The following is a 72,089-nucleotide window of genomic DNA, read 5'->3' on the forward strand; positions in this document are numbered from 1 at the left end:
AGGCTGTGAAGATTATGGGCGAAGACTGATTTTGCCCCCTCAGGCTGTGGCGAGTCGAGGAACATGTGGCAGCTCATATGTGCTAATAAGCACCTGTGGAGAAGGGGTGAGGGAGTAGAGAAAACCCCCGCCGGGCGCTACAGCCGTGCCACCTGCACAGACCTCCACTGTGCCTCTGACTCACTCACTACTGGCCTCAGCGAAGGTCTGTGGGGGAGCCAGAGGAACCGGACTTCTACTAAACCGCTCAGTGCTATTAACAGTAAAATCCTCAATGTGAATTGAACTCAGAGAGAGTGTACAAATGGAGTGTACCAAATGGACCTTTGCGGTTCCATTTGGTTCCTCACGCTGAAGGCGTATCCCCCTCTACAGCAATTAAGACGATAAATATGTGAACACTGTATGCCATCTGTGTTTCTTTCAAAAGGACGACTGTTGTTGACATCGCCGCGGGACGTATACTGTACACAGATCTCACAGGCAATGCTGTTTAATGACGCAAAAAGTGATACTTTCAGAATGAGTTATGAGTGGCACGTTCAGCCCCACGGAGAAAACGAATAAAAGTCTCACTTGTTCCACGTTAATAGTTAGTATGTGTGCAGGGCAGATTTCACCCTTCGTCTCGTTCAGAAAACGGCACACAGCTGCCGACGAGGAATGTGAGAGCAAAAAGAAGACATTGTGGGAGAGCGCTCTCCTGTCAATCACAAGAGTGTGATTAAATTTGTTTAAGCTGTGAAAGCATTTTGAAGAAGCGAAACAATGTTCTTCATGTCTTCTTCCTGACCGCCGATCCTTGACAGACCATCCAATCAGACACATTTTTCTTGAAATTAACTTAGATGGCATATTAGATTTGTTTTTCCAAAAGGGAACATATTACATCACATGGTAAACTTTTCAAACAGACATGGGTAGATCCATGTTTTTTCTTCAACTCCGCAATCCTGCACATTAATAAATAAAGGATGTCCCTACAAAGACATACTTTGTCATTGTCTGGAGGGAAAATGTTGATACATAGACAGTAAACACAAATGAGTTTGCCCTCACATGGTCCGTCACTATGACAGCCATGTATTTTAGGAGCACATGTTAGCAGGTGTCAGAGACGTGCAAATAGTCGAAATGTCTACTTAAAGAATAAGACATCGATCCCTCCAGTTTATTAAGCGTGTTTTTGCTTGTTGGCTGCACTGAGTGCTCAGCAAACCACAGTAAAATGTTTCACTATATAGAAAATATTGTCACTGTCGGGTCCAAAACCGTTACTTTTCAGGGTATGAAAAACAAACCTGTGTTCCAATGGATTCAATGCAGTTATTATTTAGTCACAAGCTCTTGTTAATACTTTTCATTGGTCAAATATTTATAAAAGCCACAGAGACTTTCCAAAAAAAGATATACTAGCTCCCAACACATCATGCGACACATTATGAGCTTGTAGATCAGCAATTTTTGCTACTTTTGTGCAACACTTTCATGCGACAAAGTAGGACATTCATTTACAAAAGGAAATTCTGAGATACAAGGTTTCTGCCCGACAGCAACGATATGCAATCCTGTAATCCTTAGCAATGTGCTGGGAGCCGTGAGTGATGTTCCTATGCATTTCTCAATCGTAAACTGCAGAAAGATAATCAACCTCTAATAATTTATGGGATTCCATTTTTGAAACATCTGGTATCCATATATAAAGGAATATTTAAGACACGACTTTACTTGACTCCCTGCATACTTTATTGATAACCTTACTCAATCAAAAAAAGATTTTCTTGTTTTTGTTTTGGGGGGTTTTCAAGCCGATATCTAATTATGTTGAATTGTTGTGAATATGCCAAAGCAGACAGGGTTATTCTCCACATGGAGGTAAACAATGACCAGTCTGTTGAAAATGTAACAACAATGAACACAGAAACATATTCATACTTTATACATATACACACTTACTCTGTGTGTGTGTGTGTGTGTGTGTGTGTGTGTGTGTGTGTGTGTGTGTGTGTGTGTGTGTGTGTGTGTGTGTGTGTGTGTGTGTGTGTGTGTGTGTGTGTGGGCAGCTATACACGTTCTGTATACGCATTTGGTGCATGTGTGCGTGTATCTGGAGATGTCTCCACGCTTTCCGAGGGATTTCAACCTTATGAAATGGACCAATCAAAAAGTAGTACCATTTCAAATTAAGAGGAACATTTAGAATTTTCCCCACAAAGAAAAAAATGCCTCAGATAAACGTATTTTCAAAGTTAGTTAAAATAACATTAATAACATATCCCATTTGACTTTTAATTGATCTAGTAATGCAATAGAAGAGTCTGGGGCTGACACGTGATGTTAATTTATTTTTGTAGTAAAAGATGTTTGAGGAATCTGCCTGTGTCAGCATTAAAAATTATCTACTACATACTACAGTAGGACACCATGTATTTGAGTTGATGTCTCTTACTGCTTCACTTTCACAGTTTTCGAGTCAGAAAAATGTGGGTCGATTATAAACGCTACTGTACATGCCATTACTGGAATGAATCCACATCATCAGCAAATTACATATTCTAATTCTTAGTTTTGTCTTAATAATTAACACAAGTTCTTCCACATGCTTTTTAAAGAACTCATAAAGTTCACAGTTTATCTCGTAAATTACTGTTGGGAATAATTTTGCTCTCATCGACTCACTTCCCTTTACTATTGCTGACTGGGAAAAAAATAAATGTGTAAGTCAAATTTAACTTCATACAAATATAAAATTATTATGCGCAATGTCCCCGGTCACAGTACCTGAGAGATAGTGACGTAATTAACTGCTTGAATAAATTACAATGTCTTATAGAACACTATCTCAACACTAGAGCAGTGGTGCCCAAACGTTTTCTGCTGTGACCCAGAAATATTGATCCATGCTTGTCACAGCCCAAACCAATGTAGTATTTTTTCATGATCAATTGTTTTTTGTAAAAGTAAAAAAAAAAAGGATTAAGCATTGCACTAAAAAAAAGACACTCAAGTCAAAAGTCTTGTTCCTGAAAAAATCTGTTTTTGTAAAGTTTGTCAAGGCACACCGGTAAAGCCTGCTTTTAAAAGTACATAAACAAATAACACATACCAGTAAACAACATGATTATCTGCTATAGTTGAGTTCAAAAACACAGAAATTACTCAATGCAGTATGTTTAAAAGTGAACGTTTAATGAAAAGTAGGCTATTTTTTCATTACTTGGATCATGTTGCTCCATTGCCCATTGCATTTCTAATGTTGCTGTACAGAATCTGCGACCCAAGTTTGTGTCCCGACCCACAGTTTGTGCACCACTGGTATAGAGGTTGGTATGAATGAACTAATATCAGTAATACATAATGTTGTTTTCATCATTGAAGTACCTGAACATTATGGTATCATTTTCCAAAGCTTCGAATGAGAACAACTTAGTATTCTGTTCTCACTATAGTAAGTATGAAAGTAAACATGGATCATAAACTAATTGGGTAGTTTAAACTTTAACCCTCCGGTCGTGAAACCCCTTTGTTGATTCCAATGTATCCTTTCCAGAAGCCTCCATTTTAATGAAATTTCTTGAAAGCTTTCATTAACTTAACAAAGGATAATCTTCCCAAGTTTAGACTGTGCTGATACATTGCTAAGAGCGCTAGTGGGTCGTTAATGCTGTGGACTGTGTCTGCAGTTGGTTTCAAATGAAAGGTAAGCACAGCACATCTCAAATCCCTCTCCTAAGACCCTGTCCTCGATGTGGGGCTTTTGCCCTTCAAGGAGCAGAAGTCTTTGATAGTGAGTACACGTTTTGGAGTACTGCCCCCCTCAGCCCTTTCCCAAACCTCTAATAAATAGCTTCAAATGTAAAGGATCCGGATCAGCTCTTTGAGCAAAGGAAGCATTGCAAGCGCATGAGATCAACCCCTGGATTATTCTACCCTGTGTTGAAAAGCTGTCCTCTCCGGCTCTTGCCCCAAGTATAATACCCACTGGCCGCGACAAGGAACGCTATTTGGATTAAGTGGTGCCCCTTTCACATGTGCAACAAGTGACAAAGGGGGAGAATAGGCAACTAACCCGCTGTTTAGATAAATAAAGGTACTCTATCAGCTCTAATAATTGCTAACCCCCTCTCCTCTTGCTCCATTGTCCACTGGCAAGTGCTGCTTGGCCTCTAATTGCTGACAGATTTGATTTTTTTCAGTGATGGCAGGAGCTCTGTTTGTGGCCTTTACATGAAATAATTACACACTCACTCTCACACACACACACACACACACACACACACACACACACACACACACACACACACACACACACACACACACACACACACACACACACACACACACACACACACACACACACACACACACACACACACGCATGCACACGCACACGCACACTCTTCCGCCTGCTCCCTCTATACTATTGAGTCTATAGGCTCTTTAATAGCAAAACACATCCAGCAAAAAAGTGTAAATTCTCAAAACAAATGTTTATACAATTGTGTTGTTTTTCTATGTTGATAATCCCTCACCACTGAAATGACATTTAGAGATGCTTTGAATAACCTTAGTTAAAGGAAACCTTTTATTAATTTTTTCAACGTAAATCCCATTGTTTGTGATGTGAGGAGATCAATAATATAGTGTGGACAGAATGTACACCCGATGATCTCATCGTTTTCTGACGTCAACAGTTCACGAGGTAATACACAGAAGACAAAGGGTGTTTTTTTTTTGCCACACTAAATTATTGACCTCACATCAGAAGAATGAAATTTTGGTTGAAAATACGTTTTCCTTTTACAAAAAATATTTTTGCATTAAGTATCTATTGGAGTGGGAAAACATGTACACTTGTAGTTTTAATAATGTGTAGTTCAATATTTAGTTTAGATGATGATGGATGAAGTGACTGTGAAGGTCACAGATTGGAAACAGATCATGCACCACATATTATTAATAACAATATATATATTTTTACGTTAGCTAATGTATGTGGTGCATAATCACGTCATCATCTCTAGGCAAAACTTTGTCACTGAAGTTTTACAGTGATTTAACAATCCTTTTGTAATAGATTCGTGATGTGCCTCCAATGCAAAATCCTGTTACTTTTTGTGTAAAAAATCTACTCAAATGGAAGCCATTTGAGTGCATTTACAGGCTATACAGTAACATCCTCAGTGTTGATATATACATGTGTAACTCTGAGAGTGTACAAATGTAACCCTCAGAGTTACATTTGTAAATAACTCTCAGATAACTCTGAGAGATAGTATTTTTGTGTGCACTTGACTAGAGTGTGAACTTGTACTGTGTAGCAGTGGGTTTCAGAACACCTCTTCTCTGTGCTGCTACAGTAGCTGCATGTAACAAGCGCTGCTACCCCATGGGAGAGCTAGAGGGCTCACTCCAAAAGCACCGGAGCCCAGGGGAGCCTTCACAATCACTCTGGCGACATTAAAAAGCTAATTATCCCAGGAACAAAAGTGCACTTTATTTTCACTTAACACAATTAGTCATAAACTGCATTTCCGAGTTCTTAAATCTATGCAGGCTCCCATTCTCTGCCAATTATTCATAGTTTTGTGTTCCGTATCGCATTCAGAGTTTCAAAGCAAACATATTTTCAGTGCTGGAGCCAGTGTTAATCATCCCACCCACACATTTCATGGATTATACTTTCACATTGCGTGAAATATGAACCCGAGTGCAGCTCTGCCAACTGTACACATACGTATTATCCTCCATATTTCTATTGGGTAGTTTGAAAGGGTTAGGTAGGCACTATATATACACACACACACACACACACACACACACACACACACACACACACACACACACACACACACACACACACACACACACACACACACACACACACACACACACACACACACACACACACACACACTGGAAGAGAGAGAATCAATGATCCCTAATCCAGTCAACAAGCGGGTGAGATAATTATGCATTTCATAAATGATTAGCAAAATACAGGAATATTTAATCCGCCTTTGCATTGATGTTCTGTAAACTGCACTTAGGTACACCAGGGCACATGATGAGCATCAAATTGGCCTTTCTGCTAGAAAATAGTGTATTTCTGGCAAAAGCCATGTTTGAATATGACTTCTTTCCGGCATCAGAATACGATTTTTTAAAATATATTTCTAATTGAAAATGGGTAGCTATTTACAAACGGATGGGAAAGCGTATAATTTTTGCAACCCACGTGCCGTCGTAATGAATTTGAATGTAAAGGATTAATTGTCAGGTACGCCACAACAACATGTTATCATGTTATCAATGGTCACAGTGTGAAGTAGCACATGATCAAAACAATGTTTGTGTCACAAAGCCACCTGCTTCCTAGTTCATATGCACGCAAGGAAATGTTTAGAGGTAATAAGGTAATAAGAGAGAAGTTTACAGCTATCCGTTCCTGGTTAGCATCAGTTTGGGTTGGATTTCTTCAGTCTATTATGGACATTTTACCATGGGTTTGTATGTGCATTGTGTAATTAGAGGGTGGGGCCGGTGGTGCAGAACAAAAATAGCTGATCTACAAGCTCGCAATGCAAGGTTCGGCGCAGTACATGGGCGCTCAACCAAGTATAAATCAGGGGTTGGTCTGTGAACTCAGTGACAAGAAAAGATAATTGAATCAATTAATTGAGAATGAATTATTGCCTTAATTTAACTCTGAGACAGTAATAATGTTACACTAGCTTGTGGCTGTGTGTTGACAATTACAAAAAGGAGCTGTAATGAACAAACCACTAATGTGGACAAAGATGTGAGTGAGTAGGACAGTACAGAACGTGTACATCACAAAAGGTCATAAGCCTCAAACTGCCAATCAGAGATGTCAGCATCCCTTAATGTCATCTGGGTAACCTTTTGTGTTTGATATAGCTTGAAAATCAGACAATACTTCAACATGCCCCCATCATAGCACCATGCTGATATAACCTGACCTTTGTTGACAAAGGTTCCCTTAGTTACCAATAAGTTTTACAGCTGTAGTGCAAGTTTGAATACTACTACCACTTAGAAATGAATGTTCCTACTACAGTAACTGCTTAAAGGTTTAATGACATTCACTTTTACACCACATTCAAAGTCTTTGTCCTGGTCCTTCAAAAGTGTACAAAAAGTTTTAAGTGAAAATTCCATTCCAGTGATCAATGGCAGGTGTTTTTCTCTCACATTTCTAAAGCCTTTTCAACTGCAATGAAAAAATAAATCTTTGCCTGCGGGTGTCGCTGGTGAGGGATTTTGCCTGTCAATCATCGCCTCTGCTCCGCCCCCCCCCAAAGGAAAGGATAGGGGAGGGGAGGGGCGAGGAGGAGAGTGGGCGGGATTAATCGACAGTGACCTCACTGTCGAAGGGCCATGCTCAGATTACTTTTCAGCCTAATTATTCAGAAAACCCCAGACCACAGAAAATCCACTGAATGTTTTAAGTTCAGGTTTTTTGGGTGTAATTGAGGTCATAAAACCCCAAATAAAACATTGAAAATAAAAAAATGAAATGTCATGATACCTTTAAAGGTGGTCTGACATGTTGGGCCATTGACTACGACTCAGTAGATCAGTACCAGTAGACTGTACACTTCACATTACCGCTCACCATTTTCCAAAGCATACTGTAATTTGTTTGATCAACTGAAGAAGCCATTGGATTCAGTTCATTTCAAACTTGAGATGGGTAATCCAAAATATAATTGCATTATGTTTTGGTAAAAATCATGTTATCGTTGTGTTTTAATGTATTTTAAAGCATGGATTGATTTGAAAAGTCTCGCCGAAAATAGTCCCTGCAGAAAAGGTTCTTATACGAATGACATTCAAAGTCCATGACAACATAAACTGTTAAATGATGTTTAGCCAACTGTGACTCAATCATTCAGGTAAGAGTCAACAAACGTGAAATCTAAAATGAAAGCCTTTAACAGGAAAATGCTCTGTGTTTACAGTATGTACGATATATGGTCAAAGCTGTCAATAGACAATGGCGTGTATTGACACTGGTATGGTCCTTTAAATAGACATACACTTACACTACACAGTAAAATCCTCAATGTTCATTTATCCGTTTGTGTGTCTGAGGATACTGTATAATTGGACCCTTGCGGGTCCACGTGTATACTCTCAGAGTTAAATGAACACCCAGGATTTTGTGATTGAATAGTTAAATAGTGGCTGGATAAGGGGTGAATAAGAAAGCTGTACGTTGACATGATCACAACATCTGGAAGACACATTACTTCACGTGAAGAAATACTGTGCAGAGATTAGAAAGGGCCACTGATGCGTCCCGGAGATGGGGAACAAGAGTAATGGTGACAGGGCAGTCAAACCCTGGTTTCTCTGACCTGCACAAGGAATGGCTCCAGGGACCGGTGACCAGATACCTTCTGTAGATATCGAGGCATGTAGGGTGACTGGAAATAATCTCTCTCTTCTCCTCCCTCACTGGATTGATGATTGTACTGCAACTAAAATAAAAAACAGAAATGATCAAGCAAAATAAATATTTGTAAAGAATAATACTTTTTGTGAGCACTCACACAAACACAGAGATCACTGTGTTTGTGTTTCAAATTCCATGTTGTGCTCTGTTAACCACTTAAGCAATATTTTATACTCTCAAACAATTTCATAATTAGTGAAAATCTACAAGCTCACAACACGTCGAAATGCATAAATCTTTTGAAAAAGTTCACTTATAATGACTTGCCCTAAATAGGTACGTGAGGTTGAAAGTGGTCATCAACTATGCTGGACACACAATACACTAAGTAGTAGGTGATGAAAGATTGTGTGTGATTAAGATGACTTTTTTCTCTTATTTAGAAGGAATTCACACTTGTAAAAATGTGTTGCACTGTACATCCTAAGCCATCATATTCTAGAGAGGCATGGACGTCCAAAATGGCATGTTTTATCTATCCTGAGTGACAACGCATCAAGTCATCCACAGTGTTATCTGTGAAATATATCCTACGAGGGGTACGACAATGACACTCTCACGGCCTTTAGCAAAGGTAATAGAAAGGTCATCTATTTGGTTATGCATTGAGGAACATTATCTTATCATGCTTGACCTTACTGACATTGTTCAACGTTTTAGGGATACATATCGGGCCATGTCACCATCAATTGTCATCAATTCTATCTATTATATTGTAATAATGTGCAAGGATTGTAAATTGGGTGATAGCCCATCCCCAACCCCAATATACACGCAAATAGACATGCATGCATGCACCGTTACACCAACCATAACACATTCTCTCAGAGAATTAATCCTAATTCTCACAAAGCATCGCATCTGCGTGTAGACCCGTGCAACAAAGTGTAAATCAAGCTTGAGAACGGATAGACAGGGCACTTCCTGGAGTATCATGGTAATCTCTTTTAGTAGGAAGGTGGCTGCCATGAAATGTTGTCTAATGTTGTCATGGAAATGAGCAGCATTGAATGTGTGGGCAGTGCATACGTCTCAGAATATTGGAATGTGTCAATACAAACTATAGCACATCTGCTTTCTGGGTCTCATGCACAAGGCCTATACCCACGATCAACAGCCAGACTGCCATAAATAAACATTCAAAGCAGCCCTTGTCAACTTTCACATACAGTAGCAAAATGACCAGCTCTGATTGTTAAGTTAAATGGAAAGACCTGTCACCGTAACCTGGTTTGACTTTGGTCAAATTTAAACGTTTTTTGCAGAACAAAATGCTAATTTGATGCTTAATATAGGCAAATTACAATAAACCTATACATACAGAGAATGTGTGTGGGATGTTTATCCTTGTAGAAACTGGTAATAAGCCGTTTCAATTCTGCTCCCAGCTTTAGTTAAAGGCTGAGATATGTAATGATGCATCCCACTCCTCGTTTCTGCAGGCCGGGGTAATACTACTTTATGTTTGTGTGCGTTTTATTTAAAATACATTGTTTCTGCAGACACAGTACCTCCTTTGCATCAGAAATGTGTCATTCAAAGCAGCAATATGTAAATACACTTCCTCCTTCTTAGAAAAATGGTAATCTGCGACACCTAAATGAGTCTACTGTTTTACATTTTTCATTTTAGGCTGTTTAAAATGCAGATGAATTATCTATTTAAATTTGCCTATGTGAAATGTATCAGTTTTTCCTGCACCATTGCTAAAATACAGGATTGCAATATTACAAACCCAGTAAACTATGTCCATAATATCGAAATGACCAAGAAGTAATATTGGCATGGAATGTGATAAGTAGTTTGTGTCTTACTCTTTACTCTAGAAAAAAATCTTCAAAATTATTTTTAATAAAGACATGTTGTCATTTCTTTGTAGATGTGCTATTTTCAATATACATGTATACTGGAAAGAATATATATATTTTTTCTAAATTTCTTTTCCCTTATAATAACTATAATAACCTAAAGATTGGGACACCAGGGTTGAAATGGTTAAAATATCTGATTCTAGTATAAATACAAAAAAATATTGGAGTTCATCCAATAAACTACTACTATATACCACACAATATACTTACTGTATGTGTGGAGCAAACTAATACTGTTGGGACTTTCACAAGAATGGCTTGTAGAGTATGACACATCATGAGATGGTCTGCACTCTTAATTGAAATAAATATATTATATTCTTTAATTATAATAGGACAATATTGGTAAATGCACCTCAAACAAGAGAAGAAAAGTAAGTGCACGGTGTCTGCCTCCGGTTATATGAAGATACTAACTTCTGAAATGGCCTAACCTCCGTTATGCCATTCCCAATTCATTCACTGCTGACAGATTTTCTTTTCTTTTCGAACATGCTCTTGTCATTAGCATGCCTCTGAACTCTAGGTCTCTGCATGTTTTTTTTTCTTCGGAACTGCTCTGAAGAATTATTTCATCCTGTAAGAGGCTGGGAGTGACTGCAGGGCATACACATGTGGGTGCTTCCTCTAGGCCTGGCTAGAGTCTTTTCCAACTAGTGCAGTGTGGACACCTGTTCCCCCACCTCAGCATGCATGACCTCAGAGTGGGCTACTGATGTCGATATGAACACAGTGAAATATGAAGTGTTAACTTAACTCAGAGTGTAAAAGTGCAAGGCTCTGAGTTACATTAACTTACTGTGTATGCAAGACAAGAATGCAGACTATTTGATGCATAGACTATATGCAATGATGTTTTGCTTATGGAAAATTATTCATGTAAACAGTAGCAATTGGTTCTACAGCATGGCACTGCAACAGGCTAGCTCAGCTGTCTGTCTGTCTGTCTGTCTGTCTGTCTGTCTGTCTGTCTGTCTGTCTGTCTGTCTGTCTGTCTGTCTGTCTGTCTGTCTGTCTGTCTGTCTGTCTGTCTGTCTGTCTGTCTGTCTGTCTGTCTGTCTGTCTGTCTGTCTGTCTGTCTGTCTGTCTGTGTGTGTCTGTCTGTCTGTGTGTATGTCTGTCTATGTGTCTGTCTGGAGCTAATATTTTAAATCGCTGGATTGGACCGACTGATCAGCACACTTTGGATACACACTGCCAGTAGGCTACAGAAGTCCCTCCACTACATCATATCACATTATGTTTTATACTTAACCGTGCCCAAATTTGGAGTCAATCGTCATAGAAACAGTAGGGTGTAGAAGACTGACATCATAGATGTCTGATGTCACAAGCTGGTCACATGAAGTCTGAGATCTAAATTGGAGCCAGGTCAGAGATCCATATTGGAGCCAAAAGGCTTTTTTGTCGATTCTGAGATCCACATAATTTCCTAGTTTATTTAAAGCTAGCATTTGGCATATCGGAGCATAACGGTGTCTGCACTTGATTGGTTCTTGATGGGGCCATGAGTTGCACAAGGCTCTACTCATGGGCGGCAGTGGCGGCAGTGGCTAAGGGGTAGAGTGGCCGGTAGAGCGGCCGGATGGGAACTGTAAGGTTCCCAGTTCGATCCCGGGCTCCCCCAGAGTTAGTGTCGAAGTGTCTTTGAGCAAGACGCTGAACCCCTATTTGCTCCCGATGACCAGGTTTGTGCTGCGGCCAAAAAGAAGGCTGCTGTGGCTAAAATGTTAAAATGTTTTTAGTAGTAGTAGGATGATGACGATGATGACGATGATGATGATGATGAATTGTCTTTAATTAAACATAATCTTAGTGTTTTAGCTTCAAATGTTAAGTCTATAGCCAGAAATCTAGAAGCATTGTGATTTCATTATTAATATACAGGTTAATAAGGTTGTACAGTCCTGTTTTTACAAGTTTGAAACATCTCTAAATCGAAGTCCTTTTTAAATTCAGCCGACCTAGAAAAAGTAATCCACTGATTTATTTTCTGCTGTCTTTTTCTGCTGCCTCACTAACATAAACCGTTTTCTCCAACTACAACTAGTCCAGAATCTGCTAAGCTTTTAACAAGAACTACAGTAGAAGTGCAGAGCATATCACCCCAATTTTAGCATCCATTCCCTGGGTACCTGTTAGTTTTAGAATACATTTCTAGATTTAACTTGTTCTTTATTATACTTTTTTTCTTCTCCCAATTTAGTCAGTATGACAGTTAATTCCTCCCACTGCTTGCCACTGCTGTTGTACCCTACTGCTGGCTCACCAGCCAGTGAGGAGCCCCCACCAGGAGGACGCAGCACGTCCATCCTACTCCTCCCGTTCAACATTCCCTAGTAGTACGTGCACCTACGAAGATCACCCTCCTTGCCTGGCTTCCCTCCCCCGACCACGGCCACCTGTGTTCGTAAACTAAAGACGCTCGGCCAAACCGGATGCACCGCAGTGAATTTGAACCTCTAGAGTCCGCGGTGGTGGACAGGCTACGATATGTCTCAATTTCTCTCCTCCTCGTCCTACCTCTCAGAACTTTTAACGGTTATGAGTCAAAGTGCTGCCAAAGATCCTCTGGCATGGGCCTTCTTGCCATTTCATAGTCTTGACTGAAGACAGAAAGGCTATTGGGCCTTTGCCACTAGGGCTGCTAGACATTGGATATTAGGCAAGAAAACTCAGTATCCTCTTTTATAATTCACTTCTTATACTTCTATCGACCTGCTTACACTACAGTACTTGAAATTATATCTTACTTATTATACTTATTGTTACTATTATTGTTAGTAGTAGTACTGTATATATGTGTGTGTGTGTGTGTGTGTGTGTGTGTGTGTGTGTGTGTGTGTGTGTGTGTGTGTGTGTGTGTGTGTGTGTGCAACCCGATCTCCAGAGATTACCGTAACATTGCACGGAACGAGTGCACTTCATTCCGTGGATAGCCGCCTCGGAACTCCCGAATTGCGTGCATATGGTACGGCGCTGCCTTTGTGACAAAACCATTTCGGAGGCGCGCAGTCACAGGCGAATTGTCACCCCGTGAAGGACCACCGAGGGAGCTAAGGCGACCGAGTTGCCGTCCTGAACGGTGTGACATTCGCCTGTGCCTACTCAGCGCCGTTTGAGTTATGTACCGATGGGCACAGAATCGTAAATTTTATTGTGCGGACTGCTCTGCTTCCGGGTTTTTCCGTGTTGCGACTGGTTACGCCCACCGTGGGACTCGCCGTACATATGCACGCAATTTGGGAGTTCCGAGGCGACTATCCACGGAATGAAGTGCACTCGTTCTGTGCAATGTTACGGTATTCTCTGGAGATCAGGCTGGTGTGTGTGTGTGTGTGTGTGTGTGTGTGTGTGTGTGTGTGTGTGTGTGTGTGTGTGTGTGTGTGTGTGTGTGTGTGTGTGTGTGTGTGTGTGTAAATTATGTGTTTTATATAGTATTTTATTCTTCACTTTATTACTTATACAGAATTCTGTGTACTGGGCTCTTTATTTCTACAACTCTTGCTCATTTTAATGATTTTCATTATATTCGACAGTATTTGTTTTCTGCTGTTTACGTAAAGTGCTTTGTAACAGTTGGTGCTATACAAATAAACATCATTATTATATTATTGTTATTATTACATCTAAACTGACAGACTAATCCACAAAAAGCAATATGCCATTTTATTGCTTAATCATGAAATGTCATGATTATTCCTTAGACATACACCAAAATAGATTATTTTGTCCTCATTGGAATTCATGAATGCAAAAGCTACCATTGTGGAGTTAAAACTAAACCGTTTGCAAAACATTTCCAACAAACTGATTGCAGAGATAAGATCAGGAACGTAAATGCAGATGCAGAGTTAGTTAGCAGCAGGGACTCTCAAATACAACTATGCATTAATGTGTGTAAAATAAACATGCACATATCAGACTGCAATATCTGTATTAATCACAGAGAACTGTTTTAAGATTAAGAGAATTAAAGTGTACAGTAGGAGTTATAGGTATGGGCAGATGAATGAAGACTGAAGCCATCACAATTTAAAACGCAGGTCTCCCTAAAACTGACGTTTGCAAATTACATAAACGTGGATAAAATTGGCAAATGCACCATATTCTAGTAAGTTACAGCACAGCTGTGTAGGAGAAACCTGTCTGATCCTATCATGAAGTTCCTGTGTTATGAAATGATAATACTAGAAATGCTTACAGTATGTATCCCAGTTCTTACCCTACAGTATTTGTATTCACTGGTCAAACCATTATAACAGTGGTTCTCAAAGTAGGGTCCGGGGACCCCCAGGGGTCCTTGAGTGGGTTCCATGGGGGTCCCCATTAAAATGTGTTAATATAGCATAAATATCAGTTTGACCACTTTAACCCTATAGTAGATCGGCTATTTGATTATTTTCTTTTTTTACCTTCACATGTGTTTGAAATAGCCAATCTACAAGCTCGGCATTGGCTATTTTCAAAGACTCTATAATAATATCAACGCATGGGGTTCTCTGGCACAAAATATCATCAGATGGGGATCCGTGGCCAAATGCATATTAATTTTGGGGTCCTTGACATGAAAAAGCTTGAGAACCACTGCATTAGAGAGATTTAACTTTAATTTATAATGTCTTTATAATGTCTACTGGAGGCAGAGGTTTTCAACCTTTGTTTGCCAAATGTACACAAATGGCCAACTCAAAATCTCAACACAGATATGTATTCATAGCTCACAATGCGTTGTGATCGTTGTGATCTTGTAGATCAGCTATTTTGCGCTATTTTGGAAAATAAATAAATAAATGTAAAAGAAATATTATATTAACTCACTCCAGTGGCGCAGCCAGAACGCTAGTATAGGCTGGGCCTAGGCAGGAGCGGGTGGGCACTCATGCACGTGCATGTGTCCCCGACCCGTGCGCGCGATTTCGGTTTTAGGGTTAGGGTTAGGTTAGGGTTATGTTCTTTAATTCTTATTTTTGCCAGATTTTGCCGATTTTTTATCAAATTATTATTTAAAAAAAAAAATATATATATATATATATATTTTTTTTTGCTAAATTGATTGGGTGGGCCGCTTTCTATGTGGGTGGGCCACGGCCCACCCATGGCTGCGCCCCTGACTCACTCACTGCCAAGGACGACTTATGACGAGACATCGTCATAACGCCCTCACTGCCAAGGACGACTTAAGACGATTTATTTTAGATTATTATTTGTTTTAATTCAAATTTTTTGTTTTTTCACAAAGAACCAGGAGATAACGTGATCCGAAGATTTACTGCTCCATTCACTTCCTGGTTAACTTATTACTTAAAAATCCTGTATATCGGCTCCTGTGTTTAACTTTTTTGCTATTTTTGGCGAGACATGCTATTTTCAACTGGGTATAACAAGCGAACGGGAGGTCGCCATGACATTTTTTTTCTTCACAGAAGCACAGTGAAACCCTCCGTGATTAGCAACCATCAGGGGATCAATCATACTGGAGATAAATATTCTGTGACTACTTCAAAAGGTAAGAAAATTGAAAAATCGCTGGCAGTGGGTGCACGCAGCCAGAAATAAGTCTGGCAGTGAAAGAGTTAATGTAAATTTACAATTCTCACCTATAATGACATGCCCAAAATAGGGTTGAAAGTTGTTAAATATATATATTTTAGGGTATAGAATTTGCCTCTTGTATTGGGAAACGAGTGCACACAAAGTACTAATATATAGAAAATTTAATTTATTTTTTGTTTTGTTTTTATTCATAACTTTACGTGTGGTTATCACAAAATCCCAAGGCACACCTGGATTGTCTCACAGCACGCCAGTGTGCCTTGGCACACCGTTTGGGATATACTGCCATAATGCAACAAGTCAAAAGGAAGTGTCAAGTTATGTCCAAGTCACAATTCCAATGACCAAGTCAAGCTGAGTCTACCTTCATTGTGAGAAGCACTTCTCATTTATCAGTATCAATGAGTACCTCAGAACAGAATCAATGACATACAAGCCGCTCTCCACTTTCATTCATAACTTGAATGAAAAATATAAGCGAAACAGCATGATAATAGAGGCATCACACTCGAAACTTGTCAAAAATGTATAAGCAATGATATACAAATCTTGCCGTCTAATGCTGACGTTAGTATTTTGTTGCTACTTTCACTTAGTCCTTCAGGAGAACCCCTCATGAGGCCGGAGCTAAGGCCTTCAGGGAGCCACTAGACTGACATGTTCTTTAGGCTTAGCAACTCTTTTTAGCTCTGCTCGTCACGCGCCAGTCGCACATCTGCACCTATATATCAAAGCCATGCACAGAAACATTCCTGAGAGTAAAGCAGATGTGATTTGTGTGCCTTTCTCCTTCTTTTTTTATTAAAATTTCATCTGTGTTCTAAATGTTCGCCTGGCTAAAAAGCGAGGCCTTTTAAATCAGTCAGCCGTCCCGAACCTAGACCTGTACCACATTAACCCATTCAATCCGGGAGGGCATCTGTGTCATTTTAGATTTTAGCTATAGCCATTATTTGGCTATTCAAAAATGGCAGATATACAAGTTCATAGCGCGGCACCGAGTGTCGTGCTATGAGCTTGTAGATCTGCCATTTTTGAAAAATCTGGAAAATGTGTGCAAATCTTTTAATATATATATTTTTAAAGCTAACATTTGTAACTCAAATCTTTGCTTCTGGGGGTCCCTGGAACAAAAATATTTTGAGACGGGGGTCCGCAACCAAATACACCACTGATATTATAGCAACATTTGTAGATGCGTTCCTCCTGGACTGAATGGGTTAAGACCTGCACTGACATCACGACCGTTCCCCCCTCTCCCCACTGTGCCTCAAGCTTCCTTCATATATTTTCTGTTGTCCAGCACAGATGGACAATCTTGCAGCCAGAGATTTTTTAAAAGTGTTTAATAAATGTAATACAACCAATATAGTGTTGAAGAAAGGGGTCTAAACCAGAAACATCTGCCTGGCCGCGGCAAGAGACCCAAAGTGGATGGCGGGCCGTTAAAGGGGATGGCTAATACGGCTGAACATGTGGACCTGGCCGCTGTGCAATACAGGTTCCACTTACACGCTGGACAGTTTATGGCCATCAGTGTTGGAAAAGAGAGCGAGGCCATACGTTGCTGCTTACTTATTTATGGCGTGACGTTTTTTTCCTATATACACATACAATGCACCAATATACTTTACTGAAGGAGAACAATAAAAGGATACAGGTGATGTTGGAATGTGGCGTCTTTCATGTTTTATCTCACAAAAGCACAGATAAGGTGGTACTGTTCTTCGGGGGAGGGGGGAGAGTATTACTGCATATGAAACTGTCATGACCTTGGTGGTGTGTAATAATGCTTGCCGCTTGTTATTTATTTGTTTGATAAAGCTTAGGCTGACAAGAGTTACTAGTAACCACAACATAAATTCAACAGATAGCAACAGATATAACATAACGTAAATTATAATCAATTCATATTATTCTGTGTGAAGCTCTAGGCCTCTGTTGTATTGCAACCAATGCAATTCGACTGTGCTTTAAAGGACCATACCGGCATCTATACGTCATTGCCTAGTCACAGATTCAGGCTTTATGTTTACATTGTGCATTTTTCATTTCAAATAAAAATATTACCGAACTTGAATAATTGAGTCAAAGTTGTTTAAACATCATTACACGGTAATAAATCATGGACATTTGAATTTCATTTGTGAATCCATCTTTTTTTTTCCAGTGACTGTTTTCAGCTGACCTTTCAATTTAGTTCACGCTTGAAAACGGATTAAAACACAATGGTGACTTTGACAAAAAATATCATTGCAATATTTACTGTGTTGGATTAACCTACATTTACCTGTATCTGTGACTTCCTCGAAAACAAACCATGGCATGTTCTGAAATTGGTTTGTAGTAATGTCAAGTATATACTGTAAGTCATAGTCAATGTGCTAAACATGCCAGATCACCGGTACGGTCCCTTAAAATACAATTTGTTCATGATTTTTGCATTGCACAATCGCTGCTGTTTGTGCCAACAGCAATATGGGTGAAAAGGCAGACATGTATTTTATTCAGTCCTAAATCTTCTTTTTTTCCACAGCCTAATATTTCACTAAGCCATAGCATTTCATTTACAGATGCACTCTTGATAAGAACACTAATCCTACTTTGATGGATGGCCCAACCTGAACCGCAGGCCTGTGGTATGTACATACTGCAGTATGATAAAACCAGCACATAGGCAGGTGTGTTTGGTTAAGATGTACTTGTCAAGTAGGGTGACATGCATGTCTGTATTCATTTAAGTGCAGGACTCTTATCTGCACCTCCATGTCCCCTCTCAGGAGACAAAGGCAGTCCCCATGTTTATATGCCTTACCTCTTTCATGTCAAGTGCCACTACCCGACCATCCCAACACACACACACACACACACACACACACACACACACACACACGTATGCGTACGCACGCGCACACACACACCACACCACACCACACCACACCACACACACACACACACACACACACACACACACACACACACACACACACACACACACACACACACACACACACACACACACACACACACACACACACACACACACACACACACACACACTGCTGTTATCCAAAAATAAATATGTTGTATCATAGGGATTAAAGTTATGCTGGCTGCAACTGCTGCTGCACACTGTAGTAGTATCTGACAGTATTTCAGATAAGTAAGACAGGAAAGAAAGAAAGAAAGAAAGAAAGAAAGAAAGAAAGAAAGAAAGAAAGAAAGAAAGAAAGAAAGAGAGAAAGAAAGAAAGAGAATCAATCAATCAATCAATCAATCAACCAGAAATTCGTATTGCTATATTCCAGGGGTTTTCAACAGGTGGTCTACGGACCACTGGTGGTCCGTGACCGTGAAGGTATTGCATGTGGTCCCTGACCAATACATTTAGTAATGTAGGAAAGTGAAGATTTTTAAATGTATTTTCTTCCACGCAAGACAGAGGTCAAGAAATTCCACAGAAAAGGGGAAGTGTACCAGATTGCCTGATTGAGTCATCATTATTATAATTTTTTAGCTCTGGACCACTCGTATATTTCAGTTAAATAATGCCTGGGCTTGATATAATTTGATGCAAGTAGTATTGTGCAACAAATTAAATCAAGCCCTTAACAGTCATTATTTAATTTCAAGCATTTTCTTCCACAGCACTCCTACTAATTCAAACATTTTCGGACATTTGACGGGCTTATGAAATATTATTTAAACATATATTAATCCATTTAACAAAGGTATTTTAATTATGTTTATTTACATTTAAAAAAAAAGTATCCCATGCAGGGGTTGACACTAAGGTCTCAGAGGCACTTGCCCGTCGGGCAAGTACAGGTCATTTTCTACTTGCCCACAGGTCTTGCCCACTTGCCCGAAAAGTAAATCGTCCTTTATAAAATGATAGGTTAAATTTGAATTACCATTCAATTAAACACTTATTTTTTTTTACTTTCTACTTTATGGGGCTGCACGATAAAAAATGTCATACCTCAATATGTATGCCAAATATCTAAATAGCTATGAATATGACTATGGGTTGAAGGTAGGGTAAGTGATATTTTTTGGTTAAAACAAAAAGGGTTTTGTTATGGGTTAAAGCTCTATATTCTGATAGTACTCATTGCTATAGACTCTAGAGTGTTTGTTCAGTAACAGGGGTCTCTCTGTCTCCCCAGCTCTTTGATAGACAGAAAATAAATTTCCAGTTAGATGACACCATTTCAGCCAATCAGGAGAGAGTACCCATTTATCAGCTTCATTTTTATAATGTTCCAGTTCCAATTTTACATGCACATTTCTTTGTGTCATCACTTCCAATTTCACTTGTTTAATCTGTATCCTGTCTGAGTTCTCTGTCCTGATTCGATAAAATTGGTATCCTGACTCGAAAAGGCATTTTCTGTTGTGTTTAATAAAAAGAGCTGGAGAGACAAAATGTGCACCTGCCCGTGGGGCAACCAGATAGCAAACTTCACCTGCCCTACCATTTTATTTACCTGCCCCGGGCAGGCGGGCAGGTGTTAGTGTCAATCCCTGCCATGGACCACCTGCAGGCCCAATTATGCCATGGACCACTAGTAGTCCTTGGACCATTGGTTGAGAAACTAATCTTAGCCCATATCTCCTCCCAACACAACGGTGGTCCGCAGGTTGATTCTTAATCAGGGTGGAGGTCCCTGGTTCACAATCAGTTGAAAACCCCTGCTATATTGTGGAAAGTAACCAACCATTTACTCAAGTACTGTACTTACAGCTGTAAGTACAATTTTGAGGTACTTTTACCCTACTGGAGTATTTCCAATTTTCTGTACTTTTACTTCTACGATATTTTACTCTACGAGGCAAATATTGTACTTTTACTCCACTACAATTATTTGAAACTTTTAGTTACTAGTTAGTTACTTTGTAGATTTGGGTTATTATTACAAAACATACATTACCCACTTCAGCCCTATATACATTTCGGCCATTTAAAAATAGTCGAACTGCAAGATCTTGTAGATCTGCTATTTTCAAAAGATTTTTTATACATTTGAAAACTTGTGAAATGGGACATTCTGCATAATGAGTACTTTCCACTTTTGGTACTTTGAGTACATTTTGAATACTTTTGTACTTTTACTCAAGTAGATTTTGAATTCCAGACTTTTACTTGTAACAGAGTACTTCTACATTGCAGTATTGATACTTTTACTTAAGTAAAAAAAAAAAAAGTACTTTTACCACCACTGCTATATTCTATACCTAGTAGGGTAAGTGATTTACTTTGGTTAAAATAAGTGTTAAATAGCTCTATTTTCTGATAGTCCTCATTGCTATAGAGTGTTTGTTCAGTAAAAGGAGTCTCCCATTTCTCTCCAGCTCTTTATTAAACAGAAAATGCATTTTCAGTGCTCTCTCCTGATTGGCTTAAATGTTGTCACCTACCTGAACATGTACTATATTCTGTTTACTAAAGAGCAGGAGAGACCCCTGTGACCAAACAAACGCTCTGCAGCAATGATTACTATCAGAATAGTACTTTAACCTTTTTAACAAAAAACTAAAAAATATCACTACCCTACCTTTTAGTTGCATAGGGGGAGGTGCTTGAACTTTAACCCAGGCTAGTGGATGTGATGTCAGACTAGGAAGTAATGCAGGGCTGGAATTGTAGAGGGAGAGAGAGAGCAGAGTGGGCTGCAATGGATCCTATCAACAGCAGCTGTTAGCTGCCTTGTAGATCTTACAGATCACAACGCAGAAATGCCACTGAGGAGCCAATCCTTGTGCTTCTGAGGGAATGAATGACTTACTATCAGTGAAAATGGCATCCAGGTATGTAGATGTAATGAGTGTGAGTGTGAGCTTACTTGCATGGTGGCAGCTAATACGTTAGCCGCTCCTAGCTAACAGTCCCATTCCTAACACTGTAAAGTCCTGTGTTAATACTGCATGGACGTGTTTAACGTGCGTTCATCGATGCTTCTAAGCGATGCAATCGTTATGTCTACTTTATGTACACTGTTATTGTATCTATGACAAAGCTACGACCAGCTAAAGGCGAAAGAGAAGCAGAGATAGCATGCTGTGTGTGTGTGTGTGTGTGTGTGTGTGTGTGTGTGTGTGAGAGAGTGCTACAAACGCAAGCTAAAACCATTAGCTATAGCAGTGGTTCTCAACCTGTGAGTCGGGACCATGTCGGGACCCACAGGTTGTTGGGGGGTGTCCCCAGATGACTAGGGGGGGTCCCCACATGATTTTGGGGGAGTCCCCAGATGACTAGGGGGGTCCCCACATGATTTTGGGGGAGTCCCCAGATGACCAGGGGGGTCCCCAGATGACAGTGAAGTGACAATTTAGGGACTTTAACTTTTAAGATCTTTTTAATATCTAATTTCACTTTTACCATTACAGCATCAAAAGTAATACAAAAAACTATACTATAATAACTGGTCAAACATTGGGCAAATTGTCAAATAATCTAAGAAAGGGGCAACACATTAGAAAATAGCTGATCTACAAGCGTTGTGAGCTTGTAGATCTGCTATTTTCACAACATTTATCTGTGGCGTCCCCAGTTCAGATATGATTATTTTGGGGGGTCACGGTCTGAAAAGGTTGAGAACCACTGAGCTATAGCAGCAGTGAGTCATGTTGTGATAACTGTACTGCTGGGAATGGTAACGATGCTCTCATCTCTTTGTTGGACACGTTTAGATGACTCAGCAGTGGCTTGGACATTTGTGATGTGCTGAAAATACAAAAGGATGAAGCTAGCTCAGCCGGTCAGATCTGTCATCACTTTTGAAGTCTGCTACTGTATGCACATAATAAGACACAGTAACAAACACGCCAAAGCATAATGCATCAGCAGAGCGTTTTGTTTTTGTACAGAGCACTTGATTGAGAATTAATATTTGTTTCACATTGACATAGATTTGAATGGCTAACAGTTAACAAACAGAGCTGACCATGTCACTGGTGGAACAGTCTCAAAAGTGGTTCCCGACCCATGTCCAAGCCACTGTTCTTCAAGCAACTGGTTTACAGCCTAAGGGCAAAAATGGCACCAATGACGCCTACACCATCATCCAACTCGGCAAAGAAAAGTACTCGACCTCGGTGGCGGAGAAGACACTCAACCCCATCTGGAGAGAGGAGGCCTCCTTTGAACTACCTGGTCTCCTTCTGGAGGGCAACCCGGAAGTATATGAACTCTGCCTCATCGTGATGCACCGCTCCTTGGTTGGGATGGATAAGTTCTTGGGCCAGAGGACCATCAACCTCAATGAAATCTTTGATAATAAGGAGCGGAGGAAAATTGAGTAAGTGTCCCCCACACAAAGTCCAGTTCTTCAACTCATATGCATATACAGTAACCGCCCAACTCTGCCCACCACTATTGTACAGTACAATATACTAGGCTTAGGCTAGTATCGCTGTTGCTTGCAAGGGAGCCACATACAGTTGGACTGTCTTTGGCAGATCTTTGTGAGGAGGCCCATGGCTTTCATGGGCTTGCACGTAAACAAAACCACAGCCTCACCCTGATAGATTGTTTCTACAGAACTGTGCATGGCACTGTACCGGTAGATATACTCAGCATTGTCATTTGTCAGGTTACCCTACAATAGAAGCTCAAGAATTCTAAACAGTATGACAGGTTTTGGGGGGAGGGAAGCCGGGCGGGGAGGGTGATATTGGTCATTGCATGTACTCCTACAGACTGGGGCGGCACCTGTCAGCGGGGAGTGTTGGGCGGGAGGAGTATGACGAAGGCCCTACGTCCTCCCGGTGGGGGCTCCTCACTGGCAGGTGAGTCAATAGGATACAACAGCAGTGACAACACAGAAATGTGTGTGGGGAGGAATTAATTGGCATAACGATTAAATAGGGGAGAAAAGGGGTCAAAAATAATCGGCTACTCTAAATAAATAAACATAAAAAAGGTTTTTACCAAATGTATACAGTATATAAATTAATTAATATCCTTCACCTATCCTTGTTGCAGGAGTAGGTGAATGAAACGAATGGTAAGCTAATCAGCCTTGATTACAGCCTTGTACAAGAGCTGATTAACTACTCATAAAATTAATATGCTGGAATGCGTCTTTCAATGGAATGCGTCTTTCAATCAAATGTAATTTGAATGCCACCGATGTGACCTGTCCATGGAATATATTTATTTAATGTTCTTACTTATAATACTTTTTATGCAGAATTACATAAGACCGTCAGGGCTTGGTATATTGTGGGACTGCACAGATTTAAAGCACAGTTTAGTGTTGTAGAGCTGTAGTGACACAGATTTGTTAATGAAAGAGGAACAAACACTAGGAGGAAGTGGAAAATATTTGCACAACTGTCAATCATTCTTGAGCAGAAAAAAGGAAATTAGGGTTGTATCGTGGCTTTAACTGCTCTGGTACAATACACAAATATTTTAGAACCTGAGTTGTGGGTCAACCACTTAAGCCCTATTTCAAGAATAGCCGATCTACAAGCTCACAAGACACTGTGACACGTTGAGCTTATAGATTTTTGAAAAGTTCTTACATTTTTTGAAAATGCTTGTCTATAATGGCATGTCCAAAATAGGGATGAGAGGGTGAAAGTGTTTTTAGACTGCTTGTGATTTGTCATAGTGAGCATTCGCACTGCCATTTTATCTTTAGTTCTCTTTACATTCTAATCTATGAGCTAGCCTGTCTTTTATGTTTACTCTTTGAATCACTGTTGCATTTTCTTATCACCTGCTGTTTGATTTGTTGATCAAAAATGTTGATGTTGGTGGTAGGCCTACTGTGATTTAAATGGGTGTAGCCTGGTTTGTTAACTGGTCTAGCAAGGGCAGCAGTAAGCTTTCTTTATGGTTCCTCTGTTCAGCCCATACAGGACATTCAGTGATCAAGTGGTAGCGTTGCATTCCTATAGCTCATGTTAGTTACCACAAATAATTGTCTCTGGTTGCCATGTCCTGCTGGTTTCTTTATCGGTTAATACTGAATCAAGAATAGGCTTAACTATCAAATGTGTTGTGTTGTGTACTGTGTTATGATGATGTGGGTTTTGGTTTGAGCTCTGACATGGGGAGACACTGTTAGCCTAACTTAATGTGGTGGAGCTGGCCAAACATGTCTTGTTAGTCATTCTTATTAAGTTTAACCCACTTGAAAAATATTTTTAGAGACGTGAATGCACTAGAAACTACACCCGTCCATTATATCATACTAGTCTGGCCATTGTACGGGGGTGTGTGTTGGCTCTAAAAGCACAGGGTCAGTCACACCCATATGCAGTTGCTTAACCGTACACTGAGCCTCAGGAAAAGAATAGCCGAATTGGGTCTGGTGTTAATTAGCTCACGGCACATGTCAGCCTGCGAGGACATTAGCACACTTCCTTTTTTACCCATCAGTTGGGAAGAATCACAATATGTCATAATCAGTGGGGATCGTTGTATTTGTTTTAGGTGCTCGAGTTGATGCACCTCCAGGCCCCTGTACATTTTCAATACAGCACTGTAATGTAATGGATATGCCCTCGTAGCTTGTTGGCCTAATCCCACACTGTAGAAACACTGACAATGAGGCTTAAATTCCAGATACTATATCCATGCACTACAGTGGTCCCGTGTTGCCCGTGGACCCGGCCGCAGTGTTTTTGAACTGACATATTGGGGAGGAAAGTCCGTCTCGATATCCGAGTAGGCAGCCCCCTAATTATCGCACACCTGTGTTTGTTGATTGTGAGGAGGTTCCCAGCGGTCCGGGTAGAGTGGGAGTATTGTGGTTCCGAGCAGAGGGAGAGTTTATCTTGGCCTTGACATGCACGTGAAGTGCAGCGGCGGCCCCACCGCTGTGGCGCACTGGTTGCTGAAACAGGCTCAGGATGGCGCACAGCATGGGAATTAGAACCCCGCGAGGCCTTTCATCATGCCATGGCTCTCGGGCTGAACGCTAAGGCAGCTCCCCGACAAAATTGTACTGTAGGCTCAGGTCTGTAGCCTAGTACTCATCATTCACTGCTGTCACTTATCACTAGAAATATCTTAGGATAACATTAGCAGAAACATTAACCCTGGTGTCCTTATTTTGGGCATTTCATTATAGGCCATTTTTAACCCATTAAGACCTGAGGCGATTCTTAAAAATGTTTTCTAAATCCTAACTAAAAAAATCTAAAACAAAAAAAAAATCTAGATTTTTCAAAAATAGCAGATGTACAAGCTCATAGCGCGGCACTCTGTGCCGCGCTATGAGCTTGTATATCTGCTATTTTTGAATAGCCAAAGAAATCTAAAGTGACACAGATGCGTTCCAGGTCTCAATGGGTTAAATAAGAAATATAAAAGGGAAAAGTTGTCTACAAGCTCATAACATTGCGACGTGTCGTGAGCTTGTAGATCAGCTATATTTTTTTGGTATAAATCAATCGACAATGTATATAGGGCCTAAGTGGTTAATACTGACTAGTATTTTGAATGAGGATTTCCTAAATACATTGCAAGGCCTGTAAAAAGGCCTTGCAATGTATGAGTGCTTCTCATTAGCATGTATGAACTGCCGGTTTGTCCTATAACGTGGCTTAGAAATTTCCCAATCGCTTGTCGTTGCAGATCTGAACAAAGGCCAGATTTGTGCAAATGTCACCTTTTATTTTGCTCACAGTGAAGGCATAAATCCCATTACTTCCAGTAGAAAAAGCACAGAGGTTAAGCAAATAGGCGCCAGAAAGCAGCTTGAAATGGTGGCACCTTATTCTGCAGTAGGCCATTTCCTGTATTCAGTTTGCAAGGAATAGTGTTTATCCTTTTGAATAATAGATGGATTGTTACTGCTTACTTTTTCTTTTTTTAATGTGTCAAGAAAGGTTCAAATGATTTAGGCCTGTGTATTTGTGTGTAGCATACGGAGAACATAGAATGAGTCTACTCCATGATTTAAAAAACCCTATGTACACTCCGTAGAAATTAAAACATGAAAAAGTATGTCTGTGGGCCATGTCTTTGTTTCTTTCACATTATTCACATTGTTTTTATTTGGGCCAAATCAACAAAAAAAATTTGATAAAGATTTACATAAATCTTGTACTTTAATATCATTTTACAATATAACTTGTAAAATGTAACCGTACGCTCCCCCCCCACCCCCTACTCCCTTGTCAAGCTGGTACTCCTTGGAGTCTAGGCCAGGGAAGAAGAGGAAAGAACGTGGCCGCATCCAGGTCAGCATCCAGTTCATGAGGAACAACATGACGGCCAGCATGTTTGACCTCTCCATGAAGGACAAGCCCCGCTCTCCTTTCTCCAAGCTCAAGGACAAGATGAAGGGCCGCAAGAGCAGCTACTCGGACACCTCTTCGGCCATCCTGCCTCGCTCCACTCTGCACTCTGACTCGGAGCCTCACCACCACCACGACGCCCAAGAGCCACAAGTGCAGTCTGAGGCCAAGGCCAAAAGGCCACTACTTGCTGGATCTCAGAAGCTGTCCGCTGCTCACTCCATGTCAGACCTAATTGGAACCCACTTCCGCCCCAAATTGGACTCCATGAACTCCATCGAAGAGCTTGGTGAGGATATAAGCATTCTCGATTTGTTTTTTTCCTTTTCTTTATTATTCATTTTTGTCAACTTAATAATAATCCCCCCCCTACTGGCTTAAAAGGAACTCCACTTACAATGTCTTCCTCCTGCTCACCAGAGGACAGCATTGTATGTATTTTGGCAGTATTCTTCCATTGCTGGATTGAATATCTTTTCTTAAGACCAAAATGTATGGATTTTGTCACATCCATAAAGTACAGTAATGTGTAGACATAAAAATGTACTCATGTGAAACAAGTGCCTTTCCCTTTGTCACCACCTACAGTTCCCATGAAGCACCACATGTGTCCATTACATTACTTCCACTGGGAGAAATGCAGAGTGAATCTAGGTGTTTGAAGTCGATTTTGGACCTTAAACCCTAGGATCCCTATTCTGGGAGGAACATTTGCCAAAAATAGCCGATCTACAAGCTCACAACTTATCGTGACGTGTTGTGAGCTTGAAGATCAGCTATTTTTGGGCGAAGAGATTTGGTGTAGAGGGAATAAAGAGCAGACCAAGTACAGAGCTGACCCAAGTTAACTAAGTATTAGTTAGATATATAGATAGAGATAAATCAGCTTTTTCTTTGAGTTGGTTCAAATGGAAAAACATTGCCTTTTCTCAAATAGGTAAAGATTCAGCCGGCCACACGCGTTCCCAGAGCGAGGTACCCGCCTTCCAGGATGGCGAGGCGCACGGAGACCCTTTCACTGATATCAGTGACACCCTGCCGCAGAAGTATGCCACGCTCCCACGCAACCGCAACCCGTTCGAGGGGGAGTCAGGGCAGCTGTGGGACCGGAAGGAGAAAAAGGAGAAGGTCAGCCTTCTGGAACGCGTGACGGGTAAGAAGGATGGCCGCAAGACCGGAAACGGAGGGCGTTCGGGCAGCTCGGGAGACCTACGTTCGCCTAACCCCTTCAGCAGCGAAGGAGACACCAACCCCTTCAGCACCAGCTACAAAGCCAGGTAGAACTTCAGCCATGTCTACATAGTTTAGACGCTGTGAGTTACCACTTTCAACCTGGTGTCATTATGGGCATGTCCTTATAGGTGAAGATTTTCCAAAAATAGTGAAAATAACTGATCTACAAGCTCACAATGTGTTGTGATTCGTGACCTAACGTGTAGTGAGCATGTACAGTAGATTGGCTACCATATGACAAAGTATAAAATAAGGTGTTTAAATTCTGTATTAATTCTGACCCAAATCTATTGCGATAGACTTTGTGTCATCTCTATACTCCTGATTTTACTCCTGATATCTTTATTTTGTTCAAGTGTCTTAAATACATCTGCTCTGGTACAATACACATATATTTTAGAACCTAAGTTGCCTTGTTTCTCCGGCTAATGTGCTGTTTTGTTGTTGGGAACACTAAACTAAGCCATCCGTATCCATGTCCCTCATTCCACATAGATGTACACTCGTTGGTGAGCACTGTGGCTAAGTTCTGGTTTATCAGAATGGAAGGTGTCATTAGTGGTTCTTTAGAGAGCCCTGGCTTGATAACGGAGCCCTCAGAGCTACAGTAATGAGATCTTCCGGAGAGATAGACTACCCAATTAACCACTTATCTTTCTGAAGGCACTAGTCTATCATTCTTACTGCTGCCTCTGGCAGACAGGAGCTTAGTGGTCATCTATGTTCACACAGATGAGGTGGGGGAGTTGAGCTATAATATTTGTTGATACAATATACTTGCTTGTGCTAATACAAGCAAATAGGCTGAATAACACTTCGATGTGTATGATCACTCTTTGCCCATTGCCTCTGTCATGCAGTTTTGTGGTCATTTATGTTGAGGCAGATGAATATATATTCGAGCGTTAACAGTTTGACCTATAATATTTGTGGTATAAGCTTGATGCATTACCAAGAAAACAGAAAATGCTTATCTGTTGCCTTCATGTATATGGTGACTCTTGCCAAACTCCCTTTCCTTCAAGTTGGGTTTCATCAACATAATGTATGTGCTCACATGCATTAGATCCTGTTATAAGTAAATGAATGATGCTCACATACACACTCACAAAGATAGCAAAAAGTCTATTCTATATGACAATAACTTATTGTACATTTAATTATTTTGCAGTGATAAAAAGCCGCCCTCAGGTAAACAAGGCCGTAAAACCAGAGAGGACTACGGCAAGAAAAAGGTAAAAAGAAAAGCTCCTGTTGGGGCCAAAATATTATTTCTGTTTATTCTGTGTATGTAAATCACGGTGCATAGGTGTGGTTCTCTGATCCACTACAGGGTGGAATGGTATATACCTGGCTAATAGGTGATTGGTGCCAGGTATGCAAGTGGGAAAGCCACAGTTTTCTACTGAGTACATGTGTCCATGCTGTGCCATGTTGTCATTTCAGTCTGTTGTGAGGGATTTATTGTTTATCTTTTGGACTTGAATGGAAAGAAACATCTATATGAACTATGCCAGATACCAACCAAAGGTGTGAATAATAAATGGATCGAAAAATCCAAATATATAAGAGCCCTGGACATTGATGTTATTGTGCACCCATCTGACTAAAGTTGACCCCTCAGTGAATATTGGTGAAGTCACTACAGCTCTTATTCTATAAACAAAATCCGCTTTTCTCGTATGTCATTTTTCCCAATGACGCTTTAATTAGGACTGAAAATAGTTTTAATTGAGAAGCCTCATTTGACATTACAGCTAGTGATGTTGATCTCTGAGGGGCCTTTGCAATTTTCAGAGGTGCCATTCAACTAATTAGCAGCTGAAAACATCGGCCATCATGATCATCTCCAATCTGATCATAATTTGAGGCAGTGTGAAATTTTGGTACCAAAGATCAAACATAACAGATGTATGTGACAGTGATTCAGTAATTGGAGTTTTTGATTTTATTTTCCATTGATGAGCGGCATTCAACTGCTGACATATTTTGAACTTCATATTGAATTATTCCTTTTTACCTCCCCCCAACTTCATCTTCAATTCAGATTATTGTCACATAAATTTACAACAGTTGAAAAGGAGTGGGTGAAACTCTTGTGCAGGCTTCCAATGAATTTCAGTTAACAACATACTATTTTAACATTCTTTTGCCATTTATATGTGAAGCACTTAAGGCTGCATTTTATATATGGAAGGTGCAATACAAATAAAGTTATTAAATAACTAAATTACATTTTCAAGAGCGTCAAGATATTGCAGACTATTACAATGCAAAATTGGTATTTGCATGGTAGGAGTTTGAACAGTTGCTTAAGTGATGTCTAAATGCGAAGGAGACTGCTGATAATGGCTTTCCTCACCTTGCTCTGTGGGTGTTGAGGGCTGTCGGTAGCCACACGTGGCCCCTGCGTCTGCAACAGCGCCCAGCAGAAATGGCAGTTCCCATTTCCTCTGCTTCCAGGCCCTAATTAACCACACAGGGGGAGGGGAGGACAGTGAGAGATTTCAAAGGACCGAGCTTTTAGATTCTCAAAGCTGAGCTCATTAGAAACGGTAATGAGACAACTGGAGAATGCCAAGTGTGTGCCTTATCTTCTCCTCACTACTGATCGCACAAAAATGCTCATCATTACTTTGCCAGTTCATGGTCATTTCCAGGCCTGTCACCAGCCACTACAGGTCTTGATTACGATGTTATTTTGTGTGTGTGTGTGTGTGTGTGTGTGTGTGTATGTGTGCACGCGCTCACACGTTTGTGTGAAACCAACATCCACTTCCTTATGGCTGTCAGCACTCGAGGATGATTTATGCTTGGTTGCTCGCCAGTATCGCGAAGCGAAAATGGCCGATCTACAGGCTCATGAATCGAGCTTGTAGATCAGCTATTTTTGGCACGCAGCTATGTATAAATCACCCTTTATTCCTCCTCAAATAGGCTAAGTTGATTATCTCATCTAGATATCCCAGCCTTACTGGTAGGGCATTAAGTGACAAAACAAAAACATAAAAAGTTGAAATATGGAGACTGGAGATCCAAGGTTTCTGCCCGACAGCAACCATGTGTCAAATCGATTGGTCAACATACTGAGGAGAAAAATGGATGAGGGCTGACAGTTTTCTTCATTTTATAGTGGGATCTTTACTGGTAGATACTGTAATGCTTAGTTTGAATTGAATTCCTAAAAAGCCACATTCACATATGAGCCTACACAGGAAAATCCTGACTGTTAATTTAACTCTTCACTAAATAGTTAGTCCATGTGTTTTACATGTTCAGTAAAATCTATCTACAGTACCGTATATCTAAATGTTAATTTAAGTTTCAAAGTGTACAATCTCATTTAAACACTCTGTGTTTTTACAGTCAGTGTGGACTAAATGTCTTCCTGGAGACACCACTTTGAGGGAAATATAAACTACTGTATTAACTCTCACTGCAAATCGGTGCAAAGCAGTTTAGGGTTCAAGGGATATAGGTGAGATTAAGTACATAATAAATCAACTGTGGCTTTTGGTGAAATGTGTCCTTAACAGAGCTGATAAGATACCTGTTTGTCAGTTCCACTCTTTGTTTTTCTCCAGTCTTTACACATCACTAGCCTGGGAGTGGAAGCGATAAGCTTGGTATTTTAAACAGGGTGCTCTCTATCTGTTAGGGGAGGATGCACAGTACTGAAGTGATAGTATGGTCCCTCATTAAAAACCGTTACAGCTCTTGTGCCCCTGCACATATTGTACCATAACACCCTGGCCCTGCAGCAGTGTCCCCAAAACCAAACTTAAGATTGACATTGCATTTCCCTAGGGAACAAAAACATATGTCTCAGCGCTGTTGTAATCAAAAGTGCTAATACTGTATACAGGCAACCCCTGTCTACTATCTGACCAACTCCCTTTGTTGGAATAGATTATACCTTGTGATTTTGTGACAGTGATTTGTAACTTTTTTTTTCAAGCATAGCCAGTTTGAACAATTAAAGCCCTTTAATTGTTCAAATACTGCAAAACTGTGCAAAATCAGATCTTTTCATTTTGTATATATATTGCAAGCTTTCTGTGATAGTGACCTTCATAAAGTAATCAGTGAATATGACAGTATATAAAGGTTCAGGGTGTCATAACTTGATTGAGGAATGTGTCACACCTGTGCCAAACATTCCATTGACAAAACTCAGGGGAGTAGTAGTCCTACAATTACTGTAAGTGTACTGCAAAAAACAAAGGACACAAGTGTACGCTGAGACATGTAAAAATAAATAAACTGTTCATTTGGTTTCCTTTTGGCTCCAGCACCTCCCCCAAGTCTACTGGCAGATGAGTGGTGTTTTTTTTCACTGTAAGCATAGCCAGTTGTAAATGAAGTAGGCCACGAATCTCCAATTGATAAAACCTTTTCAAATGGAACCAAATGGACCCTTATGGGGGTTCATTTGGTTCCATTTGTACACTCTTGGAGTTAAAGACGCATAAGGGTCCATTTGGTTCCTAACTATCAATCTTTTAGCCACAGACACCCTGGAACCCCATGGTCTCTGGATGCCATATTAAGATAATGTCCTCTCAAGAGGAGAACAATCTTTTAAAAAACTTTAAAACTTTTCATAGCGTTGAAGTCATTAGAGTAGTTATCTGACGTGATTTATTATTTGACATCAACAAATCATAACATCTGTCATAAATTTTTGTGACGGTAACCCTAGCCCTCTTATCACAAGCTCTCAATCAGCCTTGATTAGCAACAGGGAACGTAAGATAAACACGTGACAGATTATGTCACATTATGGCAACACATCTAATTAGTCCATTTTAGTTGTGTTGTGAAGATCTTAAACAGAACCTTTCCTCTTCACCTACCGTATTTATCTATTGCTGACATTAATGAGACGTTGTGCTCAAAACGGTTTATTTTTTTTAAATGACACTATTTAATATTTTTGTTTTAGGAGACGCCCCAGGAAAGCATTGCTGCATATAGCAGCTTATCCTTCGAGGAGGTTGTGCAGGAGCTCATCAAGCAGAAGGAGGTGGTGAAAAGGAAAGACGCCCACATCAGAGAGCTAGAAGACTACATCGATAACCTGCTGGTGCGTGTTATGGAGGAGACGCCAAGCATTCTACGGACACCCTATGAGCCAAAAAGGAAGGCGGGTAAAATTTCTAAAAAGTAGTGTTCAAAAGAAAGACGGAACTAAGTGTTAAAACAAAAAAATGAAGGTTTAGCGGTAGAGGTAAGAAAATAATAATAGAATAATGCCAAATGAATGATTCGTTTTTGGTTTTAGTTTTTTCCCCCCTACCCTTCAACATTTTTATTCAATGATATAGTTTTTATATCTAGATTTTGTACATTTTGGTTACTTATTATATTGTGTGCAGTCAACACAGACTTCATCCCAGGAGTGGATTATGTTGTTCCACTTTATTAAGCAAGCAGTGTCTTCATCATTATTAAATTAGGTGCGTACCATGGGACCTTTCAAAACAAAAGGAAGACGTTCACTAGTCAGAAAGGTGATTAGCTTGTTAGTTCTGCACACAGTTGGTAGGTTCATGGAAAATGTACTGTATCTCATTCGTTCAGTACCATCTTAAAATGCTCTTTATGTCTCTATTAGTTGCAATACATTCTTACAGTAGGTAGGTACTAAAATGAGGACACGTCACCTGCTTCTCAAGTCAAAGCAATTCCATATACTGTACTGTTTTTTTTGTTTTGTTTGTTTTTTAAGATTAGGCATATATGTGTTTGTTAAATCACATGCACCAATTGCAAATATGGCTACGCTCTTAAAGTGTGAATGTAGCCAAAGTCATGTTTACCAGATGCTGTAGTAGCAGTTGTCTGCTCTTTGCTGAAAGATGTCAGTGGTCAAGTGGTTGATAAGATGGAGCTGTAATTACTGTGTTTACTCTTGGATACAAGTCTTGAAATTGCTACCCAAACTTACAGTACACACTTGGCTAGTTAGTGTCAGACTTTCTTGAGACACTGTATCCTATGATGCATATGTTCTCTACCCTGTCACACCAAATCGCACCCTAATCAACGAGTTTCAGTCCAAAATGCTATGTATCCATTGTGGAAAAAAAACATAATTGCTCAGTATTCCAAAAATAATCTTATCATCTTACATTTGAATATTTTGTAATCCACTTCGGCTCCTAGTAATCATGCACACATATTGAAAACGATTTTACAATGAAGATCTTCAAGTACTGCTACAGTAGAAGAATGAATGAATGGTCGGTCTCTGTGATTGAAATAACATGGTGGTCCAGTTTTTCTACCCAGTGATATTTTACAGAACAAAGTTTTGACAAAAAGAAAAAAATATCACATTTAGCACTTACAAATTGTCAGCTTTTGTTCTTTTTTTTTTTCTTGTGATGACTATCATTTATGGTTCCAAGACCAAGGGTCTTATAGTCAGTACTCATGTCATAGTTTTACAAGTGCAATAATCATGATTTAAGCAAGTTGATTGCTATTCTGCTGTTGGTGAAAATTGTTTACATTTTTAATAATTTTCTCAAGTTGAGCGCATCTTCCATTTTAGTAATCTGATTCCATTAGAATGTGATTTGTTACATAGTTTGGATTTGTTTATTACAGAGATTTGTTATTGCAGATCTGCAAACATATCCTTACTGAAGATTGTATTACGGTACCAAGCTGCATTATGTACATATCTGCTTGACAAACTATTTATAGATTATACACTGCCCATTTATGGATCAATATTATTTTGACTTAATGTATTGTATGCTAAGTAAATTATTGCATCACAGTGACCCCTGGCCCCCTTGCCCCTGCGTTGCTAAGGAAATGGTGTATTCTGTATTTATTTAAAGGTTGGTATTATTGCAACACTGAATGTATATGGATTGGCTAAGAAATCAATTACTCTATGAAGGACTGATATGGAAACAACTTTGTCACATTCTTTGTTGCAATTCTTGCTGCAATTGAATGAATATGTTATTTTCAACTGTGCCTTGAAGTGATATTTCCATTTGGTAGCACATCATCGTATACTGTATGCCTATGAGTCATTAGCAGTACACCACCATTATTGCTGCCCGGGTTATCCTTAGTGAGATCACTTATTTTTATTAGAAAATCGCCTGTAGTTTAAAATGTCATATTTCTAAGTGTCATGTAAGATCCACAGAAATATGTTTCTGTGTTCTGCTTCATACATTACGAAATAATTGCCTGCATGCAATTTTTTATAACTTTATTGTTATTATAGAAAATGTGTTGTTGGTATAGAAAAAAGGCTCAAAAGCAGTGAGAACTATGGATTTCCAAGGGCAAGTCTTTGGTTAAGTGTTAGCAAACATGTTAAAGCTACAATCCGTGTTAAAGCTACAATCCGTAAGTCTTATGTTTGTTGTCTCTTCCATCGGAAAGAAGTAAATGCAACAATGTCCGCACTACAATAATGATGGTGCATCTAGTTTCCAATCTGATGCACCATCTGCTTCAAATAAGTGACCACCTCCAACCACTGCAGATGTGTTAGTTATACTACCTTACAGATTAGTTAAAATAACCTTTTATAAATTTCTATAAGTCCCGGATTTTACCTTTTATTTTAGTTAAAGTAATGCATAATGTCAACAAAACTTTAATGTCCTGTCAATAGGAAATATCACTTCTATGCAGTTGACATTCTTTTTGAGTCATGCAACCAATGGATGTTATTCAACACTACCATAAACTGTTAACCCATTAAAACCGGGAAAGCATATGTCATTCAAAAATAGCAGATATACAAGCTTGAGCTTGTAGATCTGCTATTTTTAGAAAAATCTTGAAAATGTGTGCAAATCTTCGAATATATGTATTTTTTTAAAGCAAACAACTCAAATCTTTGCTTCTGGGGATTCTACAAATGTCTTTTAAATCCCATAAATTTGGTGGTTCTCAAACTTTTTCATGTCAAGTATTTGGCCACGGACCCCCATCTCAAAATATGTTGTTCCAGGGACCCCCAGAAGCAAAGATTTGAGTTAAAAATGTTCGCTTTAAAAAATATATATGATTTGCACAAATTTCACGATTTTTTAATAGCCAAAGTATAAAATAATGGTTTAAAGTGCATGGTTACACAGATGCGTTCCCGGTTTTAATGGGTTAACAGAGTATTTGACAGCCTGCTCAGTCTTGGCTTGTATCCCAAGCTAACCATCCTCATTTCAGTGTTTTGCAACACCTTTGTGCAGATCATTGCAATGTGAAAAGAATGTGTTCTTTGCTGTCATTAGATCTTATTTTTACTTTAAGGCCATGTTGTCTACGGTCCAAGACAATGTTGAATATGAACACTACTGAAGGTTACTATCACAATCATTGTATAAATCATTGTTGAAAGGCTAATTAAGGGTCGTTTTAGAAAGTAGTTTTTTCCTCCAGCTTTTGTTAATGCTACCTACATTTGTTCAACAATGATCAACTAATCGATTTAAAGGTTTACATTTGTTCTTAATTTCTGTTGGCTGTTAAACAGTATCATGTACAGTGTTAAGAAACATGCTTTGCGTTAGGCTATACTGCACTTCATGCAAACTTGTACAGTATATATCAAACATCTCAATCAGATGATACACAGCTCGGCTATAGTTTCTTTTAGGTGTTTTGGGTGTCATTTACATCTATGAAAGAAACTTGTCTTCGCTTCCACACACTACATTTGACCTATACACTGTATGATGCCAAACCATAAATGATACAAAGTACAAATTGCTGTATCTTTTGGTATTTTGGTATAAGTTGAGTATCTGTCGGAGGTTTAATTTTTCATAGACATTTTTTGTTTCATTAGCTGTGTACCAGTTAGTTTCTTTTCTACAGTATATACTGTATATTCTGCTGCTGAGTTTCATATGAAAGGTACCTGATCTACTTTTGGACTTATTTATATTTCAGAGCCAAAATCTCCCACAGCTGAATGTATTTTGGTTGGCTTTGAAATGTACCATTCTTAAAAATATAAACTGGTCTACGCTAATGAGGAACCTTGTGGGCCTTTCAAGTGTTTGGTCTATCCAAAGAAACCATTTCATTTGGGGTGACCATTTTACAGTCGTATGTATCACTAGAGATACAGGTGACTTAGTTATGGAAAGTCAATAGGGTCATAATTTGCTTCCTGCCGTATCATCTTTTCCAAATTTAGCGATTTGGGGAGAAGTAAAAGAAGGAGAAAAAAAAAGATACACCATGGAAAAGGAGACGAATGATGACCGTATCTGCTTTCCATCCCTGGTATGCTACTGTAGCTTACTGTATGTACTTAAACTATTAATTAATTTGCTAATTATGTAAATGTATGCTTTTTAATGTATGAACAGGGCCAAAGGTTTGTTTAATTTTTTATTTTATTTTATGTACAGTACATGACATTATGGAGATGGGTCTTGGTTGGGGGTCAATAATTTGATTTAGAAAACTTTCACAAATAGCCTTCCACTGTAAAGTGTAAACTTACTTTATCCTTAAAACATCATTACATAATTTGCCACTTACTTTAACAAGTCTGTACCTGTATCTATCCAAACTGCCCATGGGTATATGCCAAGCTCTTCAAATCTCTAATGCAGGCCTACATACAGTGGATTTGGAAAGTCCCTTCACCACCCTTGACATTTTGTTTTGCTGGGCAACAAAATGATATTCAAATATATAGTAGTTTTTTTAGATGTTAAATGGAAAGGAAAAAAATAGCATGAGTTTAGAAGACCGTGTATCTGAAATAACAGAAAATTCTCAACCGATAATGGTAGTATTTTGCTGTTAATATCTGTTACTTGGACTTTTTCTTCATGTAGTGGTTATAGGTTGTTTATATTTTCCCTGTTACCCAACTATTTTACTGAGAAATAAATAAAAGCAGAAAATACATCCCTGACTTTGGTAAGAGTTGAGTCTTGAGTGTGTAGTGGAGAAGAGAAATGTGCCATTCTGATCAAATATATCTATGACTCCAGTCATAGATTTTCTTTAAACTTAATATTTACAGATTAGCACGTCTCTGCCATGATTTTTTTTTTGGTCTGTTAAACATATAATGTTGATAATCCAAGCATTCAATCTTTTGACAGACTATAATGCTGAAGTAGGATCTCACAATCCTCTGGCAGTCATTTACGTATTTATACTCTGTTGTATGATGGTGTCCAATGCCGAAAATAGCAGATCTACACCCTCATAACGCGTCGCATTGCAATGTGTTGTAAGCTTGTTGACCGGCCATTTTCAGTGCAGGACACTGTCGTACGACAAAGTATAAATCAGGACCACACACTAAAGCGGAATCACCAGCTAATTGCCCAGATGTTGCTTATAATGTGACACTGAGTTTTGGAGAAAATGACAACAGTCTAAGAAAATATCTCAACACCGTAAGGAAAAGCAAAACTAGATGAGTTTTGCGTTTGATATGTTATAAACCTAACATGGCATGTTACACACCACCCGTGAAAGGCCTTGACATATAGTTGCACTTTGTTCTTTCTGCTAATTGTACTAAACGCCCATGTTTTGTTTTATTTCTCCAAATTACAGGCTTTGTACAATAACAAGAAAGATTGTTCTACACTGTAAGTAAATGTTTACGGTGCAAGTGGATTCCCCTATACATAATTTCTGCACGTGACTCATTTCTTGTAAAACGGTAATATGCAATTTTTTAAATAAAATTACAGTGCATTTTCTTGATGTGGGGATGGGGATCCAAATGATTGTCTAAATCTGCATTATGTCGAACCAATTGATGATAATGTATTCAAACTCAGAATTGTACAGGATACATTTTTGTTTTGTCTCATAAGTAACAAGTGTACCTTCTGAAGAAAAGGAAGCAAATGGCTAATTTGTTTTCCACACTGGGCTACAGTAGATGTTTTAAAATCTGATGTGAAGAGAGAAGAATGAATGGTTTTGTTGTCATATGGCTGGATTTCTGGAAATGATGTGTGATCTATATACCATTGTATGATTGTGGAAACCGATTAAGGTTGGTCAGTGTTGACTACTATATGTAAAGTGGAATCGTAAACATTCATTCATTTGCATTTAGTGGTGTATATCATAGCTTTTTTCTCCACACAACAATTAATATTGTTCTCCATTCGGAGCAGTACAGTCTTTGATTCATTATAAAATGCCAATGATCCACTACATGCCATTTGAAAGGCACAAGCAAGATTGTATTGTTCTTTTCAATAAACTCACTATTTAAACTGTTTAATCCTGCTGTGTCTTGTTTTCATTTGTTCAGCACCATTGTGTACATAAAATGTACATTGGCCCCTGTTGGAGGCAAAAGAACGCTAACTCATGATCATTTTACCACACATCCTTACATTGGTAATTTTTTTCACAGGAGCATACATCTGATGCCATCTGCCACTAAATTGAATACTAAGCGCTGAATACTTGTCTCACTGTTTTGTACAAGCTAAAGTAACCCTTGTTTCTGCAGACTGATCTAAGCAGCAGTTAAACCATGATTAGGGTTGCTAATTGTGTTGATTTGTGTCCAGCTTTTGTTCACTTACAGCGCTGAGCAGCCCCTCCTGTTCTTGAGAAATTCCCATGCCTTCTCTGGATGAGAGACAAGTGGCATCATTTGACAACCGAGGAGCAACATTGCTTGTTAAAACTCTCCTCTAATTTGCTTATGTGTGCAAGGAGTATGTGTGAAACCGTTTGGGACAAGAAACACTTGTTTACTGGCTGGTGCCTTTGTGGGTGGGTTTCATTCTCTCACACCTCTCCACATAGCAGGTTAAAACATGACCTCTCCTCTGCCACGTCAATCTAACTTCCTTTGTGTTAAATACCTCTATATTACCATTAATCCACCAGTAAACAATGCTATAGAGTTTTTGTTCAGTAACCGGGTTCTCCCCATCGCTTGAGCTCTTTAGAAAACTGAAAATAAAGTTCAGGTAAGGAGACCAATTTTATCAGGAGAGGGAACTCCTACAGGACACGGGATAAACAAGTGCAATAGGAAGTAATGAAACAAACGAGCGGGCAAATGTGGAATTGGAACACTATAAAATTGTAGCTGATAAATGGGTTCTCTCTCCTGATTGGATGAAATCTGTAACCCACCTAAAATTGTATTTTATGTGCACTAAAGAGTTGGAGAGATGGGGAGACCCCTGTCACTGAACAAACACTATAGCAATGATTGCTATCAGAATATAAAGCGTTACTTTTTAACAAAAAAAACGTATTTCACCACTTGCAGCAAATTTAAAGGCCTATTTTATACCACGTATGACAGTGTCGTGCAGAGAAAATATATTTTTGTAACTTAAACACATTTTCACTATAATGACATGACACCCCAAAATAGGGACACCAGGTTTAAAGTGGTTAAAGACACATCAGATATCACCTGTGTTAACGTACGGTTGATTTGAACTATTTATGTGCTTCAGTGTGCTACATCTAATGAATCAGGCCACATTCAACAAATTAATCACAATCTGAACGATGGCATAATATGGCAAATTGTTCTGAAGCACGAAGCATAAAATATGGTTTACTTTGCATGTTGGCTATTGAATTGTGAACATACACAATCATTCACAACTTAACATTGGTTATACTGTATGGGTTAAGTTATTACTTGGTAATTAGTCATTTACAGGCCCTTTATTGTTGTGCATAAAAATCTTCCTCGACAATTATTCACCGTCATGAAGGGAAGAGATAATAGTGTATTTGTTTACTATTCAACACTAATATTTCGTAGCTTCATTGATAGCCTGGTTTGTGATTAAAATTTTATCCTCAGGTGTGAAGTTCTATTCTATCCTGCAAGACACAGAACATAAATACGTGTGTAATTGGCCTTTATGTAGCTGTCACCTGTTGCATTCATAAGCTAATTGGAATACCCTCTCATTTTTACACATTCATCAACAGATTGAATTTCACAGACGCCGGCTATTGTATGGCCACGGCACGCGTCACCCCAACACCTCCTAGATTAAAGCCCATTAGTTCATTGTTCATTATATCATATTGCTGTAATTTGAGGAAAAAGGAAGGGGAAAAAATCCAAACAAACGTGTTATGTCAGGGAGTATGGCTGTCGGGAACGGCACAGAGGGATGACAGGTGAGCCAATAGAGGAGAGAGTCAGCCTGTAAGAGAGGACACGCGTGCCACAGAGGGCCACACACAGGTCACCTGTACACCCCTTTAAAAATGGATGGGCATCGTAGCCGGGATCAGTGTCACCCCACACGCGCCTCTGAATGGAAGTGCCTGTGGCAATCATGGACAGACTCATATGAGGAGAAATTTAGCAGATGGATGAGGTGTGTTTCAGGGAAAAACCAGACCTATTTGGGCAGCTGCCCTGAACTTGTTGGATGATCGGGGGCCAGATGTCAAGGTTAACCCCTTAACTCCCTTGAGCATTGGGCCCCACCCACTTCCCCCTTGTTGTCTACTCTGTTGGATGGTTAGCTAGTCTGAAGATAAATCAGGTGTCAAACGTGCTGAGGACTCCAGCATTTGTGCATTGTGTGTCCATTGTTTTGTGCACTAGGGTGTCCATTGTCTACCTTTGATAGGTGCCACGCGTCTGGTATCGGATGAACAAAAGCCAGATGACATACAGCAGAAAGGGAGAATCTGCCAAAAGCAGAGCCTACAAAGTAAGGATAAACAGTGTTATAATTGCTTAGTCAACAAAATGTAATACAGTATACTGTAAACACAAGTCTTGTTTAACTTTGACTTTGACATTTGGGCCCTTAAGTTAAGGAACAGTAATAAGCGTTGTAAAAGCCTTTTCATGCTTTGATCACCGTAAGTCATAACAGCACTTATTTCAGCCAAGAAGTAAAAGCCATTAGCCGACGTAGCCATTTGATCCCTCTGTCTGTACTTTTCCCACCATAGAACTTCACCTACAAACGGCACAAACTGTCCAGTATCCACACACCGCCCAACAATTATTGTCTTTTGCCAGAGGAGTATAAAGTTCACCACTACAAAACCCTGAGAGGGTTAAATTAACACTCAGAATTGACTGTGTACTGCGTGTCATTCTGTCCACAGCAGATAGTGGCCAGTACACCAGGTCAGATTACAACAGGGTCTTTGACACATACTGTAGTGCGGGAAAAGTGCCAAAAGTCACTGAATGGCAGGTGGATCCACCGTCCCTGACGACAGCAACAGAAAGGCTTCGTGTCCAGACGACTTCTAGCACCGTGTCAGCTGTGTGGGGGAACAGGTTGAGCACGTACGAGCACACACCTTCATTCTGGAGGTGACAGAAAGGAGCGCTCCTCCAGCAAGCTGGCGAGTGCCTCGTCTCATTATCACTGTCTGACTAGCACGTGCCGAGGACTTATCACCTAAAACTTCGGAAACGCGAGCTGTCAGCAGACCATAGGTTTGCATTTTGTCTTTTTTTTTTTGTGCCTGTAATTGGCGGCACAAAGTGCTTTCGGAGGGATTACTGTAGTGTGAAAACAGTGAAAACCTCATACAGTATGACTGTGATCAGGCAAACGGAAGGCTGCACAAGTACTAGGATGTTATATTTGGATACTGTAATAACAAGAATGAATTGTTTCTTTGTGTATTTATTTGACCATGATCATGCATTTCATTATGTTTCTTCTTTCTTTTTGGGGCTCTTTTAAGCTAAATTTTATACTTTTTCGTATGATGGTGTTGCATGAAAATATCTTCTCTACAAGCTTGTATATCTGCTATTTTCTCAGACTATAATTTGTGTTTCATTTTCATAAAAAAATAGGGGCGGCAAGTTGAAAGTGGTTAAATGTGTTCACACAGAATAAATCAGTTTTGAGTGGCTGGTTGTTTTTTCTTGTTTCTTTTCCCCAGGTTGTTTACCGCTTACATGAGACCTAGCTGTAGCCTGCTTTAGATAGATCACATTAGAAGTTTACGGCAATAGCTCAGTAAAACCATGCTAAAAGAAGAGTAATACAATCAATCAATCAGTCATCTCCTGACTTCACAGCACAGGGGAGCACTGCTGGAATGCTGCTAAGCTGCAGATGTACCCGCCAAATTACTCCAGTGGGGAATTACCAGGCCATAAATCCAGATGTCATAGGGACGTCTGTAGCCTATTTCACGGTAAAAAAAAAAAAAAAAGAATCCATGCAACTTGTTTCCATTACCATCATAAAGAAATGTCTCTCTCTGCAGGGCTCAAACTTATCGCCGTTGGCAAATCTAAACATGCTTGCATCCAAACACGGCCCCAAATCACAGGGATCTCAGGCAAGAAGTGTTGAGAGTCACTGCGTGGCTCTCCGCCATGTCCTAACAGGTCCTCTGAAATGAGTGATCCGGGAGATGTCAAACTGTGAGAACAGCTAATAATCATCTCCAGCTCATTCATAATCCTGTGTAAATACAAGACATGTTAAAACATGCTGGGTTGCCCCCCCCCCCCTCAGATATATTCAAGCTTAGTTATTGTTTATGGATGACATGAGCCCATTCTAACCATTGATGATTTCATCCTCAAGTGTTACAGTATCTGCAGTTTACGGTTCATCATTACTTGTTTGTTGTCAAATCTAATGGATTCATTGAAACAGAGGATCCTTTCAGTTTTTTGTTTAGGCTTTTTTTATTTCGTTTTTTTTTGCATGTAGCTAGTGGATAAACAGCAGACAAGCAGTCCAGTCAACATCACAAAGTAACCACTGGCATCAGCTACTTGGCAGGTACTGGGCCTAATTATTGCTTATTAAGATGTATAAATATGCTGTCTGGCACTTGACTTGTCATTTACAATATGCCATTTTTTCCCATCAAACTCCAAAAGTGCCAAGGTAGACAAGGTGAGGGCATGGGTGCTGGTATAGTGATGCTGCAGTGTGTGCTCTGTGGGCACACTTCACCTCAGCTGGCAGACACCTGACTGACAGACGCTGGGTGCCAGTGGCTAAACAAGCTGAGGTTTGAGGGGAGAACGTTGTATATTTGGGCCGTGCTCAGCCAAGGGTTCTGCCAATGTCTTTTGGGTGTCTGGCCTCACTGTCTCTCATACAGAGCTCCTTGTTATGCCCTGCTGTCCAGTCAGCTCTCAGACGACAACTACGGGCAGCGTACTGTAGCGGGCACACCGTCGACATGCCAGCAGGATATGACATCACTTAACAGCGTTCTAATAGACACTGTGAACTTGTTGTTACTTGACTTGAAGTAAGATTCAAGTCACACCTGTTGTTGTTGGCCAAGTTAACATTCCATGCATTTCAGAAAATAATGTTTAATTTTCTCCCTATCACCTCCTGTAGTTTAAAGAAGTTATTGGTGTCCAGAATGTACAACAGCAATCATAATGAAACATATGAAAAAAGTAATGGACTGTACAGTACATTCTAGAAACACCAACACTACTACGCTTAAAGATGATGGCTGTCTAGCGCTCTGGGGTTTGCTTTGATCATAGATGGTAATTCTCATCTTCTATCATTTCACAATCACATCAAATTAAATGAGTCTGGCTATTTAAAAAAGAAGCTGTTTCAAGTTCTCAGCAAGTTCATGCTTTACATTATTGTCCACACATTTACACATTGGGAGCCATCCAAGTACAACAGGTAATTGTACATTAAATGCCTTGCTCAAGGGCACTTTGACAGCTGTTGAGAGGGAGGAGAGAGCGCTACTTATTCACTTTACCCGGCCATATTCTCACAGCTGGTCCAGGGATTCAAAGTGGTGACCTTTTAGTCACAAACTTGCCTCTGTAACATTTAAGCATGGCATACTTAGCTGCGTGCCGGTGTCACACGCCGGAAACAGCAGGTCAACAAGCTCAAAATGCATCGCGGACGTGATGTGTTGTGTGCTTGTAGATCCGCTATTTCCGTTGCGCGACACTATCGTACGACGGAGCATAAATTGGGGCTTAAGCTGGCTTTGGGCTTCCAGTTCCTTGTGGGAAATGCCGCCACGGACGCCATCCCACACCCTACCATAAATGCTCCGCTGGGATATTATCTGCTGTAGTTATGGAGAAGGCATTGGCATATGGGTAAAATCATCATCCTGCCATTCAAAATCATTTGGCGAAAACCTCTGGTTTCTCCATAGGAGAGCTGTCATCCTGGAAGACATTAGAACGATCAAGAAAATAACATATCATGAAAAGAGGGCTGGCCACTCCTGAATTTTAATGCTAGTAGTGATGAGAATATTCTGAGCCCTGCAGGGATATTAGAGTTGAATCATGTCACGAAACACAGCACCAGTGCATAACCACCAGACCTGCTGGGGAATTTGATATGAGTGTTTCCTTTACTTTGATTATACCCTGTAGATGGCTCTCTAGTTATTACCCATTATTTTCCCCCACAATATCCACAGAGCCTTGACAAACAGGGCAGAACTGTGGCAGCAGTGGGCAATTTCTAGGTGTGCGCTTTGTGTACTACTACACTGGTATTTTGGTAAACTAAAAGATTGTGTACCTTCGATGACACTTTGCAATTGAAATTATGACTATGCATTGGGTGTAATAGTTAATCGAACTAATCTATCTAATCAATTATAATAAAATAACATTTATAAAATAATATAAAAAAATACAGAAAATAGCGCATCTTAAAACTTGTGAGTTTGTATATCAGATATTTTCTTTTTTTTAGCATGACAGCGTTGCACAACAAACTATAAAAAATCTATAAACATTTCTGTGTGATACATTGATAATGTATATAAAGAATTAACATGCTTCTCGATTATTTGATTAATTGAAAAATTAATCAATATAATAATCCAATCCAATTAACTTTATTTATAGAGCACATTTAAAAACAACTGCATTGAACCAAAGGGCTGTACCCTCAGTGAAAAAAATAAAAAAATAAGTTACTCAATAGCAGCCCTAACCCTAGCCCTAACCCTAATTAACGCGTTAATCATCTCTTCGAGGCAGCCTACTGATGATTCCCAACAAGTTTCGTGAAAATCCACCCATCCGTTCTCAATATTGACATGATCTGGACCATTATGTCATTGACCTTTGACCTTTCCGATCCAAACTTTAATCATCGCTTCAGCGCATTCTACTGTTTATTCCCACCAAATTGTATGAAAATAAAGCCACATGTTCTTTTGATTTACAGTATTTTGGTCATTTTATACATACTTCAGATAAGATGGGCAAGAGAGACAGAAATCTAAGGGCAGAGAGGAGAGACGTGTGAGAGAGGTCGGGCTTCGGATTCAAACTCGGGACCTTGTACTCATAGGAGGTCTGTACATTAACCCATTAAGACCGGGAACGCATCTGTGTCATTTTTAGACTTCTTTTGCTATTCAAAACTAGACACGTCGCAATTCTGGGAAATTGCAAAGTGTGGTTGCGCCGACGCCGGTCGCGGGTCGCGGCCGCCGGGACTCCAGGGACACGCCTGGAGGAATACCGTCGGAGGCCACGCGACGTGCGATTCGAATTCGACGCCGATCGGATCCTGCGTTCGTGACACGTGCCGTTTCGATTTGAGGAAATAGGCCCCTCCCACTAAGGAAACAGGCCCCTCCCACAAATGTAGCGGGCCATGTCACTCCTGAGATCACTCGCTTTTCTTTTTGAGAGAACAGATCCCCCCAAAAATCATGTTTTTGCATCAAACGGTTACATTTTGCGCATTTGTGGCACCTCCTATGGATCAAAGTGGAAATGCTCTTGGGGATTCGTTGAGTAAACCACCCTCGACATGTGACTCAAATTTGGGATTGATTGGACGTTTCGTTCGTGATTTTTGGCGTTCTTTGTAAAACGGGCCCCTCCCACTAACTTTGGAAGCCAATTACGGACGAACGGTAAGCATGCCGTTTATATATGTTTATCGCTAGGGTCCAGAGATTATGTGTACCGATTTTTGTGAAATTTGGATAAACTACGTGGGAAGAGGAGCTAAAAGTGTGTTTTGAAGAAAATTCAAAATGGCGGAAAATCTATCCAGACGCAAATAGGTGTGGCCTATATAGGTAGTTGCATCAATGAATCTAGGGGGAAACAATGATGATTTTTATTCTACGACCTACGGTTCAAGAGTTATAGACCAAAACGTAAAGTGGGCTGTTATAGCGCCACCATGAGGCCGACTGGTGTAATTATCATTTTTATAATTTCGCACTAAATTATGAACCTCCCCTCAGAGTCTTGTAACTCTAGCCCTTACGGTTTCTGAGAAAAAAATACTTGAATTTGAGTTTTTTCATTTTCCCATTGAAGTGGATGGGGAAATTTATTGCACTAATAAACCAATATCAATTAAACTATGTAACCAATCTCTTAGCAAAATACAAGCGCACGATTCCCGGTGAACCCGGTCATTTTGACATATGGCACGAGTGTGGGAAAAATAAACTGTGGGAGAAATTACGGTCCAAAATAAAGTTTATCTAGAATAAATAAAGTTCATCTATTACTATAGTCTGGTTGCCCTATTTGGGCAACCACACTAAATAGCAGATATACAAGCTCATAAGCCCCCATGAGCTTGTAGATGTGCCTTTTCTTTTTTTTATCGTAAAAATTTGTGCAAATCTTTGAATATATATTTTTTAAGTAAACATTGGTAACTCAAATCTTTGCTTCTGGGATTCTACAAATGTCTTCTAAATCCTACCAGTTCTTTTCATAATAACCCAAACATGTTCTTTCAACTTGGATAAATGACGGCTGCTGCAAAGGTTTTGTGTAATTTTGATCATGTATATACACACTGTATATCTATTTTATTTGTATTATTTTATATTAATGTTATATTATCATTAAACTCGTGGTTTTGCCCAATTTGGGGCCCCACACAATTGTTGTGGGCCCACTCATTAAAAGCTGCAATCCCCTACTTCTATGCCTTACCTGGGATTGGACCGTGAGTCTCCCGCTTGAGAGACAAGATTTCAACCCCTGAGCTAAGAGGCAATCATCACTTGGCTGGGAGAGATTCTGTGCTTATGAGCTACAGGCAATACTACTCAATAACCAGTAGGTGGCCTACCCGACAACAGGGTCAGAATTTCTCAATGAAAAAGTGTGGACGACGAACGAACACATGAGATGATTTCTGCTCGGTGTCTTCCCTTTCTTTGAAACAATGGAATCGTTCCTGATTTTACTTCATCATTTTTGTTTCTCTTATTCACATCAAATGTTCAAGCTGCATTGTGCTGGTGTCTATTGGTGTCGAAAGCGTCTTGCATGAGGCTATTGTGCCAGAAGGATATAATACTACTACACCTCAACGACAAGCACATTACTGTAAATGAGGGTCATTGAACAAAGCCACTTATTTCTCTACGGTGTCTAATTAAGAGACAGAGCAATTAGGTAATTGACCAATTAATTGCAATCCTCTAATCTACAAAAAAAGTATTGGCTGGAAAGATCCATTGCTGTTTCTTCTTTGTAAAATGAGAAGCTCTATTGGCATTCTACACCAGAAAAGATTTAAAGGCTCTTTAATCAACTTGAGATAAACCTGAGATAATGGCTTATGTCGTTATAAAATGTCTGATAGAAAGGATTACAATACCATAACATACAAAGTAATCATTTGCATTGTCAGGTTACATTTATATCTGCATTTTTCTCTCTCTCTCTCTCTCTCTCTCTCTCTCTCTCTCTCTCTCTCTCTCTCTCTCTCTCTCTCTCTCTCTCTCTCTCTCTCTCTCTCTCTCTCTCTCTCTCTCATATGATTACTACAAATTACCTTTTAGTTACCATTTAGCGCATAAACATAGTGCACGTTTTTGTATTAAGTTTTGGCTTTTGTATTGTCTACTCTGTATGTGGTTTTACTCAGTTGCTGAAAATCTTATCCGTAAATAAACACATGTTCCAGAAATACTTATTTAAAACCCCAGCCAAAGTCAACATGCCGAGCGGTCACAATCCCGCAGAGGGCCAACAGCATGCCTGTGAATGTACTAGTGATGGTTTATTTTTCAAATAGATGTTCAGTGCAAACAATTGTGAAGCACTTCTCCAAACAGTTCATAGTATGTGACCAGCGCTGTGCTCTCTGGCCATATGGACAATCATCATTGGGACTTGGCCTGCTCTTTTTCCACCCTACAGTAATACAGAATGTCCCCACTGTTTTCAAAGTGTCAGATAGCTCGCTGCATGAGGGCCCATCAAGCGGAGTTTGTCCAGAACGTAGCTGGCCTCTACGGACCACATTTGTTTGGGGGGAAAACGCTCACAATTTGCAAGTGAGATGAGTTGTCAACTTCTTTAAGGTGGGCGCGCAGGTGGCTCAATTTGTCACCCTGTTTTCATACAACCAAAGCAGTAAAGCAACTCGCACTAGTGTAGGTAGAGCTCTATCTAACAAGTCTTTGTGAGTTGAGGGACTGCTGCAATTAATTATGTCTCCCAAGTTTTGACACACATAACATTATGCTGTCAGTCCCTTGGAGGAATGACGTTGACGTCTTTATCCCTTGGAGGTAATTGCTAGCTGTCATTTACTCAACCCGCCAAGAGCAAGAAACAGGAATGGTCAAACCAGTTAGATAAAAAAAACATAGATCAAGTCTAGGCAAAAATATATATAGTGGTTAAAAACATGATGAACATGTGAAAAGAGAGATTTATCTAGCAGTGTGTCCACTTTTACGCTGTTAAAGCATATAATAATAAAATATAAATAAACAGTCTATTAAAATATTTTAGAGCATATTCAAGCATGCTTTTCTCAGGTCTGGGATCAGTTAAATCTGGATGTTGGAAATGTTGTACTATCAAAATGTATTTTGGTTGTATTATGTACAGTATATCAGTGCCTTATTTGTAACCTTAGTAATGTTGTCATTATCATGTCATTGTAACACTGGCCATGGTTAAGGACGTGCTCTTAAAGGTACAGCACCAGCCTACATTGAAACGATGAACCTCACAAACAGAAGATGGGACTCGTGAGAAGAGAAGAGGAGTTGAGAAGTGGTTGTGGAGGTAGGTGGTGGCTAGCCCATGGGTATGAGGCTGGAACATGCAGTCCCCTCTCCTGGAGCGGTGAACCAGAACCAAGTGGAGTGGGGCTGACGGGCCACAAGAGCGCCATTGTTCTTCACATTAATCAAACCGAGGAAGGGCAGGTAGCATTTCCCTAGCCCACCCCACGCGCACACCCTGCCAACCTCCATGAATGGACTGCTTTTTTAGCTGGCAGCGATTGGCCATTGGAGCTCTGAGAGGATGTGTGTCTGTTTAATTAGTGTGATGAGCTCAGCGGAGTTTATGTGCTGTGTTGGACACCAGGTATTAACCCCTCGAGTTTGACCCTGCAAGAAGGGGGGGGGGCGACCTCAATCTCGACCGCATCTCTTACTCCCCCTTGTTCTCTCTCTCTCTCTCTCGCCTTGTCCCCACTGGTGAAGGAAAAAACCCTGACAGATTAGACAGTTAAAAGCAGCCTGCCCACTTTACAGACATCAGATGAAAAGAATTATTACCAGAGTGATACTTCTAATTGGGATGTTGAGTAGAGGTCTGCTGCAGTGCTCTGTTGCAGTCAGTGTGTCTTCGAACACAATCCGGCGAGCCAGTGTGGTGTTAAGTCTTTCTTTTACAAAATCACATGCATAGATTATACATACGTACATTTGGATTTCATAATATTTGCAAGTATTTGTGTCGCATGTCGAAAATTGCCAATCTAGGGTCACAACGCATCACAGGGCGCCAAACTAAGTAGTAAATCAGGCATTCTCAGGGCACTGAACAACTGATGCCAAAGGGACTCAAGCTATTAGGGTCGATGTGGTAAACAGAGAATGAGGACCAAATGCATGTGCCTGGGGTCCAACAAGTATGTACTGTACTAGTATTAGGGTAGAGTTGTGGTCTCCCAGTGTCGAGTACCATCAACATTCAAAACAAATCACATGCAGATGATTCATTGGCAGTCGACTTCATCTGCTTTGGGTGAGAGGATATAATGTGGTAACATCACCCAGGGGCGCTGTTTTTCTAATTCATTTAACCACAACAGTGTTTTCGTAACAGCTTCAGATGGCAATTAAAAACCATGAAAAGATACGGAAACATTCTTACCATGGTATACGCACTTTCCACAAAGGTGAAACAACCACTTCAGGCACGATCAAAGCATAGGATATGATCCTTCATCGGATTATACACTTTATTAGTTTAGTGGAACAAACACAAGCACTTCGGGGGTGGGGGGTGGGGGGGGGGGGGGGCTTGGATTCTAATGCATCTGTGCTCACAGAAGGTTAGTTTATGCAGGAGCTATTAATTACTAAAAGAGTTTGCTCTCCTTCTAATATTCTGGCTAATGGTCTTGGGGACGTGACACAGTTTTAGTGAACAGTAGGAACGCTCACTCAGAAGTTAAAGGGCACGCGAAGGGCACTTCCATGGATGAGTCTTGGTAATGATTTAGAAACTATTAAGATTAATTCCATAAATGGCAAATTTGTCAACCCATCTGGCCACCATTAAAATGCTTTTTAGGTCACGTGGCCCAGGCTTGCAGAGAGTTTTGATAGGATTATAGAATAAGGTCATTCTTTGAGAACACACAATGAACTCCACTGAGAAAGGTATGGAAGGAATTTGAATACTATAACAGAGTCAAATAAATCTATCAGGCAAGAATGACTATATATATTTTTTTATAAACTACTATACTAATTTATCCATTTGTAACTCTTAGGACTGTGCGTGTCCATTTGGTTACATTTGTACACTCCTCAGAATTGAACACACACATGGTTTTACTGTGTAACTAGGTAGCTTTTACTTTATGAGAATAAGCAAGGCTTGTATCATTGTTTTTATTTAGAGCACGCTTCAGGCTGGAGTTTGTGATTATTAATATCATACTTGCTACTAAGGCAGTGATGAACAAAGGACCCGAGTCACAGCATGTCAGCCCACTGAAAAGCAGTGTTTGCTACACCCCCCCCCCCCCCACCAACACCCCACACCCCTCTGAAAACACTTTATTAATTGGATTTAGATATTTGCAAAATGATCTATTTAATGGGATTACCACTGGTATAATGATCTTATTTATGAGGGAAGCAATCCAAGCTTTGGGGCGGGCTGATAATGCATTTCCAGCTCTTTGGCAGTTAATGTTGTGTTACGAGGGGAGATAAAGTTGAAGTCCCATTGTAAACGAAGAGGTAAGTTAGACCAGTGAAAACGGAGCTGGTACGGTGGCAGGTCAGACGGGCTTGAGTGGCTGCACTCACATTCCAGAGGCCTGTCTGGACCGTAGGTACAGACCAGACCCACTGAACTCCTTACAAGTTCAAGGCAGACGTAAAGAGGGGAGAAGGGGGGAGGGGTGGAGGGATGGAGAGAGATAGAGTCCCCCCCCCCCGGCAACATAATGGTCCTTTCTTATGTCTTTATCCACCTCGATATCTCGAACCGAAGCTTTTACAGACCCTGTTTCCACTTAAATGCCTTGGAGGTAATGTCCTACCTTTCCCCCTCTCTCCTGTCCTCTTCTCTCCTCTCTAGGAAATCACATTTCTACCTGTCAAGTACAGTATTGGCGAGCTGAAAAGCGATACTCAAAAGAAACAAGAGGAAAAATATGTAGGCCTACTATATCCGTAAAACAGCGCACAAAGAGACTATTTACAGTTGTTTATTGTGCCTCTCCAGATGGATTCTTTTTTTTCCCCGGTAACATATTTAAGCTCTTGGATGTTTTTCCTCATGGTGGTTTTAAAGCTTGGTTTTGTATCTCTGCATGTAGTGTGTGGATCCACTAATGCAAATAAAAAAAAGTGTATTATGTAAATGTGCTTGTTTTTTGCACACCGACTTTAAAACATTAACATTTCAATATACCATTTGATTTATATATGTGTTTAAAAAAATAGCTTATAATCTTTCACTTTAAAAGGATGTATTCTCAAATGAGATTATGCTAATAGAGTGTAATTTGCATAAAACGGGTGGAAATATTAAACCAGATTAAAAATTCTGAATATTTAAGAGTTTTATCCTTGCTGTTAGTCAACAAATATATTCATTCTCCTACAGAATATTAGAGCCTAAATGTGACACTGCGTACAAAAACTACACTACTGTATTATAACAGCAAGCAGTTGCAATGATCACCAGCAATGAATTTACTTGCTTTTTGTTTGATATCTCCCTATGAACATTAAGTTGTGTGTCCAATATAATTTGTTGCATTTATATATCGTCGCTGTCTGGTGGAAATCTCATATGTCCAAAACTGTTACTTGTCAGAATTCTAATAAAAAAAATAGCAGATCTATGATTCATTTACGAAAAGACATAAAAAGTTAAAATATGGAGATAAGAGGTTTCTGCCCGACAGCAAGGAGATGTTATAACAGTGCAGTTTTGATGATCGTTTGAGGTTCGTTTCTTGGGGCTCAGGTGAAGGCCAAAGTACATGTGACGTGAGGCCAACCACAAAGAGAGCACCTTCACAAGCCTCCATTCAGGACATTAAGCTGCAAACAAGTGTTTTTTTGTGTCTAGGAGTCTTATTTTCATCACCATCAATTTAGTACACAGATTGAAAGCGATTCTAGTTGTGCTATCAAGTTCCATACAGCCCCCCTCTCCAGTGGTGGAAAGTAAGAACTCAAAGTACTATACTTAGTTACAAGTACTTACTTTACTTGAGTATTTCCAATTTTCAGTACTTTTACTTCTACTCCACTACACCCCAGAGGAAAATATCGTCACCTTGCTAAACTAATGGCCTATGTCATTTTTTAAAAAGTTTTTCAGGAAAAATAAAAAACGGATCCAAAACAAAACTATATGATATTTCTTAATCATTTCACCCAAAATGTTTATACAAAATTATGACTATTAAAATAGAAATAACACTGTCTGTCAGTTATGTAACATAAGAGATTTAAATAGGTTTAAATAGGATTAAATCTGACTTAGGCCAAATTCTTTTTAAAAAAATGGCCTAAATCAGTAAATAATTTGGCCTAAGTCACAAAACCAAAAAATGTCTATTTTGGCCTAAGTCACACTAGGGAGTTAGGCCATTATACTAAAAGGGGAGGGAACAGCATAGTCCTTTTCAATTAGGAGATGGGCGATTTTACCAGAGGTGGCCAGTGTCATGAGGAGCTGACTTAGGCAAAAATATCATTTTCCTCAAAAAATTACTTAGGCCATTAGTTTAGCAAGGTGACGATATTGTACTTTTTACTCCATTACAATAATTTGAAAATGTTTAGTTAAAGTATACTTTGCAGATTTTGATTACAAAAACATACATTAACCACTTCAGCCCTATCATAATATACTGTATGCTTCGGCTATTTGAAAATAGCCAATCTACAAGCTCGCAACACGCAGATCTGCTATTTTCAAAAGATCTTTATACATTTTGGAAACTTGTGAAATGGGACATTCGACATAATGAGTACTTTATATTTTGATGCCAATACTTTACTGAAGTAAAGTACTGAAAACCAGACTTTTTACTTGTAACAGAGTATTTCTACATTGTGGTATTCAATGGGACCACAACGGAAATAAGCTTTTAGCTTTTTGTGTTATCCTTTTGACGTTTTCCTGTGTACATTGCTTTGTTCTGTGCATATTGTCAATTGATTGTTTGATTGAATACTTTATTAGTCAGAAATGTAAACAGTACGAAGTACAGTCAGACATTTGGGCTAAAAGGATAACAAAAAAAAGTCTTGGGGACTTGTTTCCGTTGTGGTCAATAAATCAATCAAACTGCTACTTTTACCTAAGTGCAAAATGTGAGTACTTCTTCCAAACTGCCCCCCTCAGTAGGTCGGCTGGCAGCTTCTTCTACACTGCATGAAAAATGACCCTCGACCACCATCAATAAGCGAACAATGGACAAAGTCATAAATCCATAACACAGCATGCCCAAGCGTGGAAGACATGTACCACTACTGTACATCTCATACACACACTGGCACACGTAGACACATATGCTCACACATGCATAGACACACTACCCCTTTGTCCAGACCCGCAACCACTCATTTCCCTCTCTTTTGAAACAATCTAATCTGATGAATTAAAAAGCGAAGCAAAACTGCCTGCTAATTCTAATGAATTCCATCCACTAAGAAGCTATTAATTGGCAATATAAAATATTCAGCATTCCTCTCGACCCATTTTAATGACATCCTGAAAATGAATAGTATATTAATAGTCTACTGCTCAGGTTCTTTTTTAATGGTGGTACATTGCCTAGAATTCTTTTTTTTCCCTTACTGTAATAATAGTGTGGGCTAGAGATCACAAAGGACCCATACTGTACATCAATTTATATCATAGAATGTTTTGTACTGAATCACTTTGTACAAAGGGGGAAAAAAATATGTATAGTTTATATAATATAATGTGTAATCTTTATATGATTACAGAAACATGTCAATTTCAAGGATTCACAGGTCTCAGAGAACTTGTACAGCATAAGAGAAGCATTTGCTCACCTTAATTGACTTCTAAGTATTCACCCCTGATTTCCATGCTTGCCAGAACCAAATGTATTAAAGCAGTGGTTCTCAACCTTTTCTGGATCAGGGCCCACTTGAAAATCTCAAAAGCGTTTGTGGGGCGTGTGCATTTTCAGCGCATGTTTATTTTAATAATCACTCAATCGATTGTGTTCCACCAATCAGTGGAACTAAAACAGTATACTTTAAGTTCTTATTTATTGGTATTACTTACTTTTAATACCAACTATTTAACTATTAATGTTATATCATAAAAATCTTAGTGTTTTGTCAATTATTCATATTATATCATTGTATTATAGCAGTGGTTTTCAACCTTTTTCATGCCAAGGACCCCTAAAATTGATATACATTAGGCCGCGGACCCCCATCTGAAAATGGTTTGTGCCAGGGACCCCCATTTTGAGTTAGAAATGTTCGCTTTAAAAAAAAATATATATATTCAAAGATATGCACACATTTTCAAGATCTTTCAAAAATAGCAGATCTACAAGCTCATAGCGTGGCACTATGAGCTTGTATATCTTCTATTTTTTTAAAGCCAAAGCTAAGTGCTTAAAACGATTGTGACACTATGTTAACTAATTTAGCTGGGGACCCCCTGGTACCCCCCAAGGACCACTGGTGGTCCCCGGACCACTGGTTGAGAACCAGAGTATTAAAGCACTGTTTAGATTTCCCCTGCACACTGCCCCTTGTGGTGGTGTACTGCAAACCAAGACTGGCATTGGTGTCTTGGCAGCAAGATCCTCTTTGCCCTGAGGCTAACACATTTGTACACTCATTTATTTATTGGTTTATCTGAATAGCGCCATGACTGTGAACTTTGGATACGTTTTCATTTTTGTTTTGTCAAGCCAGATTTATACTTCGTCGTGTGACAGTGTTGGAAATAGCCAATCTACAAACTCACAGCGTATCGCGGATGTGACGTGTTGTGAGCTTGTAGATCGGCTATTGTCAGGCTTTACAGTACAGAAATGGATAATGTTTTCTCCATCTGGGCAATGCTATTTCTGTGGCATTTGTTTTGCTAACTCAGTTGAGAGATAACATTTAAATCACAATATGGAAAGGCAAAACCCCTCTTGAAATATCTGGAGCAGGAAGAGACTATATTAAATTAGTGTGAAAACTTGACATCACTCGTCCTCCTCATTGTAAATTTGTGAGGCTTTAATCAGCTGCAGATGTCCTCATGTCCTTTCTTCTTTATCAAGGACTTATTACTTTCTAAATGATTGCTCAACGGGTTACTTTTAATGTATATGTGAACCTTGCCTATTTGACCTTAACTGCATTTCTTTAATTGAACATATTACACATATTTGCTATATTATGTGTTTTTTGAAGTTCTAATTTTGCTGATATAGATTTATGATGTGCTGGAGACCGAGGTCACTGCTCTATTAGAGATTTATGAAATAGGCAGGAGGCACCGTTATTCAAGCTCAATCAATCATGCCAGCCACTTTTATTGTGCTGCTATGAGTCATTACAAGCAAGATCAAATGCATCTATTGGTTCCAAGTCAGAAGAGCTGGAATTGAAGCAAAAGGTATACAGTATAGGCTATAGTATCCCTTTTCAGATGTTTGTCATCTGAATGGAGGCTATCATCATATGCCTGAGTATGAAACAATAAGCACGATTCAATAAACGTTTCTTTGAATCGTTCGATCATGTTCAGACGTATCGCTCAGTAATTTACAACGTGCCATTTACGGCAATCAGAAAAATGTGTATGCTTGTCTAGGTTCCATATTATAAAATGTAAGCACATGTTTTGACTGCTGGCTATGTATATTAGAGCAGAAAGATCCACACACCAAATAGCTCCCATTAAGAGGATTTTATTTCATGCAGTGACATTTGGAGAAACACAGGCTCTTCCTCAGACTTCTTTTGACTGCTGGCAAAACATTTTAAGCTATTTCAAGATGTCTGCTTTTGGCTCAGATCACTTGTGATGAGCATTTACAATCATATGGTGTAATTTCTGTTAGCTTTTTGTAATTGTATTAACCACTTACTGTAAACCCTACAGTATATACTTCATTGACCGGAGTTCCCCAGGGCTCTACTAGGACCGCTCCTTTTTTCCCCCTCTACTCCCCTCTGTCTTTGCCAAAAATAACCGATCTACAAGCTCACAGATCGCCCCCAGAATAGGGCCGCTAGGGTTCATGTGGTTAATCAAATAAATCAGAACTACGTATGTGAACACTACATGTGCCAAATATTCTTAAGCATCTGCACCGCCTGACAACGTAGGTTTGTTTCCTTGAGGGTGGTGGGTGTGTGAGTGTTGTGTTCTGGTGGGCAGAGTCAGTCAATGTCCCAGATCTACAGTATATGAATAAAGTCATATTGTGAAGTGTGTGGGCTGATATGCTTGGCAGTCAACCCTGACAAGCAGATTAGCTCTTACTGGGCCACCTCTGAATGGTATGCGCAACACTCAAGCATTTCCAGTCTCTCGAGCAAAACATATCAAACATCTAACGCGCAGCAACAGAGTGAAAGCTCATCACAACGTGAAAAAAAAAGAAAACACTGTGTGATACAGTATGTGGCTTCTCTACAGCTGCAATGGTTAATGGGAGTCAAAAATTGGCATGTCTAAAAAGTGGGATAATGAATATAAATATGACAGGCTGAAAACTAATTACAATTGTCTCACTGTGTTTTCCAATAATGCCTCTAACATTTCTATAAAACTCATTTAAATCTTCCACAAGTCCAAAATTCAGTCTTGCTCTAAAGCCATTTGGCACATTTTCCCACTCAGTTTACATTTAGAGGGGATTAGCTGAAGAGCTGAAAATAATCATGCCAGATGTCTTCTACAGTGAAGCCGACCCGATGGGCATTTGATTTTATTGAGTTTTTATCAATCTTAAGTGAATACACACTGGGATCCTCATAATGCACGTCCTCGTGTAGTGATGTCATGCACACAAATTGAATATCATGTCACATTTGACAATATAACAGTTTTTCAAAGCCCACCCTTTTGCTCATGCAATTGTCTAAAGGGGAGTTCAAACAGAACACCAGCAATAGTGTCTTTATAGCCAAGTTAAACAGACAACACATAGCTTAACTAGGCAGACTGGTGGAACAAACAGCATAATAAATAAGCCTGATTCAGTGACAGGTTTAAGTGCTAAACCACATCTGTAGGGACGGCAAAAGGCATGGTCAGCGTCACTGTCTATAAAAACGTGTCTGAGAAGTTTAGCTGTCAATCACAATGATTCATAAAACTCATTGAACTAATTAATAAAGCAAACAAAATTAATAACGATGAGACGTCTGACCCCTGTGCAGAATACACAACAGTGTAGCACTAACAGCAGCAACATGATTCCCCCGCTGTGCTACATATTTCATTGTGCTCCTTTGCAACATGGGCAGTGTTTGTTGGATTTGTTTTTGAGCTTTAATGAGCTCCACTGGAATGCAGTGTCTCCCACATGTCTTGCGAAGGGCGGGGCCATCTTATTGCTGCCACATGTTGGGCTCCTAGTGGCTCCTCCAGGCTTGTGTGGTCAGCCAGTTCAAAGAATCCAGGCTCATTTGTTATACAACTTTATGTAACAACAAGCCGATGCTTCAGTGCGTCTGAAGAGGCAACAAAGGAATGCCGCCATACTTTCGTCCTCCAAACTGGGCCTGCCCATAGAGAGAGTTTTGGATCATCTGTTTCTGTAATTAGCATGTTTGGTGGACGATATGTTGGCCGGGGCATTCTGCTTCTAGCCAGTGCAGAAATCCTCTATCAGACACCCCTCAGTGTTTGAACTCCGGCGGTCATGTTCGTTGGATGGCGATGGTGAACAGTAGTAGTTGATCACTGTCATTGTGAGAGTGGTGCGCCGTGCCACATATGGCAACAATCTGACATGGTAATCCACTCTCGAGGTTATGAGTGACTAGGTGTGGGCTCCCTGGATCATACAGACTCCATCAATTCTTCTGTTAGCCATTTCTCTGAGGAGTTTGCAGCAGAGCAGAGCCCCTGGTAGTGGTTGACAGGACATCTCAACAAGAGCACAAACCCAGGCCTCACTAAATTCCCCACGTGCAGTTCTGCACTCAAAAGTAACATTATTATTTATTCATTGGAGGTAAGAAAGAAGCAACCTGTCAATTGTATTTCCCACTTATGCCATAACTGGTTCCTTCACTGGGTGTATAGATTGTGTACTTGAAGTTTCAAGTATACATGTATTTATGCTTTGAATTGCTTTGTTTTTAACCATGTTCAGCACTTTGGTCAGCTTTGGGCTGTTGTAAATGTGCTATACAAATAAACTTTTATTTGATACAATACATTTACTTGTTCAATGGCTATTTTTATTTCAAAGTACCAATGTGAAACCCCAATCAAATTCTTGTTCATACATTAAATGGCGGCCATGTGGGGAGGGTAATCACGTTGTGTTCTCCATATCACACATTTACTGCAAATAACCGGTTTTTCCTTTTTCACACATCAGTTCCCCAGGGACTTTTTCAGCTTCACTAGACTGGTGAGTCTTTAGGGACCAGGTCCACTGCATGTGCTGGCTAGTAGGCCATTTGCAATAATCTCCTTTTTACCGTTTAGAGGCTAATTATGTAACATTACACCTGCCTCCCTGAGCCTTGGCTCTGGCATGGTGCAGAATGAGTTGCTTTTTTCCCCCCTACTCATAGGGTGGTTAGAGTTTCTTAATGAGATTAGCCCAAAGCTGAAATCTGCTTTGTCCCTCTGCTATATGGCGAGATACTGGATCAACTGAATCAAAGCTAAGAGAGAGAGTCATTGGAAGATGCAGGCGGCCGACCTCGTTCTGGTCCCCCCCAACCAGCCCCCCCCCCCCCCCTCCCCCCGCGTGTGACTTGGACAGGATTCACCGCTATCACACATGACATTGTGTGTGAGCTTTGCATAGGAAATATCTTTGTCTCTCGGTTGTGTTTGCCTGCTGCAATGTTTTCGTGCTTCTCCTTTATCTTGCTGTCCAGTTCATATTTGTTGTTGGATCAAACTCCTCAACAGTCATTTTTGGAATTGAGCACAGATGGCTTGAATATTGAACAAAATAAAAAGATAGCTTTTCCTGCAGTCTGGTACAGTATAAAAACTTGTCTGTGGTTGCTGTGTTTGCGCTCTTCTTTGTCTTTATTAACACAAAGTATCTAGCATTCTACCACAACATCTAAGACCTAGACTATACTCTTTATTTGTAACATCATAATGTACAAGAAAGAGCTATATAAAGAGAGTTCCACCGCCCAAAAAAGCCCATCTACAATGAGAGCCTTTCTTCTTCTAATTTATAGGGACTCTAATGTCGTTGTGATTTTCATTTCAGACAAAGGATCAAAAACCAACAACCAAGCTGGGACAGAATAAAACACACGTGCACGCACCCGTGCACGCGAGCACACACACACTCACACACACACGCACGCACGCGCGCACGAGCGCGCACATGGACACACAATTAAACATTCATTTACATGCTCACAAACAACTTTTGGGATGAAATTCCCAGTCTGAAAGTGAATTCTCACTGAACACTGCAAGAGATAACATATAAATATTTTGCCCGCTTGCTCAGAATATGATGTTGATTAAGAGAGTAAAGGTTAGGGTTAAGGAAAGGGCGAGGATTAGTACTATGGGCCGTGTGTAGGGTTACCATAACAGCCTGGCTGCTGGGACTAGTAATAACAACAGAAGTAATAATAATCACAGACTAATTGATTGAACCCTGTGGCTTCCTCGCAAGAGTTATATTTGTAAAACTTAATGCCTCCCTTATAAGGATCTGAAGTTATGCATAATTTGCTATTATTTTGTCATTTGTGTAGATATATGGCTTCTGCAAATGAATATAAAACCACAGCTCTAACAAAAACTAAAAAATCCGTTAACTCATCCATTTTCAAATAGCTCCTGACCAGTGACCATTGTTATATTTACAGTATCTAATAATTATTTTGTAAAGATCATCCTAGGTTTCTCTGTGTAAGATCCTATCATTGCATTGTAGTTTGTTGAATTTACAAAGAACCCTAGACGCCCTGAGGCTATATACTGCTACAGAGAGCTATTTGCTCTGCGTCAGCAGAGTATCCTGTCATGGAGAGAAAATCCCGTTTGAAGTATGGCCCGCGTCTTTCACACTGACGATAATGCTCCTGGCTTTATCATGTCCTCCGTGCAAAGCCCATGTCTTCCCCTTTTGTCCGGCTCTCTCTCCCCCACTCCTGCGCACCCCCTGGCTTTCCTCTTTTGTGTCACTCTCTGTCACATTGCTACCCTGTTCACTGTGAGGGAGAAGCGGTCCAAACCTTAGCCCCCCCCGAGGCATGCTGGGAAGTGTAGTTGTGGAGACTGGGATTTGAATTGTTGGCGCATTTGTTGGGGACTTTGCTGAGATCAGAAAGTTGAAGCTGATCATTGATTTGGTACGGCTTGAGTCTGTCACAAATTAAAGATTATAATGATGAAATTCATAATGCATTTCATGTCACCGAACTCAATAAAGATTTACACCTACAATACTGTATCCGCTGGTATAAATGGTAATATTATAGATATGGGATCAAAATGTTTTTGTTTTTTTATTTGTATGATTTTATGGTAGGGTAAAATTCTAAGGTAAATACTTAGCATTTTAAATAAGATACATTATTAGTATTCATTCTGCTCGAGCTGTTCCCAAATCCACAGCTTAAATGCAAATGCACTCCAGTTCGCCATCCTTGGCTTTGTTGGCCTCTCAGAAACCTTAAGCCGGCATCTTAAACAGGGGCCTCTCATGGCATATGCATGTGCTGTATCTTATCTGGTGAATATCACAAACATTCTCTAGGACATCAAATATTTAAACAGGCCATACAAACAAGAGACAGGAGAAAGGGCATGGAAACAAGCCTTTTGAGGGGCCTGTGTGAAAACAATAAATGATGTGCTACCAGCCCTCAATATTTTCATATTCAATGACTTTGTATGAGCCATATGATCCAGACATAAAGAGGGTCTCCGAACCCTCTCTCTTAAACTGTAGCAGGCATATATTACCAGGCTTAGAGCTTGGCAAGCCCCGTATCCCAAAATAGATTTCAACAATACTCTATGAGGATGCATTAAATAAATCTCTGCTCAGCTAATCCGTGGAACAGTTCACATTTTCGAGAGAGACACTCCGGTAGGACAAAAGCACTGCTCTGCTCGCCGCGCCTTCATCTGGGGACAGACACACATAAAGAGAGATATTTAGGCAGGGGAGGGGATTGTTGGGGAAGAGAAATCCTCCACTAATGTGACAGAGAATTGTAAAAAAAAAAAAAAAAAAAAAAGGTCATTGTGCGCTCTCGCACTGCAAAGCAGATTCTATATCACTGTGTATTTTCCCCTCCGTGGGTAAGTGCAATAACTTAATCTGAAGGCAAAATGTGGACACGAGGGCCATTTGGAAACATGCTGTAGATAAATGTTAATCACATTAGCATTTCCCAGACTTCCGTAAATCTCCATAAATAGCATGCTGAGGTTGATCCCTCTTTTTTGCCCATTGAGGCAAAATTACAGTTGATGAATTGCTTTTGCCATGCATGTAGGCTAATGAAAGCTTTGCTCCTGGGCCTTACTCAACAAAGGCTCATAATTTTTCCACTTTCCACTAAAATAAGAACCTGTTCCACTTTTAATTAATAGTCCTTTCCCTCTCCCATTCAGGAGTGTATGCATACTTTCAAATTAAAAATGTTAGGTGATGCTTGCTTATTAATCCATAAGAAACAAACCCTTTTGTGTCAAAGTAACAGGGAGGTAATAGCATCCTTCCCTCCAGTTTACAAACATTTTCCTCTCATGCACCTGACTGCATAATGAAAATTCATGACACGTGTAGCGTCATGAATTTTCATCATGCAGTAAAAAACATTTCATGATGTGACTTTTTACATTCATGTAGGTCAGTACTGTAGGTATACAATATATGTGTGTGAGTGGCATGCATGTGTGCGTGCACGTGTGTGTGTGTGTGTGTGTGTGTGTGTGTGTGTGTGTGTGTGTGTGTGTGTGTGTGTGTGTGTGTGTGTGTGTGTGTGTGTGTGTGTGTGTGTGTGTGTGTGTGTGTGTGTGTACTATATATGTATTAACTCCTTGTAGAGCTATTTGCATATCTGAGCACACACCAGCTGATTATGACAAGTAAAAAAAATGTTTGTGCTTAAACGCTCGGAACTGTGATTCTGCTGACCGCACAAATACAAGGTTAAGAAGTAGCAATTAACATGCATCAGTGTGCACACTGCCATGCATAATATCAAGCACTTGAGTATGATTACTTAGACAGCTTGGTGTTTGAGTGAGCAAATAGCCCCTGTCTAGCCATATGTGGTTGTGGGACACCCTCACTATCCCTTGACAGATCTAATTGATGTGGTTTTGACACTGAACGTCACATAATCTCCCCTCACAGCAGTATTTTATCACTAGCTGTAATAAGCACTTGTCTCCTGCGCACAGGCTAAACATTTCTTTAAAAAGGAGGGAAAAAAGCTTGAAATATTGTGACAATTTGTCACCCCTCTACCTCCTACCACTCATCCAAGTCACACAACAGAATCCCAGCTGTACTGCGTTTGAAAGCATTTCATGAGAAAATGTTCATGTCACTTTGCTGAAGAGTATCTGCACCCTTTATGTGTTCATTGATAATGACAGCAAATAGCGCTTGCATTCAATCCCGATAAAAGAGCGAAAGCAACAGAAGATTTCCTGTCGAATATCCGCTCCCGCTTTGTACCTGTGACTTAAGCTCACTAGGTGGGCGATCCATATGGCAATTTTGTATTTGTATTTCTAAGCTGTCAGAAAGAATCGGCCCTGACACAGAACAGAGGTAGCGAACCAAAGCAGTGGCTGCACTTAAGCACTGTGGGTGATTTCATACCAATTAGTGCAAATCATGGAGTACTTAACATTATTGCTCAGTGAGTTTAACAACACTTTGACACCTCCTCTGAAATTGACCCCTCTTGAGTTTATTTTTCCCCATAGATTTTGGACTTCATTATTAAACTTAAAAGTAATTCATCCGGGCTGGCGCTTTCGCTGTACACCAGCCAGAATTTCTGAAATAATGGCTTTAAGTGACATATCTGGGTTCCATCTAAGGTCAGGCAGGCTCCCCCTCTCTTCGTTGGGAGGGAAAGGCAGGCTGGGGACAACCGTGCAACCCTTTCCTGCTAGCTCCCCTCTCATCTTGGGGCTTTGGCCGAACTGCTCTGGCATGAAGTGGAGGCTACAGCCCGGATTCATACTTCACCGTACGACGGTGTCGTTCGTCGAAAATAGCAGATCTACAAGCTCACAGCGCGTCTCATCAGCGACGCATTGTGAGCTTGTAGGTCTGCTATTTTCGGCACGTGACACCGTCGTGCGACAGAGCATAAATTAGGCTTACTGTCTCCATGGTGACAAGTCACTTCAGCTCCGCCGACTTCACCCCAGCGTAACCGGGCTATGAATAAGACTAAACATTTGAAGAAATTATGCCATTTCCCTTCCTCTTCTCATTATGTTCGCTGGTGGAGAACCACCATGATGTGGTGCATTGGCTGCTAACACGAATAATGGCGGTGCTAAATAGCTGGTGTGGTGGTGAAAAAGCTAATGGAGCAGTCTTTTGGCAGAGTCTGTCTCATTGAGGAGGGATAGAGAGAGGGAGTCCCGGCGGTATGGATGGGGCTGCTGTGATAGTTGTGAACTCTCCCAGTGTTTATGTGTCAGCCAACAGCCTCCGGAAGGAGACTGAAGACATTCTCCACACCGGCTTGCAGACGAGAACTGCCATGCAACCCCCCCCCCCCATACACACACACATGCGCACGCGCGCACACACACACACACTGCCCCCCCTCCCTCAATTAAATGAGTTAATTTGAAACCATAAGCTTGTCCTTAATTAAGAAGAGCTTAGACATCTCCTGAAATGAAATATCTGAAATGAGTTATATTGATGACATACTGTTCCCTTTGTTCCGACGTCTCTCCCGCCCCCCTCGCCCTCCCCCCACCCATCCTCTTCCGTTCCTAAAGAGTGTCCACGTACGGCCCCGTCGCTTAATGCAAGGCGAAGATAAACGGGGAAGAGGGATAACCTCGGAAAAAAATATGCAGGCATATCATTTTGAGGGAAGTTTCAATTTCAAAGCAGATGTGCGGTTTGCACTCCACGTCCTCTCTCTCTCTCTCTCTCACACACACACACACACACACACACACACACACACACACACACACACACACACACACACACACACACACACACACACACACACACACACACACACACACACACACACACACACACACACACACACACACACACACACACACACCGTATTCCCCGTCTGCCCACACTCTGTGCATCCCGGGTGCCCGAGAGAGGGGGAATAAGAGAGGAGGAGAGGGAGAGTGAGCGAGATTGTGGCATTAAGTAAATAATTTGTATGATAATTCATTACAGCGCAGTCTTTCTCAACTTTAATTGGTCTAAATGAAGAGACATTTCACACCATTTAGATAAAAAAAGAAAAAGGAGGCCAACATAATGAAAAGAGGCCTGCCTATCGGACTTCAGAGGTTTGCTCTAAATGAAAATGTAATTGCAGGCGGAATGGTACAAGAGGAGAGACCCGCGCTGCAGATCCGGGGGTATCTTCAGACAGCCGAGCAAAAGCTAATGACTGAGCAATTTGGAACATTTACTCACCCCAAAGACTCTCATTAAGTCAATCACAGGCTTAGCCGAGACCCACTCGCCGCGTCGGAGCCGGCCCCGCATTTATTCCAACATCAATCAGGAGGGGCCCGCTTCTTCTTCTTTCAGAAGCCATGAAAAACGCCCAAGTAATTTATTCGGGATCTTTGAGAGGATAATGGCCAATTATTTGTTTATAACACTGGTTAAATTTTCATTAGGCAGATTAATGGAATATCATGTACTGTCAACACTGGACTGAGGGGTGGTGTGTCAGAGATAAACGGCCAAACAGATGATGTCGCTCTGTTAGTAAATTGGTTTTTCTGCAGCCCTTTCCCTCCATATGAAAATGTAAAGGTGGACAAGGCAATGGGGGTGGAGGCTGTCTCCACCAGGAGTGGAGTCAGGGAGAGGTGGAAGGGAGGAGGACTGGGAGGCGAACTTTATTCAGCCGTCTTTGTATTTGATTGCAAGAATGTGAAAATGTTTCCAGTGTACCAACACATGCTGTACATCTCTTTATGTGTGGGCATTTAACCACTTTACCCGCTTGCTCACAACGTGTCACACTGTGAACTTGTACATCTGCTATTTTCAAAATTGTTGAAATTGTTGTAATTGGTTATTTTCTCCTATAATAACATGCCCAAAACTGGGACATAGGGAACTGGCTAAATTATGACTTTAACCTCCCCAAATAACCATAAATAACTTATTTTATCAATCATGCACAATTGACACCTAATCCTTGGGCAGCATTTTTTATTCAGACCACAGGCAGTATTTGAAATGATTATTTTACTGGGCTTTTAGAAGCTAACCTTTTGTAATGAACAGTATGAGCTAATTTTCAATGTCACTGTAGTAGGTAATGGTATAATCTGTCATTATGCAGGTGACACAATATAATAATAATGCAAATCACAATTGAGTTAAGAGTGACATCATGACTTCCACAAGGTAAACAGGTTGGTGACTTACTGACCCTGTATAACATAGGATGATAATAATAAAAGTTCTACTTTCACAGACCAACACAAGTGACTTGGAACTTCTCATTTTTAAACTGTTGTATATACAGTATGTGTTTCAAATAAACTGTCTTCTCACCAAAATATTAAGAATTGCAATAAAATATAATAGACAATAATGTGCGTACCTTTAGGCACTTGGGATTCCTTCCAAATTTCCCAGCTCCCTATAAATGCCAATCATTTAAATGACTGGTGTTTACTAAATGAAATTGATTGCATAATGCATACTGTGCAGTAAAAACACACACACACACACACACATACACACACGCACACACACACACACACGCACAAACGCACTCACGCACGCACACACACTCTTCAAGCTCTCACACTTGCAAGAACCTGTGTTCCAATGGATCCAAAAGTATTATTTCGTTACAAGCTTTTCATGGGTTAATTGAAAACCCCAGCACAGGCAGACTTAACCACTTCCAACCTGGTGTCCATATTTTGGGCATGTCAATAGGCGAAAATCTTTCAGAAAAAGCTAAAATAGCCAATCTACAAGCTCATGACAAGTTTTGATGCGTGTTGTGAGCTTGTAGATCTGCTATTTTTACTGTTCTTGCTACTTTTGTGTGACACTGTCATACAACGAAGTATAAAATAGGGCATTAATTTATGAAAAATAAGATGAAATAAGGAGATGCAAGGTTTCCCGCCCGACAGCGATGGTATACACTTAAATTACAAACTATTTATCCATCATTTGGCTTCATTAAAGCTGACATCTTGAAAGGGAGTTAATTTTGATTTCTGGATCACAATCTCCCAACCTTAGGGGCACCTAAAGTGCCTTGCTAGCGCTGCTATCAAAACAATCATCAGCTGAAGGAGGTTATCATTGGGCCGGGCTATCTGTCACCCGGGCCACCAAGCAGCCAGCAGGACACAAGGGCCATTTAATTAGGCCTACTGCTCCTCTCTGGTGTGAAACACTCTCAGGCCCCCTTTGATTCCCCACTGCTCTCCCAGCAGGAAGTGGTTGGTGATAATTGACACAGGATTTCCTTGTTAACCAGCGGCAGACTCCATGGATTAAAGTGACAGAGATCTCCAAGAAGAAGTGGGGGAGCAGATAAAGGGGGAGGAGGAGAGGAGGCGTGAGGGGGAGGGTGGGGTGGCGAGGGGGTGAGTGTGTGTGGGGGGGGGTAGCAGCTATTTACCACTCTTGAAAAACCAGGGGAGGAAATAGCAATATCAAGCTGGTGCGCGGTCCTGCCGCGAGATGTAGCTCCCACTTATCTTAGCCATTTCAGCTTGGCTGATCAAAGATTGGCTTCCCTTAAAATAACCTGGGCCCAAGGTTGACTACATGCTTCCACGCCATGGGTTTTTGGCAAATTATCACTTTTTTCCAATCCCCCCCACACCCCCCATAAAGCAGGATGGCTGTTTATGGAGGACTAGAGAGATAATCTCATTTCATTTGTACAATTATACACTATCATGGAATGAAAGCATATTTGCAAATGACGTAATTTCCCACTTTGTACCAACTGGGTCACAAGCCTTGACAAAAGCATTATCATGCAGACAGGAGAGCTACCCAGTCGACTGTAGGGCAAAGATGGAGCTTTCAGAGGCCCTAATCCACTTTATTTATTTCTAGATTTCCTTTTCGCTTATCCAACCACTACAGAGCTTACCAACAGACATTTTACAAGTGCTCATTGGAGGGCTTTACCATCGGCCTCCTAGAGATAAAAGAAGAAGCAGCTACTGTACTCTACACTTTTCTACGAGCCTCCACCTTACCATCTATAGTATCAAACCCCTAACTTTATTTATGTCGGCTTTCCACATGGACTTTGATAATTAGAAAGTTCACGAACTTAAAACAACCGTTTAACATTAAGTATTTTCCTTAAAACTATTTCTCATTCTTGTTCTCCATAAATCTAACGCTCCCTGACCATTCAAGGTGGAGAAAATAAATGAATCTGCGAGCACATGCATGTGTGACATATTTACTCATACAACTGACAAGCCATTCCACTCCTTAAATGCTCAACCTGCCCAGAATGACCCGAACCTGGCGTAAAATGCTGTCTGGTCACTTTCAAGAGCTGATAAAGGGTGATTTATACTTAGTTGAGCGCCGGTGTTGCGCACCAAAAGTAGCCGATCTACAAGCTCACAACCCGGCGCAGCGCAACACGCTGTGAACTTGCAGATCTGCTACTTTTGGTGCAAGACACCGCGCGCAATGAAGTATATCAAGCCCTTAACTGAATGGTGTGATGGCAGACTTCCAGCAGTGGGACTGGGTTAAAACCAGGTCCGCTGTATAAATCAACTAAGGAATTCCATTCTCCTCCGTCCCCCAGACAGTGCATACATGCAGCTGTGGATATGTGAGAGGAAGAAAAAAGGGAAGGTATTGTTTTATTATAGCAATAATACCTGAGAGACCGCCCTTCACTGTGATTACGGGTTATGACTGTGAAGTAGCTCAGTATGAGGTATCAAGTAACATTAGCATCATCTACATGCACTTATCACAGTATTGGACATTTCTGGGTACCATAGATGTCATACAATGACTTCTGATGTGTGTACAGAGTAACATCCTCTGTGTTAATTTAACTCTCTGTCAGTTATAAATGGATAAATTAACACAAAAAAAGTTGTTTAGCGTTCAATTAATAAAGCGCAGATTGGTATATTTTATGGGCTCGTAAAACATAGTTGGAATGTCTGTCTGAACAATCAAATGACCTTTAGGGCGGTGGACTGGCTGAGAACATCTGTATAGGGGAAGTAACCATCAGACCTCCCTCAGAAACTACCACTGAGATGCCTTTGAGCAAGGCACTTAACCCTTTAACTGGACAGTTTAACTGGTTTAACTTTAACCGTGGGCAAGACTACACAAAGTGAGGATAAAGAGAGTCTTGTCAGATGATGGGAGATCTCTCACTACCATTACATCTGGGAACATCAAAATCCAAGGTAGGTGCTAGAACAGCGGCGAGTACAGCCGCTAACAAACCTATGGCTAGTGCCTACTGCTTTGGAGGCCATTCATATCTCCGTGCCAACTTAATTGTTTCCAGTTCCCACCCAGTTTTAACAATGAAAGTTGAGTTAAGCATTCAGAGACAGACCTGTGAGTCTAGGATAAAGATGAACTATAGAGGTCTATGGTGGCCCTATATCTGGGGCCGCAATCTACACTATAAAATCCCAACTCCAAGAGTGTACAAATGGAACCAAAGGGACCCGCTACAAGCTACAAATGTGGACAACTGACTTCAATACAGATTTTACACTCGATAAAAACCAGTTGGAGAAAATCTTCTCCAGGAGAAAATCTTTTGAGGTCGATCCCTAGCATACAGTACAAAAGCTCTCGCAAAATCCTCCTCTAAACATTGGAAATCTCTTAATCAAGAACCGAATCAGGGATAAATCTATGTGTCTTGCCGATTTGTGGAGCCCTACTCTTGGTGCAAAGTCCAGAAATGACTCAAACCAACTTTAAAGCATTTAAATGCAATATTATACAAACATGGTGAGGAAAAACTTCACATAGCTGTCCACACACCTTCTTATCTGTATGTTCCCTCATAGGTACTGTATCTTAGCCATGCTGTAAGACTTCAATATGGGAGCATTAATGCCTGATTTATACTTGGTCGAGCGTCAGTGTCGTGCACTGAGAAAAGCCGATCTTCAAGCTCACGATGCGTCTCAGCCCAACGCGTTGTGAGCTTGTAGATTGGCTATTTTCGGTGCACGACACCGGCGCGCAACCAAGTATAAACCACCCGTAACACGCTTCAAGGTCCTTGATTTCTCTTCAGGAATTACTGTGTGACAACCAGGAGAGGCTGCAGATTTCATCCCTCCAGTCTAAAGTAAATAGGATAGGCAGGGGAAAGCAATCACATAACCAACACATGCTCTGCTATCAAGAAAACACAGGAGTCTAGATTAAGATTTTGTCATGACCGAAATCATTGCCGTTTAATTTAATCTGCCCGCAGATAAAACTTTTAAACCATTTTCAACCCTGCTGATCGCTTTGCAGCGATAACTTCCAAGTTCGAGTTCAGTTACAACAGTGCAAATTCCTTTTGAGTATCAAGCCCATTTTGCTTTAGTTCCTTAGAAACAATAAAGTCAGCCTTGATTCGTAAATGAACCATGAGTAAGAAGACTTATGGTGGTCTGTCTGTGGTAGTGGGAGACTGTGATGTTAGCCAGACAGACAGCTTAAGCGAGCAACACATGAGCAGTAAACCTGCTGCCATTGTCTTCCAATGGAGAAAGCGGTGACGACCATCCTAGTGTTGGCACTACCTTGGGCAGCACATATTGCCTC

The 72,089-nt window shown here is 40.2% G+C and overlaps 1 protein-coding gene across 3 annotated transcripts; it reads left to right on the forward strand.

Annotated features, from left to right (window-relative positions):
• Window positions 1–21,563: 21,563 nt before the first annotated feature.
• rab11fip2 (RAB11 family interacting protein 2 (class I)) lies at window positions 21,564–39,658 on the forward strand. 3 transcript variants are annotated; one of them, XR_013934456.1, is made up of 7 exons: window positions 21,564–21,720; window positions 22,603–23,210; window positions 27,054–27,457; window positions 28,106–28,445; window positions 29,573–29,636; window positions 33,347–37,674; window positions 38,974–39,658. XR_013934456.1 is itself a non-coding variant. In XM_080449849.1 (7 exons), exons 3-7 carry the CDS (start codon window positions 22,858–22,860, stop codon window positions 33,569–33,571), a joined length of 1,386 nt encoding a protein of 461 aa, XP_080305975.1. In that variant the 5' UTR covers window positions 21,564–21,720; window positions 22,603–22,704; window positions 22,822–22,857; the 3' UTR covers window positions 33,572–39,658. The 3 variants fall into 3 exon arrangements, 2 of the variants coding, with proteins under 2 accessions (XP_080305975.1, XP_080305974.1); XM_080449849.1 differs by having other exon boundaries at window positions 22,603–22,704; window positions 22,822–23,210; window positions 33,347–39,658; XM_080449848.1 differs by having other exon boundaries at window positions 33,347–39,658.
• The last annotated feature ends 32,431 nt before the right edge of the window (window positions 39,659–72,089 follow it).

The sequence above is a fragment of the Gymnoscopelus braueri genome (assembly GCF_963280865.1).
Source record: "Gymnoscopelus braueri genome assembly, chromosome: 14".
NCBI lineage: Eukaryota > Metazoa > Chordata > Actinopteri > Myctophiformes > Myctophidae > Gymnoscopelus > Gymnoscopelus braueri.

What these genes read in the sequence shown, in the direction of transcription:
- rab11fip2 (XM_080449848.1), top strand. Translation starts at nt 22,858, where the DNA reads ATGTCACTGGTGGAACAGTCTCAAAAGTGGTTCCCGACCCATGTCCAA. An exon ending in AGCACCAGCTACAAAGCCAG is followed by an intron (nt 28,446 to 29,572) that starts GTAGAACTTCAG and finishes ATTATTTTGCAG; the next exon opens with TGATAAAAAGCCGCCCTCAG. An exon ending in AGGACTACGGCAAGAAAAAG is followed by an intron (nt 29,637 to 33,346) that starts GTAAAAAGAAAA and finishes TTTTTGTTTTAG; the next exon opens with GAGACGCCCCAGGAAAGCAT.